The 69706-nt window shown below is 28.7% G+C and overlaps 1 protein-coding gene across 1 annotated transcript; it reads right to left on the minus strand.

Annotated features, from left to right (window-relative positions):
* Positions 1 to 28224: 28224 nt before the first annotated feature.
* Positions 28225 to 58132, minus strand: LOC142331715 (uncharacterized). Its single transcript, XM_075377755.1, has 2 exons — positions 58043 to 58132; positions 28225 to 29007 (listed from the first exon to the last, which is right to left on the minus strand). The coding sequence occupies exons 1-2, from the start codon at positions 58130 to 58132 to the stop codon at positions 28225 to 28227; spliced, it is 873 nt and encodes a 290-aa protein (XP_075233870.1).
* Positions 58133 to 69706: the final 11574 nt, after the last annotated feature.

Below are 69706 nucleotides of genomic sequence, written 5' to 3' on the forward strand. Positions count from 1 at the left end.
TCCTCTGGCCACTAGGTATATTGAATAACTTTATTTTAATAATACAACGAAATATAATACCCTGTGGTGGAGTGGTAGTATCTTGGCCTTTCAACGGGACGTCCCGGTTTCGAATCCTGGTCAGGCATGGTATGGTTTTCATACGTTACAAAATTTCATTTCCATATCCCCTGGAAACCTTTGAGTTTATGTGACGAAATCATCCGGTAAAACAAAATAAAGTTGTACTGTAATAATTTAAAATTTAAAATAAATTTATTTGTGAAAACCGGTGTATTAAATGCTTTTTTGAGGCCGTTGGCATTTTAATTCTTATGTCAATTAACAATCAACTTATAGGATACTTCTAGCTTTGTGGAATAATCAGATTGTACGAAATTGGGAATTTCTGTCTTTCCCGTACCCAAAAAAAACCTACTTAATTTTAGAATAATCCCTTTTTGTTGTATTTGATCTACTTATTTATTTTTTTTGTTTTCTTACGTAATTATTTGCTTGTGTTTTCACCGAGAATTGTTTCGTAGTTTGAATTTCCCGTTTCTTCGTAGAATATTTTTACCTGATTTAAAAACCGTTATGAAGGAGTTTCTTATTTTGCCTGTACAGGTTTTTCTCTTGGGTAGCTTAGGTTTAATAAAACTTATCCTTCTTACCTAAAGACCGTTTCCTATGAGTTTCGTGATTGTAAAATAAATAATTTCTATAAATGAAGTAAGTTTTCGGGAAAGGAATTCGGGTAAGGGAAGGGAAAGGAAAATGTTTTCTGAAACGAAAAATTTGTTTTTTTAAACGATTGAAAAATATTTTTTATTTATTTTCAACTTTCATTGCTATAATGTTATGTATAACGCACTATACAGTTATGATTTCAAATCATTTTTACGTATAATTTCAAGAAAAGTAATTGGAAAATTTACATTAACATGAAAAATAAATTACAAAAAAAAATTTCAAAAATTTATTTTACTTTTGACTTTTCTTACCGCCTCAGTGGCTGAGTAGGTAGCATCTCAGCATTTCGTGTGGAAGCCCCGGGTTCGGATACCGGTCAGGCATGGCATCTTTACGTACGCTACCAATTTCCACCGGGGTAATAGATGTTTATACCCGTTCAATCATAACAAAAAAAAAATTGACTTTTCTTTTTTATTTATTTTTTATTTATACTTGTACATGTTTGTAAGATAACCGTAAAATGTAATTGGTTTAACTGCTTGCCTCAGGGCCGTAGATGAAGCGTTTTAATATTTTTATCATTATGCAACCTAACCAAATTTAAATAAAAAAAAAAAAATTATCTGGATACCACATAACTTACTTGTATGCCTATTAAATTATATATATACACACATTTTTTTCAATGAAAAGTACATAAAATTTTATTTCAATAATAACTTCTGATATTTTTTTTCATATTTCTTTTTTTCTTATTGTTATTATTGAATTATTATTTATTTTAAAACTTTTTTACAATCAGAGGTTGATAATTATTAATAAATCAATATATTTAAATTAAAAAAAAGGAGATAAGTCTGATTTTAACCGATATGATTTCCCTTCTAAGATCGAAATATTTCATTAACTAAACTTTCATTTGCCTATAACTCTGGAACCAAAGAAAATAAGTGCAGCTTATGATATATCGTTGAAAAGCTCACAGCGAGAGCTTATTTCTTCAGTTAAGAAAACGTCCAAAATCCATATTCTCTTGGATTTTTTTTGGATATTAAACCAGTTCTAAATCCAAAATTTCGGCATTATATTTCGGCTAATCGTTTTTGAGTTATTCGAGTTACATATGTACGGACGTCATGAACCAAAACTAGTGAAAATGGATTCAGGGATGGTCAAAATGGATATTTCCGTCAAATTCTAAAAACCAACATTTTTCGCGATCAAAATATTTTCTTTTACTTCTTATATAGAAGTAATTAAAAAAAAAAATAGTGATTAAATTTTGTTTTCACAAAAAAAATGTATTAGTAATAACTGTCACTCATTTGTGTAAAAAATACGTTTTCAGCGATTGTTTTTTTGTGTGGTGACGCATTGGCTGGTTTCACGCGGCCAGTAACAGTTAAAACCTTTTCCCATCACAATGATCCGCGGTTGATTAGCGCTCCGCGAAAATATGTCGGTATCTGATTGCCTCCCTTCATAGTCTTATGCTACCCTCTTGTGAAAAAAATTTCAAAAAATTACAGTATATAAAGAGATTTAACAGATTCTGAGAAAAAAAAACCAAATCAAGAGTTATTGCTCACCTCTGAGACGTGGAGTGAAGTGGTACAGAAAACTTGCTGTAGAATTGCTCCTTGGAACCAATACTGTTGCAATCTGCTTACAAATGGAAACATGCAAATCATCGCATTAAAAGAAGAATTAGTCGAAGAACTGACAGGAATCAACGTTAGTGCCGTTCCTCCTCCTCCGACACCAGCAGACCAACCTCACCGCCTTGTCGATGTTGGCAGACAAAGAAGAAGTCGATGTCATTAATGTTATGAAAAAAAGTCAAAGGCCGAAGACAGGAAGATTGCCACGCGAAAAACTACTCAAACCAAATATAAATGTGTGGTGTGTGAAAAACACTTTTGTTTGGACTGTTTATTTTGGTGTACATAAATATTTGGTCTGAAAAGTTAATTTTTTTTTATTTTCAAGTTGAAATTTTATTATCTATATTTTATTTTCAAGCAGATTTTCTGCAGTTGCTTTTGTATAGTTTTTGTCAATAAAAATAACATCATATTGTAACACTGATATTCTGCATTATTTCATTACATTTATCATACAGTAATTGCCACGTGACACCAGTGTGGACTCACTATCAACAGGCCAATAACAGTTTCATGACATACTGGCCATGCTCTTTCACTTGTCATGTGTTTTAATAGGAAGCATGAAACCAAAGCGCGGAGTTACACGGCCCTATAACTAAACCTAACATGTGGTGACACATTCGACTCACGCGGCCATTAGATCTGTAACTCTGTGAATCCACGTTGGACTCACGTGGCACTCAAAGTGTTAATATTGAACGTTTAACATTTGGTAATCTTTTCTTTATAATTTAAAATTAAAAAAAAAAAAAACAAAGCTTCGTTAGATATAGAATAATAAAAAATTGTCATAAAATAATATAATAATCCTAAAATTAAATTTTATTATTAAAAGTTATTTGTTAACGTGTAGTTTATTCTTTCTATCATATGAAAATATTACTTTTTTTATTTCCTTGTAAAGTTGTATTTAATCAAAATGTAGTGAAAAAAGTATTTTTCCTTAGGGGTTTTTTGCTATAAAAATTCCAGTAATGAAATAAAACTCTGTGGGAAACTGAGTAGTATGGCGAAATGAAATAAAACTTCTTGATTTTTTCCTTTATTATGAAGCAAATTATTAAATTTTACTTATAACGTCAAAGATGTAACATGGCTGATAGTAATTAATACTATTCCATTATTTTGTAATCATTTTAGATTTTTATGTTTTTATTCACTTTTCTCAGCATTTAACTTTGGTAATTTTTTGTTACTTTTAAAAAAAAATGTAATTTTCTAAAAGAATTTTAGGATATTACTTTATATAAAACGGTCGAAGGAAATTAATTGTTTTTCACTGATAGTAAGTTAACAATATCGACAAATGACAAGGCCACAGGTGGTCAGTTTAGCCAGTGTCAATGGTACAAATGTTTTCTTCTTTTTTCAAATAATGCCGCACCTTAAATACGTATTTCGTCATACACCTTGTTTTATTCGTACTTTCTCCGTTCTTTAAATAATTTACTTATTTATTCTGTATGTATGACTAATTTCCCGTTTATTTTGTATTTCTTTTTTTTATTGTATACATCCTATGGGTTTTTCATTCTTCTTATTAGACCTGCCACGCCTTAAATTCATATAAAACATTTTACAGTATTTTGAAAATAAAATTTAAATTTTTTTATTTAAAAAAATAATAAATAGAAAAAAATTTAAACAAATATTGTTTTAAATTGTATACACTTTTATTGTTTTTTCTTTATAGATTTTGATCGAATATAAAAGAAAACAAGGAAATTATAGAAAAAAGTTACATGTTAAGGTCGTTAAGGCGTTTGACTTGTATTTTCTTTTAATTTATGTATTTTATTAGTCTTTATCAGAATCAAGTTTACCAAAAAAATTAATTTTAATTAAATTCGGATTAGTGATTTTTAAATTGTACTAATAAACCTAATAGAGAAAAATTCTCAGACTGGTAGATATCATTTTCTATCATAAAGTTCAAAAGTTACAGGGTTGAATTTTTTATTGTTGGTTAATACTGTTAAAATCCCTACCTGCACGTTTGTAATTTCTATTAAGTTTTATTGATTAAATATATAATTGGCAAAAGCCGATACTAAAATTATTACTTTTCGTAGTATATTTATACTATGATATATATCATAGTATTCCTAATTGCACGGAGATCTGTTGGAAGATGATTCTATACCCAAAATAAGAAAAAATTTCATATAAATATAGCTCACAAAACGGTTCGTTAGCGAGTTTTGTCTCGCGTAACAGCCCTGCTTTCTCCTCCCTCTGTTAAATTAAATCGCACTAAAGTTCTTGTGCTACAAATCGAGAGGTAAATTTGATGCATTCTTATTGTTTTTGATCTAAGAAATTGAATAACTGTAGCCCCAGACCTCTATCTCACTTGGGTTTTAACAAATACGGGAAAAAAATGAAAAAGGCTTTCTTGGAAAATACACATTTTTAGGTAATTTTCCAATAAACAAATAAAAATTTCTAATTAACCTTGTAGAGAATTCATTTCTAAGAAAGTTAATGTAAATAATGTCTATGAAAATTAAACACAAATTGGAGAAGTTCAACTTTAATTAGAAACAAAACACACAAATTAGATCGGAAAAGTGATATGATTTTAAATTGAAAAAGTTAAATACAAATGCCAAAAGTTATAATAATAAATTTGAAAGCCAGCCCTCTAAAATGCATTAAAAATGTTTACTTTTTTGATAGATTGGCAATAACAGGTGATCAGCAATTAAGTTTAGTGTCTAGCATTTGAATATTCATTTGAGCGATGTTTTTTCTGTTTTTGTTCGGTCAGTCATTCGCAATGGGTGATAGGCAAATTTGTTTTTATTTGGAGAATTCTCGGCCATGTTAATTTACGGTAAACTTATGCTTTTTGGTTATGCTTTCTTACCATAATTTTCATTTAAATAAAAATGGATTGATTGAATACCGAGAAAATTATCCATGTCGAAAAGTACCGGATCGTAAAACATTTGAAGCTTTGAAAAGCCGAGTTTGAGAAATAGGTATGCATAAACTACAACTATTTGATGCTGGTCGTTAACGTTTTGTGGGAAATGCCAACGCTGAAGAAGCAATTTTGAATACGGTACAATTATCTTCCATGTCAAGCACCAGAAGGTTGTCACTTCGCTTTCACGTTTCGCAGTTGTGTGTGACGAACGTACGGGAGTAAAAATTATACCCATTCCATTAAACAAGTGTACAAGAATTATATCCACCTGATTTTGATTAACGGATGGAAAGTATGTCGATGTTTAATTAGAAAATTTGAAGATCATCTCGATTATATTAGAATATTCTAATTACTGTTGAATCCTGTTTTACAAGAAATGGAATTGTAAATTATCGAAAGACTCACACTCGGGCAGAAGAAATTCCCCATGAGATTCCTACAAGTCACAGTCACAATTTCATAGAGGAAACGGGAAGCAGAGCTAAATGTTTCTTTCGCAAGCCAAAACTCGCTAAAGAACCGATTTCTGGGCTTGTATTTTTGGCTTTAGAATTATCTCCCGAAAAATTGCCGCGCAGTATATTAATATAGGAATAATACAGAAGAGTACACTAATAATTATAAAATAATAACATATTTGTTTTAGAAGCTGTCAGTTGATATGGTTGCATAAATTTTTTTTAAAAGTATTGTACTATACCATAATAATGTTAATCTATAACGCCTGCAATATTGTATGAATGCTAATAGCATTACACTTGTTTATGTAGGTTATTCTATACTTCTTATTCACGGCGAAATCAGCAGGAATAAATATACATTTTATTCCTACTTTACTGTTTAATACTATAACATTTTTTTATCAGTTCTATCAAAATTCTTATTTTAAACGAACAACTATATGTGGATTACTTAATTTATTTTATTTAATAATTTACCGGTTTGTGTATTTCCAGGAAAATTGAAGTCCATATTAGCTAGTACTTAGTTTAGCTGGTAACATTTTATTAGCCAATTTTATAGCTTATTCTGTAATATTTTTACCACATTTTTTTAGTTCTGAATCATCTCTGTAATTCAGTCAGTAGAGTAACTGGACGTATACAAAAAAAAAAGAAAAAAATTGACGTTCTGTCGATGACACTACAAATATTTCTGTAATTAAATTAAATATAATAATTGTATAGGATGACCTCGTGCATGATTTAATTAACATCAGGTCATTAAAAAAAAATTGTATTTATCATGTCGTGTAACTACACTACCAGTCACGATGTGGTACCGTTTATCCTTTCATTGTGAAGGTCCTGAGTTGTAATTTCTTGTCAGGCATTTTTATCTGATAAAAACTTTTCAAAATTATTTTCTCATGAATAATTTTATATCTAAAGAAAAGTAAAAACCTATGTTAATAATTTAAAAAAAATTGTTCAGAGAGCAACGTCATAATAAATAAATTACAGGTTTAAAGTTCATATTAATAAATAAAATTGTTATAAATATTTAAATAATATTAAACAAAACATGTAAAAGTACTAAATAAATGAAATAAGTACATAAAAATTGAAAGACGCTGATGAAAATTGTTAATAAAACGAACGAAGATGTGAAAGTATGAGATATTTATTTGTTTTGTTGAGTATCATCTCAAATTTTTATTTCAATTTGCCTATGAGAGAGGTAATTCTGGCTGTCAGATTAAATACAAAATGCAGACTAATAAAGAATAAAACATAAACCTGTTACACGACGCTTGTAGTTTAGAGAAAGAATTTGATAATTTAAAACGAAATTTGAAATTAGTTATAGAAGAGGATGAGTTATTTATAATTTAACAAACGAGATTTTAATTACAAGAATAGAAAAAAAAAAAACAGAAAAAAAACTTTGATTGAAAAAGGAGTGAGATTAGGATAGTAATTTTGTAGCTTAACCACAATGCCTTTGTAATCGTACACAAAAGAAACATTTATATATTTGTATGTACATATACATGAAAAAAATTGAGAGGGGTTTATATCCAAGGAGAAAAAAGAGTAATGGTTACGAATTATTTTTTTTTAGGGAGAAACCAAAAATATATTATAAGAATACTAATTACTATGTATTTATTATTGGGCAAAAACTTAATTATATAAATAAATTAGATTAAAGCATCTATCTAGTAAAAAATGATGTTGCCTTGGTTTGTGGTATGTGCTCACATTTTTATTTTACCTGCTATTGATGCAGAGCGGACCACGTGGTGCTCTGGACGGATGCGCGCAGCCGACTGTCTACCGCTTCCTTTTGAATGAAGAGCTTCATGTGATTAAAAAAATTAAGAATTCTTTATGTAATGAATTATTTAAAAGAACGTTACAACAGACTGTGGGAAAGAAAGACTAAGAGTGCACAGGAAGCGGGAGAGAGAGTCGGTTGCGTGCAGCCGTCCGGCGCACCACGTGCGTGGTACGCCCTGCGCCAATAGCAGCAGATGGCCCGGAGACTGACACAACCTCACACGAACACACACAACAATAAACGAAGAAGACGGTTTCCGCAAGCTAACTCCCAGTTATCAATATTTCGTAAAAGATTTTGTTGTTATTAGTTCGTTAAATTCATGAACATTATTTAGTTACAACTGGCAAAAAAATTTAACAGAACCATATATAATGAAACCGGATAACATTTTCGCGGCAGGCCTTAGGCCCGCATTTTTTTTATAAAAAGGAGGATAATGGGCAATTAAATATTATGACACGAGGAAAAATAACAAAAATGGAAAAATTTGATTACGCAGCGTACTTTCATGCAGAAAACAAATATGCCAGTATCAAATTCTTACAAGTACTTGAATGAGCGTAGTAATTAATGGTAGTGAAACACAGGCAATAAAAAAAAAGAAAATAGAATCCTGTATATGATGTTATTGAAAAAGGTTAAAAATTACGTGGGCTGATAAAATTTGAAATTAGGTGGTCTTTAGAGGAATATGAAAGCAAATAAATTTATGGTATAATCTTGTAGATGAACTATGTTGGTGGGTTATATGTTAACACAACCAGATTTGATTATTATGGTGATAGAGGAAAGCATAGAATATAAAAAGTGTGGAGGAAAACAATAATTAGCATATATTAGATAGATAGTTAAGGATGTATCATGTAGTAAATGTTTTGTATTAAAACTTAAAAGCATCAGACCAGTTAATTAATGATGTAAAAAAATAAAAACTACTCAATAGAGTAATATTTCTTCTTAAAAGGAAAGCTCTTTTAATTTTATTTTACAAAGTAATAGCTTTTTCTTGTTTGGGAAAATATTGTACTGTATTACCCGAAATTGTTGTATTGTCTGGTCTGATGGAGAATGGTTTCAATTTTTCTACATATTGACCTACTTTTGAACTATATTAAAAAGAACATTACATACTGTTATATACACCAATGCTTAAAAATTCGTTAATTTATGACTGCTTTACCCGCACCTAGTTTGTTTTACTCATAACACGGGAGATTCAAAAAGGACTTCATAAATTTAAAAGCATATGAAAATCTATTTATGCAACTTACAGGTTCGGTTTCATTTCACGGCAAAACACATCAAGTTTTAACTCATGTAGTTCATTATTATTGCGAATTTGGCCATCAGCGCTGTCAAAAATGGATGCATTTACTGGTGCGGAACGTGTTCGCTGTGCTTTTTGGTTTCATGACTAACAGTCAGTAACTGTTAATTCAACGTAATTTTCATATTGAATACGGGAGAAAGCCTTATAGTAGACGTACATTTTACTCTTAGTATCAAACCTTCGTTGAAACAGGTTGTTCTGTTAAACATATAAAATCACCAGGAAGCTCACGCGTCCTTGAATAGGTTGTGGAAAACTCGGATAAAGCTTTGTACGTAGTCTGAGGGAATCAACTCGACGTGCGTCACGTGAGGCCTGACATTCACCAAACTAGTGTTTGGCGCATATTACGTGAACGATTGCACTTGAGGCCATAAAACTATTCATATTTCAACACATAACAGATGACGAAAACGTTGCTCGGCTGCAGTTTCGGGTGGAAATGTTGGTTAGATTTGCAGAAAACGATATATTTACTGATAATGTAATTTTTAGTCATGAATCAATTTTTCACATCAGTGACAAAGTGAACATCTTGCCCCCTATTTGCCGAATATGGGGTAGCGAAAACACTCATGAAACTTTGTAGTACCTTCGTAATAGCCCTAAGGTCAATTTCTTGTGCTATAAGCAAACAAAGATTTTACGGCCCGTTCTTTTTCCAGGTGACAGCCGAAAATGGTATAGTTTATCCAACATACTTCAAAATTTTCTAATTCCTCAGTTAGAAGATAATGTGGTCATTATTGCTGATAGTAATTACTATCAGCAACATAAAAGTCTATCAGCATCGGCCTAAAAGTCCGAGATGTTCTTGATACTCGATTCCTAGATCAGTACATTGGTTGTGAAGGTCCAATTGCATGGCCACCTCGTTCCCCAGATTTGATCCTGCTAGATCTTTTCTTCTTGGGTTTCGTTGAAGATCGGGTTTGTGTACTACCTTTGCCTGCTGATCTTGTTGAGCTAAGAGTTCGAATTAAATCCGTAGCTGCAGAATTACCGCCCGACTTGCTAGCTATATTCGGGAATGAAATCGAATTCAGATGGGATGTATGTCGCATTACAAATATAAGCCATATCGAATCAAAATGAATGTTGCATGACAAACTTGATGTGGTTTTCTATGAAATGAGACCTCAACCGAATGTGTAAGTTTATCTGACACTTTTATGTATATAAAAACCAGTATATAATCAGTACGGTTTTTTTATGTATATTTGCTAATATTTTGTTATGAGGAAGAAAATCTCCTATTACGAATAAAGTATTTAAATTAAAAATTAATACATATATAATTTTATATAATTAATATTTCATGATTCAATCATAAAAATCAACATAATTATTATATAAGCGTAGATATTTATCAAAAATCATTTAATTACGCGTACTTTCTCACAAGTTTTTGATTGAAATTCCGATAAAAGTTCGTTTTTAATTTCACTTACTTGCAGTTTACAAAATAGTATTTAAAAGAAAGTATTATAAACCATTTCTTTTATAATTAAAAGAAGTCTATACGATGAAGACATAATTCATCGACTGAATTATTTCCATCATTTTAGATTTATCGTTGGATAAGATCATTGTTATTTTTAAAATAATAGAAATATTTAAAATTAAATTTACTCCAAGTTATAATTATAATACAAGTGTGTTAATATACATCTTTCACATAATCTATCATTAAATCTCTACTATATGTTACTAATTAATAATTTAGATTCGAAAAAAGTGAAAGTTAGTTTTTTAAATTAGCCATTGAATTGAATTATGTATTTTAAACGTTCAATTTTTTTTACGTGATAAAAAAGTATCGGTAAACTTTTGATGGATAAATTTTTTTTATTCTATTAAGGATTGAAAGGTCATTATTTATATTAATCAAGATGTTGGGTTGGAGACGTTTTTAGAATGATTATATACTAGTTATACGATGGTTATATTTTAAAGATATATTCTTCTTTTACGTGGGTGTCGTTAAATAAAATATAATTTTACGATATAAGTTGTTCGATTCGCGCTTTATTAAGAAACCTTATCTGATGCGCTTTAGGTCGTATAATCAGAAGGCTGAATAAACACGACTTCGTCTTACCATGTATAGATTTAATATTATTTGAAATTGATTTTGAATTTGATTTACTATTATTTGTACTTGTTTTTGTTGCTAAATCTTTAGAAAGTTGAGTAGTCAAAACAAATTAATATAGCTATTTAAAAGCGATATTAGTTTTTAATCGCAACAGTCTTTAATACGTTTTTCTCATTCCTTAACTTCAAAGTCGATACTATCGTATGTAGTCCCAAAGTATTTTGGAATATTTTCTGAATAAATAAAAGTAATTTTTTTTACTGCTAGTATATTAAGCAGATTATCATTACTTTTAAAAAGGCCTACGTAGACTTTCTACTAGATAGTTTCAAAAATAATGTTCAGTTGATAAATTCAAAGAAAATTTATCTGTATACAAAATTACAGGCCTTTATCTAATGCCCCCCCCCCCACCATTTTACTGCATATTCGGTTAGAGCCTGACAGTTTTTGCATTCCTACTAGGAGACTGTCTTTGTTGATATGTCGAATTTCTTGGGTTATGGTAGTCGATAAATGTTTCAGACTGCTAAAACGAATTCCTCGGAGTTCAACTTAAGAAAGAGGGTGGTTCTGTTTACCGACTGGTAGTCGGTTCATAAAATATGCAGATGTATCCTCAGCTCTAAAGCCGGTACCATAAGGAGAGGAGTTACCTGTCTGTACCACCATCTAATCCGACATTGCTAGAAGAACAATCTGAAAATGAAACAGGTGATGTAGAGGTTTCAAGTATTTACTATGAAAAATTCGTTGTGTTGTACTGACGACGATGGCCTGATGAAAGAGCTTGGAATTCAGCTTATTCCTGAAGAATGGCGTCTTTTTATTAACTCTTCTAGTTAGCATGAAAACAGTTTTATTGCCTAACAGTGATAAACAGCCATCCATTCCAAATTGTCAGCGATGGGTAAGAAGAGCGTTTCCATTAGGATATTCTGACCATGGAACATCTGTACCAAGGAAGATGGGATCCTGGAATTATGGGTGACTATTGTTGGTTTTTGTTTAGAGAAACTTATCAAACATCGCACCAGCAAAAAAGTTTGTCAACATATTTTAAAAATTAAAGGTAAGACAATTCCAATAAATTAAACTGTTAAAAACGTTATTTTAAAGACATTTACATCGATTTAGACTTTTGAAAAATGTTATTTTAAAATTGTATTAATATATTTAAATTTGTTTGTGTTTGAATAATAAAAAATTTAGTTGATTTAAACAAATTTTAAATGAATACACGTAAATAATATTTTTTTAAATATTGAATTCACAGTGATTATGCATTTAATGGTAGGTAAATAAATCGTATGTATCAATAAAAATGTGCCGTATTACACAAATTCTGATAACACCTTTGAATTAGGCATCCTAAAATTAGTTTAAATCACCATGTACGATTCTTGTTAAACATTTAAATAACAGCGGTAAAATGTCTCGTATTCAGTTTCACCGGAGTTTAAATAAAAGATACTTGGTTCAACTAATCCTGCTCAGGTGTTTCCTAAGACCAAAGTTCCTTGCATGATTCGTTAACTTACGAAACTGCAGTAAGTTTTGGTTTAAATATTTTTCATTCTGTGTTAACTAAGAATTGGGAAGTCCAACTAATCGTTTTTCTTTTGTGTGTTGTCTTAAAGTATAATTTTTTTGGTTGAAAGCGTTAAACTGTTAAACTAGTTGTATTATCTCTTATTATGTATTTTTAAAAATATATAACAACTGTTTAATTTCGTAGAACCAAAATGAAATTCCAATCAAATATAAAGTTAATCTCTATTTCCTTACTATCGATCTATTTTGATCGTTACAGTTTAATTAAAAGTACTGTACACGATAAAATTCCAAAATGTATCGGCTTACATCTTTTTGATTTTAAAATTAAATAAAAATAGTTCTAATTAAACGATTTTTACAGATTTTAATTTACCATCCAGTTTTTACCATTTCTGTTTTATGTATTTTTCCCTGAGCAGTATTTTTAAAATACCAGTGAGATAAATGTTTTTAATTCTTTTTTTCCTTTTTCCTTTTCCATCTAGATAGCGCTATTTAGCAGAGCTATAACTAAAAAGCGAAAGTATTGTAATCTGTCCAATTTGGGCATACGTGGTTTTCACTGAAGTTTGTCTTTTGACACCTGAACAACCCAAAAAATTGGACGGAAATTTCCCGGATTTAATGTTCGTATGTACGTGTGTGTGTTCGGTTTTGGCCTCCCAAATCATCTTATATCTTGATGAGATTACTACTATATATGGGGCATTGATGCCATTAAATTTAGAATTTAAAAGATCAAGAGGATGAGGCTGTAGAGCTGGTCACCCTCAGTATCTCGAGATTTCACCTAAAGGACAAATTTTTTAAGCACATTTTTTAACAGTTAAAAAATAACAATATTTGCTAAATAAATGAATAATATTTGAAGTATAAAAAATCCCTTTCGGCACGCCGGAAGGCGGAGGTAGATTTCACCGGTATAAAGTAGGGGATAAAAAAGATTTCCACCTTAAAATTAAGAAAAACTTCAAATTTACTTAATACGACAAGGGATGATCAAAATTTTGCTGGAATTGTAAAAAGATGGAGGCTTGCCGTAAGGATTGGTCATATCAAAAATTGTTGTAGACAAACGTTTTAGGTAATGTTTAAAGAACTAACTTCCACTTTAACCCGATTCGATGCTGTGCCTGTTAAGGGAGGTATGATTTTTTGTCTTCCAAACCCCATTTTTTCCTCCCCTGGGGCCAGTGGTTGGTGATATTTAAAAACTTTACTTATATAAGTTTTAGGCCCTTATTCAAAGAATAGTAGAAACTATAAACGAATTCAATATTTTACTGAATAAGAAAGTTATAGCAATATTTTTTTTTTTTTTTTAAAAAGCCTCCCTATTTCCACCTCCATCGTCCGATTTTGCCCATTCACAAACTCGACCGAGATTTTGGGTCGTTATACTTTGTGTATCAGTTTGAAAGCATTGGCGCAAAATTACGGCAGTTATCTTGTACACAAGAAAATGAAATATATATATATATATATATATATATATATATATATATATATAAATAAACTTTTGAACTGACGGTGGCTTTTGAGGTCTGATGATTGTGAAATGCGAAGATATGTCGAAATTTTCCGGAAGTCGAATCATGGTACCCATTACAATAGGTAATTTCTTATGAAATCTACCTAAAAAGGAACTGCTAACACAATTTTGTATTTATTATACTGATGTTTAAATTCACTTTATAAATCCATGTTTTCTAGTATTATTTAATGTTGAATTTTTATTCATTTTAAATATATTTTTATAGTTCTATTTTGAGCCTATTACAGAGTACTTCAACTGAATTATGTGTAGTTTTTTTTTAATGGAATTCTTATACTAATATCGTTAAATATTAATCTTTTCTTTAAGAAGTAAATAAAAGATTAATATTTTAATAAGTAATAATAATAATAATGTTTGATTTTTTTTTACTAACTGTATGAAATCAGAAATATTATTTTCTGGGAAGATTGCTGATTTTTTTTTCACTTTTCAATTTTCATCATTCAAACAAAAAACATTTACGTTAATTTTAGACACCTAATAATCCAATACTGAGACGCCGCCCGCCCGGAGGATCAAGCTGTGGAGGACATGCCGTAGGGACACGACGGGAGAAGCTAGTGGAAGGCTAAAATTGTCGTGAATTTTAATTGAACTTTTTCTTCCTTCAGTTTAATTTTTTCATACAGTTATTAATTTTAACTATGTTCGTACTTTAATAATGTTAAAACAAATACTGCATGCAAAAATAATATTTTATAATTTTTTTTTTAGAAAAAAAAAATTCATTTTTTAAATGGCCTTCCATTTAAAACCAACTAACGAAAATACTTCTTTAATAGAGTTAAATACACTTTAATATCTGTTAAATTTCTTTTCAAGAATGTTATGGAGGTGAAAATCATACGTTTAAAAAAAATGAGAAAAAAAAGTTAGTTACGTAATTTTACCGTAATTCTATCAAATATACTTTAAATAAATTGAAGCACTCAACCATAATGTAGAAAAAACAAGCTTTAATATGATTCGGATTGTTTATTAAATAATTGGTTAGATATAATTTCTCAGAGATTAGATTTTTCCTTTAGGTAATAAATGCTATAATCTGCACTACACGTTTCTTATACTCTTTTCCATATCAGTAAATCAGTAATTGGACTATACTTTTTTCTTTCATATATTGTATTAAATTATTTAACAGAAATATAAGTAAATAATAGTTCATCCATTAAATTATCTGTATAGGAAAACATGTAATGAGCTTTACATCATGTAGATATTATTATATAAAAAACATTTATTCTTAATGACGGAGTAGGAGTTTTGAGGTCAGTATGAAATTTAACTTTCATCTTGAGTTATTTAAAATAAATGTAAAATCTATTTATATAAACTACTTAATGTTATGAGTTACGAAGATATTATTCAAAATTTACATATTAATAAACAAAAATACGGGAATCGTTGGAATTCTAATTTTTATAGAAATTATTTATTATAAATTTTAAATAAATCGTATTCAATAATGTTGCTTGATTATAAGGAAGTATTGAATATATGTATATTTTTTTTTCTTTGTTTGCATAACGTGTATATTGGTAATTGATGGAAATTTTATTACTCAATTTAATCAGCATAATTAATATTAAGTATCATGATGAAATTAATTAAATATAAACATCTTGCAGAATCTTTTTATTGGAATTTAATTTTACGTATTTAATATATAATGTTATTTATTTGCTTTATTAATTAATCGATAGACAATTGGAAGGAAAAATGCACTTCTTTCAAATAATTTTTAATAAAATAATTAATTTATTGCCTGCTTTTAATGACTAATAGTTTTTTAAATTCAATTTACCTGCCACGTGATAAAAACATAAAACTTTTTTTCGATTTATTAAACTTTCTTGTATAAATATATTCCTTGAGAATTTTATGACAGTATTTTTGAGTTTAAAATTAATTAAATGTTGTCTCTAAGTTTAATATCTACAGTATGATATTGGCCGAACGTTTTACAAATAATTTAGGAACTTTTGTACGCGCCACAGAATTCCAAAAATTGGTATTTTCCTTTGGAAAAACTGATTGAGATCATTCTTCAGCTTTTGGAAAGGAAACAGTGACTGTTTCGATTTAATTATTATCGAATTTAATTATTAATTAAATTATTTTTTAAAAAATGTAAAATTATTTATCGGTAATGTTCTACTTCTATTGTGGGTAAAATTGACTTCCCCTGAAGGCTTTGAGCAGAAATTCATATCTAAATGGTTTTGTTTAACTTAAACCATGGCTTTTATTTTTTTCTTTTTGATTAATCTTCCCGTTACTTACCGATTTACTTTATGTTTTATCCATTCTTCTTCGGGTTAAAATGTGTAGGTTAAGATGAAATCTATATTTAGAGTGCGATATATCTTTGAATCCGTTTTATCCTTCGTAACATCTGGTGAGTCGTAGTCTAGATTTTCGGCTTGAATAAAGAGTAATTTAATTAAAGTATACATTTTTTGAACATTATTTCAATCACTGTCTTAATTAAAGAATCTTTAAGACTTTTATAGTACAAGATTCGACAGTTTATTTCTGCAGGTATGTGTCTTTTTAATGAAACTCGATTTAAATTAATGATAATTTAATACATTACTGCCGGGTTTCCTAGCAAAACTTAACCGCAATTACCTATAATTAAATATATTGTAATTCATTTATTTTAACAAATTGCAATTATATATTTTTTTAAAGTGAATTAAACGTCATTTGAAAGAAAATGATGTGAAGAATGTAAAACAAAATGGTTGCCTACTCTCAGTCAACCGCAACCTCAAAATTTCCAGATGTAAACAGATATGTTATTAATTATTTACGCTCATAGTGTTTGTCAAAAAAATTATGTACTAAATTTAAGTTTAATTTTTTCTGCACACGATAACACATGGTTTCCTGTAAAAAAATGGCCGCAAGTAGTGGTTGCCATTATTTGAAGTGATTACTTTGTCTGGATAAGTGTGAACGAGAGCGAAGGAATGCACGCGCTGCTTCATATTGTAAACAAAAACGTAGCGCGACTATCGTGTACAGAAAAACTAAACTTCAATTTTTTTTTGAAAAACACGATGAGCGTAAATAATAAACAATAACATACCTGTTTACACCTGGAAACTTGGAGATTGCGGCTAACTGAGAGCTGGTAACCATTTTTTTTTTTTATATTGTTCACATCATTTTCTTTCAAATGAAGTTTAAATCGCTTAAAAAGATGTAGTTGCAATTCTTTAAAATAAATGAAGTACAATATATTTAATTAAAGGTAATTGCTGCTAATTTTTGCCAGGAACCCGGCAATAATGTATAAAATAATCATTAATTTAAATCGAGTTTCATTAAAAACAAAAAAACAGATACCTGCAAAAATCAGCTGCCGGATCTTAGACTATTATGTGCACCCACCGAGTTGGTCTAGTGGTGAACGCGTCTTCGCAAATCAGCTGATTTGAAGTCGAGAGTTCCAGCGTTTAAGTTCTAGTAAAGACAGTTATTTTATACAGATTTGAATACTAGATCGTGGATTCCGGTGTTCTTTGGTGGTTGGGTTTCAATTAACCATACATCTCAGGAATGGTCGAATTGAGACTGTACAAGACTACATTTCATTTACAGTTATACATTTCATCCTCTGAAGTAATACCTAAAAGGTAATTCCCGAAGGCTAAACAGAAAAAGAAAAAAAGACTATTATGTGTGTATAATACAGGTTTTTCTTCCCTGATTGTGAATGTTACGTTTATATTTTGTTTTTTTATTACTTAATGAGAAATCTATAACATTCTTTTTTATCCAAATTTTGTACAACAGGAACAGTTTTTTTACGTTAGTTTTGTATTTTGAACGTAAATATTGAAAAGGTGCCAGGGAAACGAACTAATTATTTTTGTGTATGAACTTACCTGAAAACACTATTTATAATATTTGGTTTTGTGTTATGTTTCCAGTTGAGAAATTTATACCTTATATCTAAGTATACTTTTTTCTTTTTTTTTAACCTCCGGGACCACCGTTAAGTACTATTTCAAAGGATGAGATGAATGAACATTTTTCTAGCGTGTTAAAATGTCATGCCTGACCAGGATTTGAACCCAGTACCGTCGGATGAAAGACTGAGACGCTACCACTCGCGCCACGGAGGCCGGTATATTTTCAGTCCCTGTGCTTTTCTTCAATATTCAATATATGTGCTTTTCTTCTTCCTGTTTAGCCTCCGGTAATTACCTTTCAGATAATACATCAGAGGATGAATGAGGGTGATATGTATCAGTGTAAGTGAAGTGTAGTCTTGTACAGTTCGACCATTCCTGTGATGTGTGGTTAATTTGAAACCCAACCACCAAAGAACATCGGTATCCACGATCTAGCATTCAAATCCGTTTAAAAATAACTGACTTTACTAGGTCTTAAACCTTGAAACTCTCGATTTCCAAACCAGCTGATTTGGGAAGACGCGTTCAACACTAGACCAACCCGGTGGGTTAAATCTAAGTATACTTGTAAGAGAAGATTCTTACTTCTCTTATATGAAGTCGATCGCAAATTATCAATAGATGATAGTGCGTAGAATTACTGGGAATGTTTTAATTTGTTGTATTAGATGAAGACTTAATATTCTCAGGATTTTTTAAAGTGAACTATTCAGTCTCTTAATATTAGATAACTTTAATATCTTTTAATTTATAGGGGGAAAAGGACCGTTCAAAAGTTTTGAGTTTTAATAGAATTTATTCGATAGAATTACCTAATTTACCGTAATTCTATCAACTATAATTTAAATAAATTGAAGCACTCGACCGTAATGCAGAAAAAAACTAGCTTTAATAAAGTAAGATAAAGTAAGGTTCATAGCTGTACCTACTGTGTAACATCTTGTTTTAAACTTATCGTTATAACAGAAATATTACGTAAAGAAAACGTCACTGAAATCTCCCGATTTAAAACGATGGCAATTAATTTCGATTTATCCCATTTAATTTCCAGTAGAATATCAAATGTTTTCTATTCGCAGTAGTAAAAAACAACTGATGCATTAATTAAAAGCATTAAATAGCAAGAAAAGCGAAATAATCTTTTTCACTTTATGCTAATTATTACAACCAGTAATAATTATTGATCAGAACCAGTTATTTATCAAATGGGTCTTGTCTTGACTCATATTGATCATTTCTGTCGACTTCCATTAAAATGATTCCTTAATTGTAGAAACTTGCAAATAAAATAAATTTGTTTTGTTTTCTTCATTTTATACCAGGATCTTCTAGTTCTAGTATAGGGTGTCCCATATAAAACACAACCCAAGCTTATATTGGTAGGTATTGAAATAATAAAAAGGCATGTGTAAATGTAAATGTAATTTTTATTATTACCATCCATTACCTTAAATTTAAAGTAAATGTTGGAAGTGGCCGCCATCTTATTGAATACAAGCTTCAATTCTTTTTACAGCGTTTCTTGCAACTTTTTTCAAAGTTTGTGGCTGGATATTTAATACAGCTTGTTCAATATTGACTTTCAATTGTTCAAGTGTTCGTGGTTTGTTGCTGTAGGCTTTTCCTTTGAGGTAACCCCATAGAAAAAAATTCGCCGCAGTCAAATCTGGAGATCTTGGTGGCCACAAGCCTCAACCGATAACACGATTACCAAAGAATTTTTCAACGAAATCAGAAGTTGAACCTGCGTAGTGCGATGTCGCACCGTCATGTTGTAGCCAGCAGTGTCTGTCTTCCTCTTCCAAGAGTGCGATGAACTGAAATAAAATATCGTTCTGCATTAATGGTGTACTCGAAAAAAATAGGACCGATTATTTTCTTCCGCGATATCGCGCACCACACGCCCAACTTCTGCGGGTGTAATTGTTTATCGTGATAAACGTGGGGATTTTCAGCACTCCAAATTCTACTGTTTTGGCTGTTTACGTAGCCATCCAAATGAACCTTGCTTCATCTGTGAAAAATAACAAATCCATAACATTAATTTCCTCACGCAGAAATCGACGGAACCGTTGACAATATCGTAGCCGTTTTTCTTTGTCGGGCTCAAGAAGTTGATGAACCGTTTGAATGCGATAAGGTCGTAATTGTAATTGTTTGGTCGCCCGATGAACAGTTGATTTAGACAAATTAATTTCAGTAGACAAACGTCTGATCGATTTATTTGGCGAGGCGAGTAATCGGTCTTTGATTTCAGTGACTGTATCTGTATTCAACACTGACGCAGATCTTTTGTGTTCCTTGTTATTAACAGAACCGGTATCTCTAAATTTTGCAACTAACCTTAATACTGATGTTTTGTTAGGAGCTGGTTTATCTGGGTACTTATGGCGAAACAAATCTTGCACTGCAACCACTGATTTCGTACTGAAGTACGACTCAACGATGAAAACACGTTCATCTAGTGAAAACACCATCTTGTCTTTAGCAATACACTGAACGTTATGATTGCATTGTTGTTACTATCGGTAGTGTTTTACTGTGTCGCCGCGATGTTCAGATGTTGGACGAGTCCATTTCAGTAACGAGTAGGGGAGTAAGCTTGACTTTTGAAATTTCATGGATGAGTGATTTGATGGGTTGCGTTTTATATGGGACACTCTGTATAATCGAATGTGTGTTAGAAATACTACTAAGAGATCATTGCATGTAAACTCCCGCACAATTTGATCTTTTCTGTAACAGAAATTGTCAATCATAGAATGACCGGCAAGTCAATATAACCTCAAATTTATTTTCAATTTACCCTTTTGTATTTACCCTTTACCCTTTCATATTATTTTTAAGCTGATAATGTTGTAATAATTTGCTGAGATTATTTATTGTGATATAATGGAAAAATATTTATATATGAGAAAAGTTACCCAAGAAATTTTTTTAAAGATAATTTATGATGAAGTTTTATTATAAAAGTTTTATTATATATTTAAAAATATATATATAAAAAATTGACCTCAAAGAAACTCTCTATCTGACCTCCTACAGATATTGATCTCAAACTTTTACCTAAAAATTTCCCCGTACACACGAGTCTCTGTACAAAATTTCATCAAAATCGGTCCATCCAGTCAAACGTTATTAAGCCTCAAACACGCCTACGTACGTACAAACATTACCCCCTCTTTTTCTGTTTTTTAAGATCTCTGGATCACGAAAATTCTTGAAATGCATAAAAAAAACTTTTTTTTAACAGATTTCCATTTGTTCCTTCTTTCAGCGTAGCTTTAGAGCTGTGATGCCATGAAAGTAAAAATTGTTTACTCATTCCATACTACGGTTTAACTGAATATTCTGCATGTTCTACTAGAAATTTTTAAAATCGGATAAATTCAATTTTTTTTGGCTTGATGATATCACCACAAAAGCTCAAAAAAGCTTGTACGTGGCGTATGGAAATGGAATTTTGTAGCGTATGAAAAAATGCCATGCTTGACCGGGATTCGAACTCGGGACCTCTGGATTAAAGGCTGACCCTACGGGCTCCACTACAGAGACCGACAATTTTACTGCATATAGTTTAGATCAGGATATGTTTGTGACTTTTTTTCGTAATTTTTTCATTTTTAACGAAACTTTTAAAGTAACATGTTTCACAATCGGTACAGCTACATAAAATTTTCGAGTCCTCTATCTCCTAAAAATTAGAAGATATAAAAGTTAAATTTTATTTTCTATATTGAAAGATTTGAGTAAATTAACTCCAAAGAAATACGGAGAAATTTAGGTTTCCATCTTATACAGCAGTACAGCACCTTAAACGTTAATTAAGGATTATATATAAATTAAAAACACAGCTTACCAAAATCCACAAGTCAGTTATTTTTATACGGATTTGAATACTAAATCGTGGATACTGGTGTTCTTTGGTGATCGGGTTTCAATTAACCGCACATCTCAGGAATGGTTGGACTGAGACTGTACAAGACTACACTTCATTTACACTCATAGATGTCATCCTCTGAAGTATAACTGAAAGGTAATTACCGGAGGCTAAACAGGGAAAAGAAAAATTTCCTCGAGTGCTTTCGGCTATTCTGCCATCTTCAAGAGGAAAAATAATAATGATTAAAATTATAAAACTACCACCATAATTGAATTTTATAAATAACGATTGATCGTCATTATTCGTCAGAATAACTAAAGTATAAGTCTAAGTGACTACGTCACTAATCACTAGTCCAAGTGACTAGTGACGTAGTAGTCTCGAGAAAATTTAATTGGATTTTGGTAAGCTTTTTTTTAAATTATATATAATAGTTATTATACCAAACAGTACCATGTTCGATAAAATAAAAATTAAATAAGGAATGCAATACGAAAATATATATATTAATAAAACAACAAAAAAATAACCACCAAACACAGTAGCAGAACCTAAAACACTTAATACCAGTGTATTAAGTGTTGCGAAAGTCGACTTTCGCGGGATCCCACATCATATGTCGGTACAAAATTCCAAAATTACATCAAACAAACAAAAAAATAAATAAATACTAAAAATTTAGAAACCATAAACCGGTAATAACCACAAAACTTCAACATTAACTCAATGCCAGTTGGAATGATAATAAATTTAAAACCTCACGCTACTACGTACATAAACACTATTGCTAACTGCTATAATCATAAATAATCTTCAAAAACGATGAATCTTCAGTTGATTATTTATTTTATACTTAAATTTATAAACATAATATTTTTCACGTGTACTCATAGATTTCATAAGAAAGCTACCTATTGTAATGGGTACCATGATTCGACTTCCGGAAAATTTCGACATATCTTCGCGTTTCACATCCATCAGACCCCAAAACCACCGTCAGCTCAAAAAAGTTTATATATATTTTTCACTTTCTTATGGACACGATAACTGCCGTAATTTTGCGCCAATCACTTTCAAATTGATACATAAAATGTAACAACCCAAAATCTCGGTCGGGTTCGTTAACGGTCAAAATCGGATCATGGGGATGGAAATTGGGTGGGGGGACTTTTTGAAAAAAACAAACAAACTTTCTTATTAAGTAAAATATCTAATTCGTTTAAAGTTCCTACTATTCTTTGGATAAGAACCTAAAACTTATCTAAGTAAAGTTTTTTGATATCACCAACCATTGGCCCACGGGGTGAAAAAATGGAATTTCGAAGACAAAAACATCATACCTCCCTTAATAGGCACAGTATCTAATCTGTTTAAAGTAATCGTTAGTTTTCTAAGCATTACCTAAAACTTTTGTCTGTAACAATTTTTTATATGACAAACTCTTCCATTTTAGAGATGATCAAAATGTTGCTGCAATTGTAAGATAGTACTCTCGTACGCTGAACATGTGAAACGTTTTTCACATACAACCATTGTCGAATTGAGTAAATTTGAAATTTTTCTTAACTTTAAGGAGGAAATCTTTTTTATCTCTTAGCACCTATGTAATCCATTCCCGCCTTCCGACGTGCCGTAAGGGATTTTTTTAATATCATATCTATTTTTTATTTTTTTATTTTTGGAGTTAAATTACTTTGTAATTTCTTATTCTAATTAGAGAATTAATTTTATTAGAAATGATTAAAAAATAACACAAAAATATAACAATTAGTTTATTTTTAAAAAAAAGTTTACATAAGTACAAAATTATTTTATTATTACGGTATATACAGTAAAACAATATTACTAAATAAAAAAATGTTGTCTAAATTTTCTATAATAATAATAATAATAATAATAATAATAATAATAATGTATTTTATACTTTTTAATGAATCACTAATGGATAAAACTAATTAAATTTATCAATTTAATCTTATTAATTAAAAAAAAAACAAAAAAAAAAAAAACAGATTTTTATACGGAATGATTTACCGATGGTAGTATGTATAAATCTATAGGAACGATCATTTGGTAAAATAATTAATAAAACCTTTTTACACTTCTTATACATCTAATATCTGTTATCCTATTTCTTAAATTTAGTTCATGCATGATAGTTTTTTAATTAAAGACAAGTTAATTTTTTAATTAAAATAGTATAATATTATTATTTTATATAGATTTATCTATAAAAACCATAATACGTTTGGGTAAGTATTAGTAAATTGGTTTCAAAAAAGGTTCGGTTAATATGAATATAAATATATATATGAATTAAATAAAATATTTCCTGGTTTAAAATTAAGCTCTATTAATTGCTTAGATAATTAAATTTAACCGGACAACATATTATATCTAGATTCAGCTCTGTTTATCTAGAAAATGATATAATTTTCTTGCACATGATATAACTGTTAGGATGTAACATTTGTAATTATTTTAGTATTTAATCGAAATGTGATTTAAGTATTTATTTATAAAGTAATTCTTAGAAAATATTTAATTAAAAACGAATTTTCTATTAAAAAAATGAAATCATCAGAATAAAAGTTTCAAGTAAGATTTTCAAGAATTAAAAAAAAAATCTTTTGTTTTTAAGAGACTTTTTCATGAAATTTATAATACATTAGAATAATTAATCATAAAGATATCTTTTATTTCTTTGGTGGTAAGATGTAGAAGTTTGAAAGTCGGAAAAGTATGTCAAAAGAAAAATTCGATTAGACGCAGATAATTTTGTCCTGTTATTGAAATAATGATAACGATTAACTGCAATGCTTATTATTGTAATGGGAGTACTATAACCGGAAAAAAGAAATCGATTTTATTTTGTCTTTGAAAGTAATTTTCTTAGTGATTTTATTAGGAAAATTATATTACTTAAATTTCTTGAATTTTTTTTTGTGATTTAAATGTTTATAGTTTTAATCATAGATTAAATTTAGATGGATCTTTAAGATTTGAAACTGTGTATTTTATTTCATAAAAATTAAGCAATACGCGGTTTTGTGATGTTCTAAATAAAATAAATAAATTTCATATTATCTTAAATCGAGACATTTAAAATACCTTCATAATATTTTAAAAAATCCGATTGAGTTGTTGAATAATATAATTTTAAATAGATTGCCGGTGAAGTATATTTATTACCTGAAAGTTTTTTTTGTGTAGAAATGATATTGTTCTATTAAAAAAACTCTCGATGTCAGGACTCGCTTCGCTCACTTGAGCGCCTAGCCAGGGGGCTCAGGCTCTGCAACCTCGACGCGTTCGTATCCTCATGTTTGTGGAAATTTTAATTATTTTACAGATATTCATTAAAGAAAAAAAGATCAGTAATTTTATTTAATTATATTTCTGTTGCCATGGTGACAGAAATATAATGAATTAAAAGGATTAATACAATTATATATATATATATATATATATATATATATATATCTTCGTATCGAGAAGCATGATGCTTCTATACTTATTTATTTTTATAAAATTTCAAAAAACTTATGTCTATATAATAGTTTTTTTTTTTAAACAAAATGAAGGAAAATAATAAGAATAATAAATGTTAATGTAAACAATGTACCGTTGATAATACACAATATAATTTATTATGTAGTTATTTGTTCAATATTTTCCGCTAAAGCAAACAAACCAATGCACCATGCTTTTTTTATTGGAGAGATGAGCAAAATGAAAAAAAAAAAACGTTTTAATATTTAATTAACTTCATATTATTTTCTCATTTGTGTGTTAGGTTTCATAATAAAACAAGTTGTAGGCGACCTGACATAAATCTTTCCTGAAATTATCGTAATCAATGTTATAAACGAAAATTAGGAATAATATGTGTAATGAAATGTATAAAAAACCTTTTTTTATTGCTATAGAAAATTTCTTTTTTTTTAATTTCCCGACTATTATGACATAGAATACTGCAATATTGGAATATATTGCAACGAATCAGTTATTTTAAATACAATTTTATACATTTCACCCATTTTCAGATTTCCTTAGTGGAAAAATTAATAAAATAGTAGAGCCAAGTTCTCTAATATGGATATATTTTTGTTGGGTTCAAATTTTCTTAATATTTCTGGAACAAACAAAAGTAAAATTATAAAATTTATGGTGAGATTCATATTAGGCATTGGTGTTATTAAATTTTGTTTAAAATTAAATAAGAGTAGTTTCCTCTCGCAACCACGAAATTTTTCGTCCATAACTACGTCGGTAGAGTTTTATAGAATTCTTTTTTAGTGGCATTCTCCTCTAATTATAGGATTATCGAAAACTTTTGCAAGCAATTTAAAAACATCGTATTTCAGAAACTAGTAGAGATAATCAAACTAGTATTTTTTTTTAAATTCACCAACTCAAAAAGCTTTTTTACATACCTTAGATTGTTACAATATGAGCTCCATTGGTAGTTCTACAAACATCCACCTGATAATCGACTTCTCTCCAGATCCGCTGGCACGCAGGTGTAACTGTGGAAATAGCAGCGGTGATCCGTTGTCTTTCATGTTTTAGCATAATTGTACGATATGGGGATCTCAGCAATCCAATGAAATTATTGAGTATGTCAGTAATCCCAAAAAATAAACGTGTGGTGCGGTTTGATGCCCGATCGTGTGATTGGCCCATTCTTTTTTCATGAGCCTACTCTCACAGGGAATGTTTATTTAAACATGCTACACTGGACGTTGACCAAATTGAACAAGAAAATAACGTTGCTGTAATGTTTCAACAAGACTGTTGCGCCTCTACACTTTAGGCGTTCGACGCGCTCTCAATAAAAGATTCCCTAATCGTTGGATTGGTTGGGCCGATCCTGTGCTTTGGCTTTCGAGAAGCCCAGATTTGGAACCTCTAGATGTTTTCCTATGGGGATCGTTACAAACATTGTCTACACTAAAGAAATTAGGGATGTAAAAGAATTAAGACAACGGATCACTACTGCTATTACCACAGTTACGCCTGCGATGATCCAGCGGACCTTGGCAGTAGTCGATTATCGGCTGGATGTTTGTAGAGCGACAATGGAGCCCATATTGAAACATTCTAAGGTATATAAAACACCTTTTTGAGTTGGCGATTAAAAAAAAAATACTAGTTTGATTATCTGTAGTAGTTTTATGAGATACGATATTTTTAAATTGCTGCAACCTTTTTCGATGAGCCTGTATTTTAGACCAAAATATACAAAGTAAGATGATTTTGAATATTATTGTGATTTTTTGATGATTTTTAATATAGAATGTAATTGTATCAGTAAGAACATTAAGGTAGGACTCATGTCTCAGCTGAGTCTTTAAAATATGAGAATATCCATCGACTCTGAAACACTGGTATACGTTTATCGATTTAAATACCTGGTTACTATTTCCTAGCCAGGGGCTTTTTGAATATGAGTAAGATGAGCAAAGCAACTGAAATAGGTTTCTTTAATTCCTTATATCTCCTACTTTTGTGTTCCAATGAGACTAGGACCGTTTCAGAGAAGAGCAGAAGTAAACAAAAGTCTCAGAAAATGATATATCTCTGAATATTGTCGAATTAAACTAGAGGAGATCGCTTCAGAAATAGTTATATAAGAGCGACCGTGAATACAAAGACGTGAATACAGTTGGCAGAAAAGGGTCAATTAAGAAGGCATGTTCCAGATGTCTTGAGAATGAGCAGAAGATATTGAGGTGACCAGAAGAGTGTGGGAATGGAAGATAGATGGAAGAATACGTCGGGGCAGGCCGTTGATGAGGTTAGGAATGGTTTTGTGAGATGAAGACTGGAGTCGACTGAGGCAAATGGTTGGAGACTGGAAAGCATGAAGATTTCTCGTAGCCTTGACCGTTGTTGGTAGAAGAGGTAATTAATAAGAAAAAAGTATCAGTAAAATTAGTCATTAAATACTGGAATCATCATAAACTAATAAAAGAATTAAATTTATTTTAAAATTCGAAATTTTTAAGATTTTACTGAAAGTAGGAGTTGATTTTGTATTTTTTAAAAATATTTTAAACTGTAATTTTTTTTTGAAAAAAAATTTTAATATAAGACTTTTTATTAAATTCATAATTTATTTTATTTGTAATGTTAAAAATTTTATATAAAAATGTATGAACTTGAAACAAAAAAATTCAGATTACTTTAATAATGCTATAAATTTTTTAAAAAATATTTACATTTTCAAATAATACTTTTATGTGATAGTATTACCTTTTTTTTTTTTAGATATTAATATTTACAGAATTACTTTTTTTTTCTATTTCAACCTTTAAAAAATCTTTCTGCTGATCGTACCCTGTTACCATAATTAGTTGTACTACCTGATTCAGAACTATCATTTTCTTCTTCCGATGATACATTTGGATTATAATTATGATTTGGTGCATGATTATGGTGATTATGGTTGTTGTTATTGTTATTATTATTAAAATAATTATTAGATAATGGTTGTTTATAAACTAATTGATGTGCTGCGACTAAATTAGCGAAATTTACATTCGGTTTCGGTATATAATGTGCCGGTATATATGCTACAGTCGGTACACGTGCTTGCGGTAGTATGTTATAATTATATGCCGGCTGATGTGCGCCCGGTGTCGCTGCCGCTGGTATCAACATAAATGTATTACCATACCCATTCCCTGAAGGTGAATGCGACGCGTGCGGTGCCATTACCAATAACATTGTCGTCGGTAATGTATATGCTAATTTTAATGGTTGTGTTGGTGTCGAATGATATCCTGATGATGACGCTGAAGACGGTGATGATGACGGTGAAAACCCCGTTATCGATCGTGGTGTAGTATAAGCTGCATATTGCGTATACGATGGTTGCCCTACGGGATATACAAATCTATATGGAAACGTATTTTGTCCTGGAACTGTTGTCAAACGAACTGTTCCTCTTTTTTCTGGTGTTTTGTTTCCGCTTGATGTAACTTTAACTAAGAACGGCTCGCGATTACTTTCTGCCGTTCTTTCATTGTTGTTATTATTATTATTACTATTATTATTATTTGGTTTTTGTCCTGTGCTGTTATGTATCTGAAACAATGAAAATATTTTATTACTATTTTTATTTATTACACATCGTTTAGATACTTAAATTATCTAAAAAAAAAATGGATTTGTTACCGCTGAATTACATTCATAACAATGGAAGGACGTAATGTACCGACTGATTAGTGCTGATTTGACAAACAGTTCGCACCCACCTACAAAATATGGTTATTAACAGACCTACCACAAAATCTTTTCACCTACTATCAAGGAGTTCCTTTTTCAACAGATGTATTATTACGTAACTTGTATCCAATAATTACTAAAATAAATGTTATAAAACCCATTAACTTAATTTTATCACATTTGAATCAAATGTGATAATACTTAACTTTCAAAACTCTTAGTAAACTGACAGTTTCTACCAAAAGAAAACAACTATTATTATTACAAATATTATGAAAAGTGTAAATTTTTATCGTGAATTTTTTTTTTCACTATGCCTTATCTTTTCAGAGATCTAGGAATCATTTCAATTGAAATTTTAATTTCCATCTGTATTTTAAATACTAGAAATCTATTTAATTTTTAAAATATGATAAGTTCACTATCTACAATGCAAAAATTCTCTTAAGTAAATAAATAGTAGGTAAAACAAAAAAATATTATTTTATTAATAATAAAATAATGTTATGTTTAGAAGTAATGAAAAATTGGTTAAGTCATTGTTTTTTAATTTTACAGGGTATTTAGGTATGCTTTCAATGTTCTCTATCTGCTTCAGTTGTATATCTGATCCTTCTATATACTGTATGTAAATGAATTATTTAATTAATGAAATCATTTAATTTTGTATTAATTACCTAATTTAATTAATATTTAATTACAAATTATATATATATATATATATATATATATATATATATATATATATATATATATATATATATATATATATATATATATATATGTCTGATAATATTTTGAATAAAGACGTTAAATATTTATTAAGTTGAAAAAATAAAAATAACCAAAATTATGATTTTTTTTTATCTAGTGCTTCCTTAAAATTTACTTATAAATTAAAAATTATTATTTAAAATTAAAAAAAAAAAAATAGTTTTAAAAATAACTTTGTATAGAATACTAATTCACATACTAATTCAATTTGCATAGATTCCCTTTTACAAATTATTGAAAATAAATAAAATTAAGAAATTTACATGCAAGGAACGAACTCATGATTTTTCATAAGAACTTTTTTTTAAAAAAGAAAACTAGAATTTATAATTATCGATTAAGATGATTAACGATTATTATCAAATAATTTTTTTTTCACTTTCCATAAAAAAAGATGGTGCGTGGGTTTGTTTATTGTATGTGCTCACATTTTTATTTTAGCTGCTATTTACGCAGAGTGGTGGTGCGTCGGGCGGTTGCGCGCACGCACGAACAATTCATTCGTTCGAAAAATTTATACTGTCTGATACGAACGATTTATCTAAAATTATATTTATGTTTTGGGGATAAAAAAGAAAAACATTGGGTTTGGAGCTGTGTTAAAAAATCACAAGTTTAGAAACAGCTAAAAATGTTCCGGATTTTAAAGCTTTCATTGTAAAAGATTTTGTTGTTAGTACGGTAAATTCATGAGTGTTATTTAGTTACAATTGTTAAAAACATTTAACAAAATCTTATGTAATGAAACATAAACCATGGAACATTTACGCGGCGGGGCATAGACCCGCGTTTTTCCCAGTATCAAATAAAATGATTGATCATTAAATAATATTACACTAAATGCTTCAGATGAAATATAAGTATAATTAAACAGTAATAGAATTTAAAAAAACAAGTGTTTAAAATCAAATAAAAAATGTGAAATTTAAAAAATTACAGACTTACGCTAAAACTACAGTTTTGTTTTATAAAAAAGTTGATTAATAAAAAAATAAATAAATTTCATTTTGATTAAACTAAAAAATAATCATACAGGTATTATAGATTTTATTCTTTTCCTTATCGCTGAATAATTTTAACTGTACTATTTTTAAAAGGATCTTTTGCTCAGTTACATTGATTTACATTTTTTTTTTTTTTACGTATATAAAGCCTTATTCTGTACCACATGAATAGATTTTAATGATTCTTTTTTATTTTGTAGAGGTTGTTTTTCTTGTGCTTTCGTTTTAATATTTTCTAAATAACATAAATGGAAAATCTTTTTTCACAAAAAAAATTACATTTTTTATTAAGACGGTTTAGTTTTTTCATCATTGAATAACATTAAATTATTATAGCACTAGAAAAAAGGGGGGACTATGGCCCGCCACGAAAATATTAGATAGTTTGCTTCTTTTCACATGATTTTGTTAAATGATTTTGCAACTGTAAATAAATAACGTTCATGAATTTAGCTTACTAACAACGAAAACTTTTACAACGACAATCTTCAAAATCCTTAACATTTTTAAGTTGTTTCTTCAGTTGTGATTTTTTAACACAGTGCTGACTCCAATGTGTACATTTTTTATCCCTAAAACACAAATATAATTATAGATAAATCGTTCGTATAAAAAAGTATAAATCTTTCGATGGAATGAATTTTCATGCGCTGCGTGCAGTTGACCAGATGCTGCCCGGCGCACCACGTGGTCCGCTTTGCGCCAATAGCAGCTAAAATAAAGATTTAAGCACATACATCAAACATTACAACCCCATAGGGTAAGGCACCCACCTTGTGACGCTTCCGGTCGCCACACCCCCTCCCACCGTTTTTAGTCCTGCTGGGCTTTAACGGGATACATACTCAAACAAACAAACCCATGTACTATCCTTTTTTATGGGAAAGTTAATGTTATTTCCATATTCAAAATTATTTTTACGCGGAAATTGAAGTAAACTAGTTGAAACAATTAGGGTAACATTTAATTTATACATATTACGAAATTTCAACATACTTATAACTTAATCTCGATAAGAGATTTTTCCTTATTTTAGTGAATTAACTTTCATATTATTAACAAGATTCAAGCTTTTTGCCTTGGTATTTTTTTATACCGGCTGCATTTTAATCTAGTATTAAAATAAAGGCCTCCTATTCATGCTTTAAATAAATGTTTTTTTATCAATTTTTAAAAAAAATGAAATCGGCAGTAAAAAATTAATTAAAAAAAAATCCTATTAATTTTGTTTGGTTTCTTACAGTTAACGCCAAATTAAATAAGAAATTAATTAAAATTTTTATAAACTAGCATCCTCGTTACAGCTTTGTCCGTTCTGCATGGTTACTTGCATTTCCCGTCGCGGTCAGTTTTCATTACGTTTTTTAATCAAATAACCGGTGGTAGGTGCAGCCAGTCGCGTTGCACATACAGTAAAATTGGCTATGTTGGTTGATCCGCCGTATTGTACATCGTTGCACCCTTAAAAATCGAAATTAAAAAAAGCTGATGTAGACAACACATGACTTCCTTAATTTGAGTCCTATTAAATTACAGTTACACATTCTTTTAAAATGAAGAGTATATGAAATTTTATTTCATTAAAAACTGATATTTTTCGTTTTTTTTTTGTAGTTATTGAATTATTATTAATCGTAAATTTCTTTTTGCAATGAATGATTAATAATTATTAATAAATCAATGTATTTAAATTACAAAAACTCATAAAAAAAGGAGATTCAAATATTTTATTAATTAAAATTTTATTTAGTTATAACTCTGAAACCAATGAAAATAAATACCACTGATGATATATCGTTGAAAAGCTCTCAATGAGGGCTTATCACTGCAGTTAAGAAAAAGTCCAAAATCAAAATTTTTAGGATTTTGGATACTTTTGGGTCAGTAAATTGCAATCAAAAGGGAAGGTGCACAACTAGATGTTACAACAATCCTAAAGCCAAAATTTCAACATCCTACGGGTAATCGTTTTTGAGTTATGCGAGATACATACATACGGTCATACGTACGTATAGACGTCACGCCGAACCTAGTCAAAATGGATTCAGAGATGGTCAAAATGGATATTTCCGCTGAAATTTGGAAACCAAAATTTTTCGCGATCGCAATACTTCTTTTACTTCGTACAAGGAAGTAAAAACCCGAAAATGGTTTTTAAACATTTATCTGAAGAGTATTTGCAAGCTCAAATCGAATAAATATCTCATTTAATATAATCTAAAACGGGGAATAATTGCAATCATTTAAAATTTTTGAGCTGTTTTCACCCCGTTTCAAGTTGGAATTTAGGAAATCTAGTAATTAGTTTTTAGATATTCACATGAAGATTATATTACATACTCTAAAAATCAAGTTGATATCTTTATTTGTTACCGAGAAATTCAAAAAGAGTAAAATAATTTTAAAATTTTAAAATTTAATGTTTCTCATTTAAACTCGAAATTTCAGAAAATCTAGAAATTTATTTTTAGATATTCACATAAATCAAAAATCAAGTTGATTGTTACCGTGAAATTCAAAACAATAAACTGGGTTTCAAAAAAAAGGCTATTTTAATCCTTTAAATTCGGAACTTTAGAAAATCCTTTCTTTTTGTGTTCTTACAACGTAAGATGAACGTGAATAAAACTTTTTATCAATTTATCCTTGATGGTTTTTCTGGGCGTTTATTATGAATGACTCACGAAATTGTTATTTTATATGTAGATTGTTGGAGGTTGAATTTTGTTAAGGGGGTTATTTTGCTTTTAGCACGTTTTATATGAAGTAGATTTAACATTTTTTTAGATTTAATTCATTAATTTGTAAATTAAATTATTTTTTTATACTGATTTTCCTTGAAAATTTGTTTTTCATATATTTTATTTTTTTCGTATTAAGAAAATTTATGTTCTTTTTTCTAAATAAAATATATAGTTTACAACGGTGAAATTAAAATATTAATAATAATATTATTTTTTAACAAACATTAAAAAATGAGGGAAGTATTGCATTAACTTTATGTATAATACCATAGGAACGTTTAGTATGTGTGTTTCCAATAAGAATTTTTTTGTTTGTTTTTATTAATTATTACTATGTTAGTTTTCCAATTTTTCATTTTAGGTAATTGAAAAAAATAAAAAAAAGCAATTTTTTTAAAAATTGTTGTTAAAAATTTTGTATAGGCTAGGCTTGTCGTATTGTTAAAGATAATACAAGAAAAGTGCGATAAGAATTACGGAAGGTGTCGAACGATTAAGTGGAAGGACGTGATGTTGAAAAGGCATTATAATCTATTGAATAAAAAAAAGCAAAACAGAAAGTTTTAGTTTGATGTGAAAATTTCTCATTTGTCGTCTGTCATCCGTCCCATCACACCTTTCTTTTCTTTCTTTCTTTCTATCTTATTATACACGATGCGAGGAAAAGCAGGAGAAGAAATGGCTTGTAATGATTCTTTACTGTTGATTCCACTAATTGTTTGACTGTGAATAAAGAAATGTAAAAAGAAATAACAGAAAAAGTAATTGTAAAACACCGTCCGATGTCCTTTCACAACAGGTAGCCACATTATTAAAAGTAAAATACAAACGTTCCTCATCTATCACGTTCGTTTTAAAGCGTTGTATCGTTCAGGTGTAGTACCTACAGTGCCTGAATGATATATTAATATATGTTCGTGATCCGGATGTTCTTTTTTCTTATTCTCTCTCTCGCTCTTTCTTTGTCTAAAATTGTACAGCAGGAATTCTACTCTAACGCCAATTATACGGGTGTCCGATTTCCTAGATCACTTAATCTTTTAATACATACGTAATTTAAACTGCACTAAAATAATGATATTGCTTTTAATTATTTATCTGTAATTTTTTAGATGATTTTTAAAATTTTCACAGAATTTTAATCACTTAAGCCCTTTGTCCATAGTTCAACTGTAAAACATGCGCGTTTTGAAAGTTTTAGCATTTAGTTGAAATTAATAATGGATATATAGTAAAACGGTAGTATTGTAAAAAATAGGTTTATCTATGAAGAATTTTTTGATACTGGTGAAATAAAATTACGATTGTTGTTTTATTTACGGTAAAATATTTGATGCCGGTAGTTTACATTTGATAGTTTACGTACAATTCTAAATCAGGTAATCATTGCAGGAATTGTTTTAAAAATCGAAATAATGTTAAATTTTTAGAGGTACTTAAATATTTCAGTTGTTATTACCATTATATTTTTTGTGCTAAATTTTATTTAAACTCAGTTTTTGTACAGTAGAGAAAAACTATAAAATGGTTTCCGTTGAGATAATTTCCAGTGAAACTTCTCGTAAATGGTTCTTAATTTGATAGATATGTTGTTTTTTAATGACGTTTAAGCCTTCGTTAAAAATTTAACAAACACACGCACACACACACACACACACTTATATTTATATATATATAAATAAGAAGATATATGTACACGAAAATATTTTTTATAAAGTAAATTAGAATATTGTGAAAATTTTGCTTATCTCTTTTGTATATACTAGTTTATCACAAATATCTGGGTTGATTTGACTGATGATTCTTTTACTATTATTTTCATTGACTTTTTGCATGGGTTTTGATATAAATCTATCTAGATAACTCTACTATTAAATGAAAAATGAAGTTTACGCACGATAACGTGTCTATAATAATAGACACAATAATAATAATATTATTATTATTTGCAGTAACGATACGCGGTGTATGGAATAATAATAATGATATTATTATTCCACACATCGCGTATCGTTATTTAAAGTGTTAGAAAAAACAGAAGTAGATAGGAAAAGTATAGCCATAATAATTAAACAAACGCTAATAATAAATAAATACCAAATCTAAAAAAATAAACTACGTGGAGAATTGTCAGAAACATATGTGATAAAAAGCAGGCGTAAGGCAGTATGATGGAATCTTCCCAATTCTATTCAACATTGCCTTAGAAAAAGTAATTAGAGAATGACATAAAAAACTGGTTAAACATCTAATCTCAAAATCTGTATATTTAGGAACCCAAAAAAAGAAATTAGCCACTTATCCTTGCAGATGACGTAATTACCCTAACCACAAATATAGATAAACCAAAATTAAAAGCACGTCTATTGGCAGAAAAAACAAAAAGTAGGTTTAGAAATTGCCTATCAAAAACAGAATTTATTACCAATGATAAGAAGTGTGTGTAAAAGAAATAACCTTTGAAAAAAGACAAAAACTACACAAAATTATTTATTTTGCGAAAATAACACGAAAAGGAAGGAATTAAAATTAGGATTCCTAAAATGGGAATAGTAACGCTACAAAACAGTAATTTTTCCATAAGACATATGGAAGTTAGTATTTAGGAATGTTAATATAAGAAATTTTAAAGATTTTTGAACTCAAAAGAATAGTGGAAGGTTAAAAACTAAAATCTAACAAAGAACTCTACCAAGAAATAAAAAGATTTAGAAGCGGAAATGCGGAAAAAGAGGTTTTTGCCGTATTTATAAAATGAGTTACTATAGACTTGGAAAACAATTATTTAAATTTTACTAAGATAGTAAAATAAAAATAGGATGATACCGATAAATAAACCAAGTCCTAGAAAAACCAAATAAAGATTGGTGAAAAATAACTGATAAAGTCTCGAAAAACAATTTACTATTTCAAACTAAATGAAAAGAAAAACCAAAAAACAGCTCCAAAAAATTTACAGAAGAGCAAAACAAGCACTCTTGGAGGGAATGAAAAAGTAATGGAAAAAACGGAAAGAAAGAAAATGTAACGAGTTCTAAAAAGTTTTAATCAGAATAATAATAATAATAAAAATTATTATAATTATACTAAAATAATTTTTTATAAAAATTATTATAGTACAAATTTTCGTGAAGATTATTTTGTAGGGATAGTTCTATGATTCCTCCAATGAAATTTTGAAAAGAAAGACTAATTCTTCTTCTTTTTTTTGTATTTAATTTCTAAATATTGCGTACTCGAGTTGTTGATATCACTTCATTAGAAAAGTTTCCTTTACTACAATTACTTTTGTAGAAAGGCAAGCAGTGTAATCTTTCCTGGGAGCACTACCTATGTATTGTACATAAAATTACGTCCATAAGTTGTAAAATGCGTTTTGTTTTCATATGTTAAAGTTACGTTCTATAGAAAATTATATAAGTGGTTTTTTCGTTTCAGTGGTTTTCTTTTCAGTTTGTTTCCTTTATCTTTTAATTTTTTCTGTGTATTAAATTAGATTTAAAAAAATATATATATATTTTACTTCATATAAAATACATGCCAAATTGTTTTAATGGTCTGTATTTTTTTTTTTTTTTGTAATATTTATCAGTGAACTGTCCCAATAAATAAATTTTTGGTATTTATTTTCTTTGGATGTAGCCGTAAGAAAAATGCATTTCGATAAATATTAAACTCGCTTTTTTGTAGTAAATAATTTTTTAATTTACAATACTCAGGATGGATTTTAGTAAAACGTTTTAACGAAAGGAAATGAAGTTTAAAGTAATTATCCGTAGAAAGTTTTTCTAAAGGAATACCACCCTTCTACTTGGTTTAATAATTTTTACTTTCCCATGAAGGTAGCGATATAGCTCTAGAAGGAAAAGTATTGTAATCGGTCCAATTAGGGCATATGCGATTTTTACCGGATCTTTACGTTTTGACACCTAAGGAAACCAAAAAACCGGATGGAATCTTTCCGGATTACGCGCGCGCGCACTTGTGTATGTTTGTTTTTGATATCACATCCCAAATCACCTTATATCTCCAGAACTACTTGACCGATTTTGGCCAAATTTGATCAGATTACTTCTATGTATGGGGAATTTATGTCATAAAATTTTCAGTTTAGAAGATCAAGGGGGTGAAACTATAGAATAAAGTCACCCTCAATATCTCAAGATTTCGCCTAATTAAGGTCTTATTTTTCTTAGGTACATTTGTTAACAATTAAAAAATAATAGTTATAAAAAAGAATATGTAAAATTGCACCCCTCCTCAAAAATTCTCTTAATAAACTAAAAGCTAATTGGGTACCTTCTCACCACGAGGACCGCTAGTGTAGCACTAACGTACAGCTTTTGTAGTCGTCAGCTAAGTTGCGACGTCATAGGTGAGCGATAAAATTAAATTAATGAGTAATAATATTTAATGATAATGATGTTAAAGAACAATTTAGATTCGGAGTAACAGTACAAGGTGAAAAGATAAAGATGTTAGGATTTGCTGATGATATAGTAATTCTAGCCGATAGTAAAAAGGATTTAGAAGAAACAATGAATGGCATGGATGAAGTCCAACGCAAGAACTACGGCATGAAAATAAACAAGAACAAAACGAAAGTAATGAAATGCAGTAGAAATAACAAAGATGGACCACTGAATGTGAAAATGGGAGGAGAAAAGATTATGGAGGTAGAAGAATTTTGTTATTTGGGAAGTAGAATTACAAAAGATGGACGAAGCAGGAGCGATATAAAATACCGAATAGCACAGGCGAAACTAGCCTTCAGTCAGAAATATAATTTGTTTACATCAAAAATTAACTTAAATGTCAGGAAAAGATTTTTGAAAGTATATGTTTGGAGTGTCGCTTTATATGGAAGTGAAACTTGGACGATCGGAATATCTGAGAAGAGAAGATTAGAAACTTTTGAAATGTGGTGCTACAGGAGAATGTTAAAAATCAGGTGGGTGTATAAAATGACAAATGAAGAGGTGTTGCGGCAAATAGATGAAGAAAGAAGCATTTGGAAAAATATAGCTAAAAGAAGAAACAGACTTATAGGCCACATATTAAGGCATCCTGTAATAGTCGTTTTAATATTCGAGGGACAGGTAGAAGGAAAAAACTGTGTAGGCAGGCAACGTTTGGAATATGTAAAACAAATTGTTAGGGATATAGGATGTAGGGGGTATACCGAAATGAAACGACTAGCATTAGATAGGGAATCTTGGAGAGCTGCATCAAACCAGTCAAATGACTGAAGACAAAAAAAAAAGTTATATTTAAAATTGAAAAAAATAACTCGTCTGGCTCGAACTCGATCACCCGGTTGGTGCTTTAAGATTTAGAAATCTTGCGGCTGCACATATCGGCCGGCCGCGCAATTGAAATTTGTTTTATGTAAGTTGTAAAATGACATTAATTTAGTTAGTGCTGACCGTCGCCGCTACTAAAGCGCGAATTAAATACAGTATACGCGCGCGCTTTAATTAGCATCATTGAATTAAACGAATAAATATTATATTTAAATAAAATGAAATATATTTCAAATTAAGTTGGGTGTGTATTTGTGTGTAAGCCGTGCTTCAGAAACAACCCACAGCTGCACGACTTTCCCGGAACGAGGCTTTAGCCTCGTGTTTTTTATGGTTTAAATAATGACCATATATTTTATAGAGAAATCTAAAAATATGAATTTTAAAAACAATTACAATTGTAAAAAAATTTGCAGAACTCTTCTTTTTTTTAATTCAAATTATGGGTACCTTCCCTATTTACGAAAAAATTCTGCTAATTTTTTTATGTGATTTAATTATAGATGAAGTTTTATAAAATATTTCTGGGAGGATAGAAAATTAAAGTAAATAAAATTTTAAAGGAATTTCGTGTGAAATATTTTTTGGAATTTTTACTGAGAATTTCTTTGTAGACGACATATAACAATTTTTTTCCAAGAGAAATATAGAATGTATACAAATAAACAGAAAAATATTTCTACCTTAGATAGATAAGTAATAACTATAATCATAACAATAAACTATTCAATTCAACGATTACTCTTCTTTTATTATATATAGAAATATTTCTAATAATAAATTGTACTTATTATTACTTGAAATCATTATTATCTTTTTAGAATAGAATACAGCAGCTTTCACTATTGTTATTGTTACTATTTTAGCATTCCACCTTACTGAATTATGTATGAAATGTAGTCAATTTGTGAACACGAGTCTAATTTTTACATATTTATTAATTCAATTTTTTAACAAAGCTCTAAACCCAATGTGACAAACATTGCTCTTTTTGTTCTGGTTTGGTTACATCGTGATTTTGTATTATTCAATCAAATAACCCATTTAAAATTTGACAATCGGACAATCCTCCGATTGCATATAATCATATGCAGAAGTATTATAAGAGCACCTCATTGCACCTCCCAAACAAACGTTCCAGGGGCTCCCTGTTTGTTACCAGTTGATGGTGATGATTTTTGTAGCCTCCACGAGGGACTCGTATCACCTCACCACTAGCGTCACATTATTATTAAACAGAAATATCATTAACTTGTTTTATTATTTTATTTAACTTAAATTTAATTCTATTATTTTTGTAATATTATTCATTCGATTGAATCGAATCATAAAGTTCAAACCCAGCTCACGCGGTGATAGAGGCTCTCACTTCACAGTTCATTAAATTTTATGCTTCAACCGGAAAAATCTCTACTACTACATACACACACACACACACACATATATATATATATATATATATATATATATATATATATATATATTTATTTATTTTATTGCCTATGACACTTCCGGTGGCGTAAGGATTCCAATGCAGGGTCATGGGTCATACATCTATATCGGTTGATTCGTGGAGCTGCTACGGTGTGGAACAAACCAAACATACATAGGCGTACATATACCCTAAACACATTACATTCTTTTTTGGTCAGTCATGTAACAAAAAAAACACATGATCCATCCTTTTTTACGGGATCTTATCTTAATTAAGGTATTGGATTTTTTGATCGTAATGAAATATAACCTGAAGTTATTATGATTTTTAACGTTATTTTATAAGAGTTTGTATAGACATTTTTATTTATTTGTATTTTAGTTTTCGAAATATCTAGAAAAATTAGTTGAAAAACTTTAGATAAAAACAATTAATAATATACGGAGTGTTCGAAGAGGATTCTACTAAACTTCATAGACTGTCATTAAAATAATGAAAAAAGTTCATATAAAAATGGGTATAATAACCCATCAACGCTTTGTTGAAAAAACCGATAAATTTATATCGACTTAAATCGGATTTATTTCGTTTTGAAGTGTAATTTCCGTTAAGAATTTGGCTGAGCTCTTAATCTAAAATCAGTTGAATTTTAAGAATTATACTTACATCGTACATTTATCTATGTATACAATATTAATATTCTTCAAGACTCCGCAAAGCACAGAATTAGAGAAACACTCTTACCTTTAATCCTTTACTCTATTAAAGCATTTCGGGCCTAAGCCCATCCTCAGTGATATTTTTTTATAAACTATTTACATTTACACAATAAAATTATTAGCTTTTTACACTTTGTAAAAATTGTTTGTTTAAACTAATTTTTTTTTTTTAATTTAAAAGGTTTTTAAAAACATTTAAAATTAATTTAGAACAAATATTTGTTCAGTCCAGAATGAAAAAGCATTACAATAAGTATTAATTTATAATATCTTATTTTTGTATACAAACTTAAATAATTTTAATGAGAATGTCCCCATCATATTCTGTTTGCAGATTTATAAGGCTGAATTCACGTTAATATCTATAGACTCGTATATATAAATTTTTCAAAAATTTCCAATATTTTATTACAATTTTCCTCTTCAATATTTAAATTTTCGACTATTTCCGAATTATCTTCTAAGTAGTTATATTATGATTATCGTTTATCAAATGCTCAGCAACTTTTGAGATAACCATCTTTGTGTTTTTAAGTGATTTAAAATGTTCATTAAATCTGTCTTAAAATGATCTATTCGTTTTACCAATATATATGTTTTCACAATTGTTGCATTTAATTTTATAACTACCGGAAGAATCATATTTATTTTTTACTTTTTTATTATTATAAAATGTTAAATGTTTGTATGACATCAGGTTTTTTTTATCATTATATGCGTCTATTAAGTTTTCTATAATTTTATTTATATAAGAGTATTTTATATAAAACTTTTTACATTTTTACTATTTTTATTGTATATTTGTATTGAAAAATTCTGAATTATGTTTTTTTATATATATTATCAATCAATGACGTTATGATATCCATTTTTTTATAGCTATAATCTTTATACTATTTATTTATTTATACAAATTAACAATTTATCTTGTTTGATATTTGCTTGATAAATTTTACATTTTTTTTGTTTTAAGTTGGTAACATTTTGTTTGCGAGTTACAGCTAAGTAAAATATCTCTTCCCGATTTCTGCTCCTAAAAAATAACTACTTAATACAGACAAATACGTACTAGCGTGCTTTTTCTGTAATTGTTTCACATGTAAGTACAACTAAATTGCTGTTGTGGGATTTTTTTGAAAGATAATTTATATCAATTTTCCCATAATTAAATTCTCTATCAATTTAACCAATAAATTTTGTTTATTGACAATTTACAAAGTTATTTTACGCCAAAGCAAAAAAATTGTGTTTTCAAGTCAATTTTTTCGTTCATTATTCCCATTTCAGAAAATAATGGTAATACAGTTCTTGGACCAATTTTTTTAATTTTTCAGGACAAAAACCATACGAAAAAATTCGTCCCTTTATGTTCCTAGAATTTCAGTGGAGGAGCAGAAATCGAAACGAAATCTTTCACTAGCCGTAACGAAGTTTTAGGATCCATGTTTATATGAATTTATTTGTATTATTTTAATGACAGAAATACGCCTATGAAGTTTAGCAGAATCCTTCCGGGACACTCGGTGTATTTCCGTTTTCGATAGAGGTTTGGATTACTCTCCGGTTGTGTGTATTAGTGTTTTTACACTTTTCTCTGCATTCTATTTGTTTCTATCAGGACACGCGTTTATCAAATTTCATAGTTTTTGTAAACAGCTTGCTTTCATACGATCAGCCATTTTCTTTTCAATAGATTATTTAAATTAATATAGAAATAAAAGATGTAAAATAAATTTTTAAAAATAATGAAATCGATCAATAAGAACGTTAGAAAAATTAAATAATTATTTTTTTAAATTTATAGTATTTTTACTTTTGAAATCTGGCGCCAAATTAAAGGTTAAATACGTTGTTCATCTTTTCATTTTTTAAAAGTATTGTCTAACTTCTAAAACTTTGTTTTAAAAAAGAATTACAAAAGTAATTTTTTTTTCTTTTTATGGCGTTTTATTTTTTTTATAAAATTTATTACATTATAGGTACAAAAATAAAAAAGAAGGTGAAAATAACGTGGTAAACTATATTTATAAAATAATTTTTTTAAGCCAATCTCGGAAGCTCCTGTCTTTCATACATAGTTTTCTGGGTTCGAGTCCCGGTTAGCATTGCTTTTTTTTCACACGTTACAAACAAATTCTGATGTTGATATCACATGATTTCATTTTTTTTAAATGAAAAGTACATAAAATTTTATTCCGCTAATAACTTATGATTTTTGTTTTATTGTTATTATTGAATTTTTATTTATTGTAAAAGTTTTTTAACAGAGGTTAATAGTTAATAATAAATAATTATTAACCTCTGATTGTATTATTTAAATTAAAAAAAAAAATTAAAAAGAGAAAAGGAAATGAAATCGGATTCGAACCGATGTGCCTTCCCCTTGTAAGATACAAATTTCCATTAATTAAAATTTAATTTTGCTATAACTCTGGAACCAATGAATATAAGCATCACTTATGAAATATCGTTGAAAAGCTCTCAATGAGGGCTTATTACTGCAGTTAAGAAAACGTCCAAATTCTAAATTGTTTGGGTTATGAGCTTTTTCTAAAACTTTTGGTCCACTCGATTGCAATCAAAAGAGGAGAAGTGAACAACTAAATGTTAGAACAGTCCTAAATCAAAAATTTCAACATTCTACTACTAATAATTTTTGAGTTTTGTGAGATACGTACGTTCATACAGACGTACCGCCGAAACTAGTGAAAATGGATAATCAAAATGGATATTACCGTTGAAATCTGAAAACCTTCAAAGAAAAGCTTCAAAGAATGTAACTTGCTTTATCCTGTTCTATAATGAAGTAATATTACTTACTAAAATTTAGGAGGAACTCAGGAGAGATAAGTCGTTTAATATTATTAGGAGGCTTAGATTCGTGACCACGATAGATTACAAAAGAAAGTAATAATAATATTAGGCCTCCTACTTTCTGTTACAAATACTGTAAAATATTTTGTGATTATTCAAAAAAGTGTAGTAAAAAATTTAAATTTTAATGATTTGTTTAACATTTATTTTCTTTTTATCCTTTAACAAGTTGATGAGCTCTGGTAAAAAAATTTTCTACTAAAAATATTAAACAAATTCAGATATATTTTACATTACTTACGTATAAACTACTTGATAAATTTACAGCCTCTTGTAAATAGAGATTGACTTTGAAATAAATGAAAAGAAAAAATAAAGATATATTGTATTTAGGAATAAAAAAATATAACAAAAATTGAAATTATAGTGTGAAAATGCTGGTAACAAATTATATAAATTACTGCTATCGATAAACGTTTTTCGCGGTTTAATAGAGTAGTATCCCATCAATTACTTTTTATTATATTTCGTTTTACTTTATTTCCTTATTAAAATATCTCGTTAAAATATGTTTCTAAAATGGTGGAATCACATCATAATAATAATAATAATAATTCACATCATTATCATAATAATTCGACTATTTTAACCGATTTAAAAAAAAATAAAATGTCATTTAATTCAAAATAAAAGGCTTAATACTTTAGCAGATTAATTTTAATATAGATAATTTGCCGGCGAATTATTTTTCAAGAAATGAAGGTATTTATCTCCCGTAAGGTTTTTTTGTTGAAAATAAATGGTCCAGAATTTTGTCATAAATATTGCTACACCAAACAATGTGAAATTTATGTTTGAAATTAGTTTCCACGGTATCGTGTGGATTGTCTTCGCTCCATTAATGACTACTTTTAGAATTGAAAAAATACAGTTTCTTGTAAAATTGGCATAATCAGTAAATAGAATTGAATTTACCGTATCACCGTTGTTCAGAAGCCAACGAAAGAAGTTTAAATGCTGGGGGGTATTTTGTTGACCGCAAATTTTGTTTGATCGCCAGTGCGACATGAAATTCGCCTTGTAGTGTGTGGGCTACGGTGAATATATTGAATCACATGATGATTTACTTGGCGTTCAACAGAAAACATGTTGGAAATAACCCTTTTTCTTAAATGCTGATACATCGAAGAATGAATGTTTAAAGAGAATGTTTATTAGGTTTAGATATAATAAGATTTTCTTTCTATTTTTCGTCAGTTTTGTATGAATAAAAACCGATTTTCAAAGGTTTAATTTACCTACATTTACATGAATTTTCTCATAATTAAATTTTTGACACCAAATTTTGTGTTTTACGTCGGAAATCTTAAAAACTACTGGAGTTACAGTTCTGGAATCTGTTTTATCCTATTTCCCAGCTCACGTTAGATAAGAAATCACCAACTTTACTCCTTTATTTGGAACCCAAAGATAGGGCTTATTTTTATTTTTTTATCGTTAGCCGTAATTCAAAAACAGAGTTTCCAGACCTTAGTTTATATGAACTTTTTTCATTATTTTCGCCGGTAGAATGTCCTGAAAATTTCCCATTTCGTCAGAAGACACTCTGCATATAAATTTATAAAAAGTGAACTTTCTCAACATCAGGTCGGTTCTAGTATACCAAATCAGCTGATTTGGAATTCGAGATTTTCAGCAATAAAGTCAGTTATTTTTACACGGATTTGAATAGTAGATTGTGGATACCGGTATTCTTTGGTGGTCGGGTTTCAATTAACCACACATCTCAGGAGTGGTCGAACTGAGACTGTACAATACTACACTTCATTTACACTCATACATATCATCCTCTGAAGTAATATCTGAACGGTAATTACCGTTAAACAGTATTACCGTTATTACGGTAATCAACGGAGGCTAAACGGAAAAAAAGAAGGTCGGTTCTAGTAAAGGCAGTTACGTTTATACGTATTTGAATACTAGATCGTGGATACTGGTGTTCTTCGGTTGTTGGGTTTCACTTAACCACACATCTCAGGGCTGGTCGACCTTAACACTGTACAAGACTACTATTCATTTACATTCATACATATCATTTTCAATTATCCTCTGAAGAAATACTTTTCGATGATTCCGAAGACTAAACAGAAAAAGAGAGAGAGGTTCGGAGTGTGAAGATTTGTGCATCTTAACGTACTGTTATGTAATAATTGGATTTAAATATATTCGGTTCAATAAAATTGGTAACGGGAAAGTTATTTCACTTTTCCCTGTCACTAATAAATCGATCATGCTTCTTACTTTTAAAACATCTATCCTGCATTTTAGGGGTTATTTGCATTTATATCAGGTTATAAAAATAACATCTGCAACAAAGATTTTTTGCAAAATCGCATCCCTACTCCAAAAAATGTTGTTACAATTGTCGTCTGCTATGTTGTGACGTTACAGGTGAGCGGTAGAATTAAATAAATGAATAAGTGTAAAAAAGTAACTCGGTCTGGCTGGGTCTCAAACTTGATCGCCCGGTTAATTCGGTAAGTGGTACGTTAAGTCTCCCGGCTACACCAGTCTGCCGACCGTACATACGAAATTTGTTGTATGTAAGTTGTAAAATTACATTAGTTAGTGCCGACCATCACCGCTAGTACCGCCACATCCACGCGAATTAAATACGGTATGCGCGCGTGTTTTAATTAGAATCACTGAATTAAATAAACGAAAAAATATTATGTTTAAATAAAATGATAAATATTTTAAATTAAGTTGTGTGTGTAAGCTGTGCATCAGAAACATCCCACAGTGATGGGAAGGTCCTACAACTATGATGCCAGCTTTTTTATATATTAAACTAAGCTGTCAGGATAAGCTAAATATATAATTGGCGTAAATTCGACATTCAATTTTATTTTTATATTTTCATAAAGTCTGTTGTGATAGGAAGAAGAACTTCTAGGACTACTAGAATTTAATTTACTGATCGTAGACAACGTGTTTCTACGTCAGAGCGTTATCAAACACTTGAAATTGAATTCAACCTTCAAGAAAAAGGTTAGATCATAAATCCACTTTTAACTCTCCCTGAAATCGATTATTTGAATGATATTCAAATAAGTAATATGATTAAAGTATATAAGCATTGCAAAGTCACAAAAATGGAATTATTAAGCTCCTGTTCTTTGTTGTACTGGGTAGCAGATAAATTAGTTCTTGAACAACTTCAATATCTTTTGGATTTCATCAAAAAATTGATTTTGGGAACCCATCTTTTATTTTAACCGATAACTTGTGAATAGCGGTAACTCTACAGCTCCCACATAATTATTAAAACACTATTTCTAATTTTTGAAGTTCTATACGCATATAGAGCGAGCGAAATCGCGAGGAGGAATGTTTGTAAAATATTTAACATTTAAGGTTTAACATCAGCTTAAAAAAGAGCAGAATGGTTAACGTTTACGTTTTAAATATAACAAAATTGACAGCAATATCTATGGTTGTAAAGGATATCGTCAATTTTTTTTTATTACTTGATATTAAAAGTTTTATCTAAAAAAAAATTCATGAATATTGTATTACAATATTTACTATTGAAAGTAATTGGAAGTAATATAATTTCCTTTATGTGACATCTAATATGATTTATAAAAGAAATTTTAAAGCATAATAATATAATAGAGGAAAGAACGGAAAATTACATATTTCTTTTTAAATATGCAGTTTAAAGAATAATATTTTTACAGTATTTCCGGTTTTTGACGACGGAAATAATAACATAATAGAAAAATCTCGGAAAAAATTGTTTAAATAAGTGCAATATGCGTCAGTGTTTTCCGCATCATTAAGATTGTTATTTTATAATTCTATATCGATTTATTTTGGTTTACAGGAAAAAAAATTATGTTCAAATATAATATAGTATTTTCACCGTATCTTTTTCTAATACACTTCCTTAATATTTAGCTTGTTAGATCTATGTGTTATATTTCTTATATAAGATTAAATTGCTTCAATTTATCCGGTTCGTAGTAATTTATATGTGTGTGTACGTATATTTATACGTAAAGATATCACCGTTTATTTTATTTTATGGTTAATTTTATTCAAAAGTTTAATAGCTTTATCAACATTATGTTTAACAGTAATACTTGTTAAATGCTATATATAGCTATTCGTTTTTATAACTGTTGACTTGAGCGATTGTTTATACTTTTATAAATTTTACTCTTATTTTTTTATTTTATTTCTTTTTCTATAAATTTATGTTTTAATATATACCGTCTATAATTAAGTAATTCAGCAATCTAAATTTATTGCTTGTAAATTTTATCATCGCCTGTGGTCTTATCTCATGAATAACAAATCGGTATCATTTTTTAAATAATATTAGTAATAGTGAAGTATAAGTATTTGTTATTCGTGAAAAGTACAGAAATATGTTGGTTTAAATATGTAATAATACCTTACAGTTTGGTTAATTGTAGGTTATAAAAGAACACCTGGTAGTTCTAAGAAGAGATGTAAGATTTTTATAAGTTAGTATGTATATTCCCTACATTATAAAAGTATAAAAAAATCTGATGTGGACACTACACATAGTCGTTGTACACCTATTACATATACACATTTTTCCTAAAATGAGAAGTACATAAAATTTTATTTCATTAAAAAATTAGGTATTTTTTCATTTTTTTAAATTGTTTATTGTTATTATTGAATTATTATTTATCGTGAACATTTTTTTACAATCAGAGGTTAATAATTATTAATAAATAAATAGTTTAATTAAAAAAAAAAAAATTATAAAAAAGGAAGTGAAGTCTGATTCGAACCGATGCGCTGTCCCCTTATAAGATCCAAATATTTCATTAATTAAAATTTTATTTGCAATAACTCTGGATCCAATGAAAATAAGTACTACTTAAAATATATCGTTGAAAAGCTCTTAGAGAGGACTTATTACTGCAGTTAACAAAAATTGCAAACTCCAATTTTTCTTTTGATTTTGGGCTTTTTGGTTCAATTCTGGTATTGAACAATTTTGGTTCAATTATGCGTGAGATACGTACCTACGTACAGACGTCACGCCCAAACTAGTCAAAATGGACTTAGGGATGGTCAGAATGGGTATTTCTGTTGAAATGTGAAAACTGAAATTTTCCGCGATCATAATATTATCTTTACTTCGTACAAGGAAGTAAAAAATAAAAAAGAAGATTTTCTTTATAAATAAATATATTTCACTTATTATTTATAAATAAATATATTTCTGCACGCGCCTGCATGTGTGAATGTGATAAAATTTATAAAAGAAAGTTGTAGATAAATCATGAAGAAACGTTCTGTTAAAAATACTTTTTTACCGTGAGTTTACTTTTCCGTTTAAAACTTTAACAATTGCCTGAATTCGTATATTTTCAAACATATAACAAATCTTGACAATTTTTTTACAGTAGAAAAATAAAGTGAGTCAAAAGAATGGAAACTCAAGAAACTTAAAACCGTTCCAGATGGAATACTATAAATTTGAGGATAATATATCGTCAACTATAACTTTTGATGAGAAATAAAATTTCAACCCCTTCTTGGGGGTGGACCAGGAGTTGTAATTCAAATATTTTAAATGGTAACACTTTGTGTGATTAATCATTTTAAAGGTCTCTTTAAGACAATAAAAATGGTATATATAAAAAGTTGGTATGATGTCTGTACCCAAAATGGCAGCGGGATAACATTTGGATTTTGAAAATTCCTAAATTTCGATAAAATTAAGTTAAAAGAAACTAAATTGAATTAGATTAAAATAATTTAATTAAAATTAATTTTAAACGTAAATTAAAATTTTTAAATATTAAAAGATTTTTGTTTTTTAATAAAAAAAAAACAAATTTTTCTTGCAATTTAAATAAATAAATGTTGTTATCTAGCGATGCTGATCAGCTGATCATTGGTCTCTTATTGTTGTTGCAAAAATAAAGCTTAATTTATTGTAGTGTAATATTCCATTTAGAATGTTACATTATTACGCTGTTTCTTATGACAGTCTCTTGTGATCGGTTGGGTAATCGATTTTGTCTACCTTTACCAGATATTTAAGGCACCTTTCTTATTTACATCTTTTTTTACCTTTTTTGTGATTTTCTTTTTACTGAATTAATTTTTTCTATGTTACCTGTTAACATTGCTTTAACGATGAGGGGCTTTGATAGAGTTAAGTCGTGTAATGAAGTTTGTGAATCGTTCAACGCAAGTTTAATAATCAAAACTCTAATTCAAAAGGAACAGTGTCAAAAACCACCAAACGATTTGAAAAAAGAGAGCATTAATAATAAGGGAAAACCAGGGAAGCCTAAAGCTGCAACAAATTATAGCAAATCGTTAGAGATTATACGAAAATTTATTGAGAATCCTCATTCCTCGACTCCACTTCTTTTAAAATATAAATTTTTTTTAAATTTAAATTTAACTTTTAAAATAAATTTTAATTCATTTTAATTTCTTATTATTTAAAGTTATTAAATTTAGTAATTTTTAAAATCTAACTTTACCATTTGAGTACAAATATTGTACCAACTTTTTATTTCATACTATCTTTCTTGTCTTAAAAAGATCTTTAAAGTGATGTAGAAAAGGTGTTAACATTTAAAATCCCTGGACCCCAGCCCAAGAAGGGGTTGAAATTCTATTTTTCATCAAAAGGTAAAGTTAGTAAAGGTTAGGTAAAGGTAAAGTTAGGTAAAAGGTAAAGGTAAAGTTTTTTTTTTTACCCTGATCCTGAAAGTTGCAGTATTCTATCTAAACGGTTTTAAAGTTGTGGAGGGGTTTCAATCCTTTGACTTTTATATTTCTATAGTACATTAGTATTAGATTTTTTAATAGAGATGATACTTTCTATAAGCTACTTGACGATTTGTTAGAAGGCCTGACATACAACCGTAATGAGTTAATTTTTTTTTTTCACTTTCTTTGGTTAGATTTGAATTATTATAACGTAATGGTATAAAGCTTAATTTTTTTTTTAATGATATGTGCGGGCATCGATTCGGGTACGATCATGTAGCCCGAATGGAAATTTGTAGCGTATGAAAAATGCCATGCCTGTTCGGGATTCGAACCGAGGACTTCCGGGTGAAAGACGGAGACGTTACCACTCCCGTCACGGAGGCCGCCAATCTTATTATTATTCTGATATTTAATCTATTTTCACATAAAAATTGAAGAGATTTAGTTGGAAATTCATTGAAAAAAATAAAAAAATATATATACATATACTTGCGCATTCCAGAGAACCTCAGCTCATATTCGGTTATAATATTATTCGTCAATGCTTAGAAAGGGTAAATGCATAGATGCGTAATAATTCTACCCGGGATAAAATGATTCTACGGTTGAAATGATAATGTATCACGACAGAAAATCGTAGAATGCAAGAAACCAGTCCCCGGTCCAGGCATTCAACCCCATCCTGTTCATCAACTGAACATTCTAAATTGATGAGTAGTAATATATTTTTGGTATTTTCTTTTATTTTTTACAAAGACGTTGGTTTTTTAATTTTTACATATTTTAATCAGAAGTAAAAATCAAAATGTAAAATAATATATGTTTTTAAAAATATTCCGATTTTTAAACAAAAGCTACAAGAAGGGTTAAAAGTAATAATTTTCATTTTTTTTTTTTATTACCTCTTTATAAATAATTAACGTCAAAAACCAAGTATGGATTAAGGGTTATTAAGTTCTTGGTTATTGTTTTTATTTGATTTAAACATCTAAATTCAAAGAATAATTAATTTATCTTTTTTAAGTCGATTTTTTTCGCTGGATTTTTAATTAATTATTTCTTGTGTATTCTAAATAACGGAATTCAAATGATTCTTTTTTTAGCTTCATAATGATAATACGTAATTAATATTTATTGTTCAACTAACATAAAAACGGTGTCGAATTAATTCGTTTTCCAATATTATTAGATTTCAATCAGGAATAAGTCCTTAATGTTTCTTTAAAAATAATTTAATCATTCTTGTATTATTTACATACGTTAAATAGGACAGATTGAAAAAAAAAAATACGAATTAAAATAATGCTTGTTATTAGGGGTTTAATAAATTAATAAGCTTTGTTCAGAAATCTATATAAGTTGAATATATATATAAGCAAAAACAATACTTTTTTGTTATTGTGTTTGTCCATTTTTCCCTCTGTACTAATATATCAAAGAAAAAAATATAAAAACCGTTTAACACCAAGAGTACAGAATTTAATAATGCTTCTTACCTTAAGCTTAAACATTAAAATTACAAAATGTAAAAATATCTAGTCAAAATACTAAAAATATTAAGTTAAAATATAAAAAAAATTATTATGTGGCTAGCCAAACATTTCGTACTGTACTTATACATTTTCACATAATAAATTATTAGTACAGTACTCTGTGTGACTAGCCACGTAATAAAAAATTTTTAATTTTATATTTTTAATACTTTGACTACATACTTTTATATGTTGCAATTTTAATGTGTGATTTGAGAAAAACACAGAAAAATTTAACTGATGATGAGGGGAAACCTCGAAAGCGCTATTAAAAAATAATAAACATAATGTAAGAAGCATTATTCAATTCTGTACTCTTGGTGGTAAACGGTTTTTATACTTTTGTCTTTGATATAGATATGCATATATATTTTTTTATATATTATAGGAGTCTGGATAGTATCAAATTTTTTTTAACTTTTTTATCGAAAAAATGGTTATTTGTATGTTTAATTGTTTTGGAAGAAAAATTATATTAAAAAACAAACAAACACACCTTGAATAATTATAATACATTATGTTTTTAAAAATTGTTTTGCATAATGACGTTTTAATAATTATTTTAAAAATTAAATTAATTTCTTATACGACGTAAATATTTGATAATGGATTTATTCTGCTTTCCTTAATTGGAATTGTTTATTTTTGTCCAAAAATAATATGTTTTATTAAAAAAATATAAAAATAAATTTTCATAATTATTAATTGTTTTCTTTTAGAATAACAAAATATTTATCATGTTTTAAAATGATTTTTGTGTAACTTTCTAAACGGTTTTTAAAAACATAAGCTAATTTAGGATTTGAATGTAATCTAATTAAAACACCTGATATGTTTGAAAAGATTTTAAAAATAAACCTGCTTAAAATCAATATGTTAAGTTAATATTTTCTAACTTTCACATGTTTTTTTTTTTTATATATAAATAATAAAAATATTAACAAAAATAAAAGTAATAATACGTAATTAATAATTATTGTTTAATTAACATGGTTTACATCGGATTTGTTCCTTTTTATTTGTAGTAACTGGAATGTAAAAAAAAAAAAATGTAAGAAAATTTTTTTTACTTTCTGGTTAATTAGGCTTAAAATATATTAAAAATATAAACTTTATTTTATTTAAAAAAATAAAATCATTTTAAAAAACCGCATAAAAAAGGAAGAAATTATACATAATTATTTTTTTAATTATTTTTTTTAACTTAAAAAAAAATACTAGTCTAAAATTTGACGTAAAATTCAAAAATAGAAATTAAAAGATTTAATATAAAAATATATATTATTTTATATTTTTTAAAGCGGGGTTTTTGTGAGAGCAGTTTATATTCTTTTAAGATTATTTCATGTTTTTTACTTTTATTTTTTTTTATAATATGGATCGGTCTACAAAGTAAAAAAAAAGTACTAAAAAAAACAGAAATTTAAGTAAAATTTCACTCCTTAATAAGGCTAGGAAACTGAACTAAATGAAAGACATAAAAGAATCTACTATTTTATTATTAAACGCTGTAAAATTCAGAAATATGAATTATTTGTTTACTACTAGTTGTTTAGTTATTTTTGTTTATTATCTTCGTTTTTTATATTTTCATTTATAGTCCCATCATCAATTAAAATCATTAGCGACTTATCAGTGTAATGTACGGGTAAACGTGTGGTCTTGAACAAATTAAGGCAGACCATTCCTGAGACGTTTGGTTAATTGAAACCCAACCACCAAAGTACACCGGTATCCACTATCTAGAATTCAAATCCTGATAAAAGCAATTACCTTTACTACGATTTTAACTCGGCTGATTTACGATGACGAGTTTTATTACTAGACCAACCCCTGGTGGGTTTCTTTATTTTTAATCAGAAAAATATATTGAATATCCAAATGACATCAGACTATAATAATCATAATTTTTACGTTTATTTTTTAAATTAATTATTTAAAAATTATAGAAAAAATATTTTCAAATCGGATATTTAGTTAATATAACTTTGCATTTAAAATATCTTCCTTAATGAAACGAATAAAGCAACAACTTCTTTTAAAAATGAAGAAAGGGTCATCGAACTTAATGTCCATATAGTGAAGGGTAAGGTTTAAACATTTTTTAAAAATTGGTTAAAATGAGAACCTCTTATTTTTTGAAGTCGTTAAAAAAACACAATTGATTTTATCATTTGATTGTGGATTTAATTTCGCCTAATTTAGTAGCTTCACAGATTTAATGATTTGGTTGTCTCATTTTAATTGACTAAGCAAAAAGGAGACTAATACATTTTATTGAGCTTTGTTTATTACTCATTTTTAATCCAAAACAATTTCACCATTTTTTTATGGAAATTATTTCATCAATTTCTTTTAAACATTGTTGGAATTAAATGATCAGTTAAAAAAAATTGACAGGTTTTTTATGCTTTTTTTTAATTAAAGTAAATCATTGATAGTAAAATAAAAATAAAAATATTTATCATAAGAATATTTCAAAAATATATAGTTTTTCATATATTGTAGTTTTTTAACAATAAATAATGCAAGAAATTATTTAAAAAATGAAAAAGAATAGTAAGTTATAACAATTAAAAAAATTAATAATAATAGTTAAAATTATTTAATTAATCAATGAATATTTTTAAGAAAATTCAAAATTGATAGTAAAAAGAATGCAAAAGAGAATTTGTTGTGATTGTGATACAGATTTTTTTTTTGAATAAATTATCTAACTTTCTTCTATTTTTTATGAGAAACACTGGTTAGTTATTGAATAAATTTAAAAAATTAACATTTGAAAAAGCTTTCAATATAGTTTTTTAGTGTTTATTTAGCTCTGTGTATTTGTTTCATATAATCAACACTTTTCTCTCAAGTTTTGAATTTTTTAAATCTTTTATAAGTTGAATTTCTTAAATTTTTCTGTCTTCAGATAACACTACATCCATCTCCTCAAAATTAAATTCTCTTCAGATTTTATTACAATATTTATTTATTGTAAGTACAACAAATTGATCTAAAAATAAGCCTGTTTCTATTCCAGTTTGCAATAATCTGGTTTTACAATAGTTCTCAGGAAATATAGTTCGGGGATCGATTTTTTTTCTGAGATCAAAATATTTTATAAAATTTTGTTTCATGAACTTGAGTATAACATCTATTAAACAAAGTATACCCCATCTTTTTATTCAATTTTTATTACCGCTCTTATATTAACTGAGATTCGTGGTACGGAACCTTTCCAATCGAATTTTATGCACTTCCGCTTATCCATTCGTTCTGAAATTTTGCATACAGGTTTGTTCCTGATTACTATCTCAGAATGGATTTGACAACACAAGCTTTGATGGTGATATTTAAGATTGTGTGAAAGTCAGAGCTTCAAATTAAAAATTTCATGTTTTTACCAATTTTTTAATATCTAAACGCATATGAAAAAATTGTCGACAACATCAAATTTTTAATTTGAAGCTATGACTTTCACATATTTTACATACCAACGTCAAAGCTTGTTGTCAATTCCATTCTGATGTACCGTTCTGAAATTATTTTTTACTCTTTAGTGTGTTTAATTTAAGAGAGATATTTTAAAAATGTTTTTAGCTATTTTATTCGTAATTATATTTGGGGCTTTATTAAACAAAGCATACCCCATGTTTTTATTCAATCTCTCATAATTTTATTTGCGGAAATATGTATTGCCCATTGTGTAGATAGAATTTGGATGTAATGAAAATCTAAAATTGGTGCTTTCAAAATAGGGATTCCCAGTTATTCCGCATTTGTAAACGTAATTATTTTAGACCCCTTAAAGAGTATGAATAAGAAACGAATGAGTATTGTTTAATTCTTTTTAACATTGTTACTTTTATTAAAATTAACTTGAAGGTCAAATTTCAGATATACAAAAAAAGTTAATTTTTGACAAACATGTTTTAAAATGTTAATTTATATATAATTTTTACGAAAAAATGTAATTTGTATTACGTTATTCATTTATATTCTAGAGATTCCAATGAATATTAAAAATGGTACCAAACTTATTTTTTTGTGAGCAACAAAAGTAAATAAATTATAAACTTTAACAATTTCAGTAATATAATATTCTACAAAATCTATTTTACGTCATTTTGTATTTAAATAGGAATTATTTACACTTGTATTTTGCACTTTATATTTGTATTATGTTTTTAAATCAAAGAAGGATTCTTTATTGAAAAAAAGATTCTGCTTAAACATCGTTTAATCAAATTTTACTTAAAAGCTAAACCTTGTAATACATTTAACCATACAACTACAGGCTCTTTTAAAAGAAAAAAAATGATAGCTAAATAAGCCGTCTTGTAATTTTTTTTTAAATTCAAGATATCTTAATGAAAAGATAGTTTTTAGTTCAAAGGAGTTTTCTAGATCAAATCTGGCTTATATATTTATAATAAATAATAATAAAAGAAATCTGTACATTTGTAACACAAATTCTGAATTCATTAATTTTATAATTTTGTATATTTTTTTTAAATATCCCCCGAAATCATATTTTTAAATTATTATAACCAGTTTTAAATACTTAAGTCATTAAAAATTAAGGTTTATTTTGATAAATAAAAAAAAACCCGAATAAAAAAAACATGCATGCAATCTAAAAATTAATTTTAAATTAACTTTTTTTTTTAACTCGATGTCAAATAAGGAAAAAGAAAAATTACTAACCAACTTTTAATTTGGCTTTAACTTCAAAAATTAAACAATTTAAAAAATGTTTTATTTTTAAGTTTTTGATCTCGATTTTAATTTTTCTTTTAATTTGATTCATATTTTATTTTTATTTAAAATAGGGATAGAGTTATAAAAATGCAATCAATATACGGACAAAACCAATCGCAGTAAATGAAAATACAAGAACACTTTATTTTGATAAAATTAAAGAAACCCAGAGAATATAGATTGTTATCAAACTTATACTTGAGTATAATATACTTTTTTTTCTATTATGAATTGACTTTTTCAAACAAAGTTTCTTATAATGATATATGACTGTATATCATTGTATTATTATAAAAATGATGATTAGGGCATGGAAATATTTTCAAATCTTCTCTCTAAACAATTAAATTTTTTTTTGGAATTTAAAAAAAAATGTTATCTGAAAAACCTATGATTGGACTACAGAGGAATTTACTCCATAGAAATTAAAAAAAAATTATCAAGATGATTTATTTGGTGATATAAGGCTGTGTATATATATCCATAAATAATAATAAAAAATTACACAATTCAAATTAGGATCTCCTTTACTTGTTGATAACTATTAAAAATATTATTTTATATGAATTTTGAATGTAATGAAATGATTTATTTTAGTTTTACTTATTATTTTACTTATATTATTTAAAATAATTATAATATTTTTAATTAACTGATCTATTTGTTGGTTCTGTTTATTCGTAACAACAATTATTTAAATAAAATATATATATATATATATAAATTGAATTTAGTTTTAAGGCGATGCCTTTTTTTTCTATGTTCTGTTATTGTTTTTGTTTGTTATTATTATTCAGTTTTCAACTATGCATACAAATTAGTTATAAAATAAGAGCAGATAATTAATATAATTTAATATAAAAGTTTAATATAATTTTTTAAATAAAATTTTCAAAATTTAACGTAAAATAACTAATTACTGAATTAATAATAAATTATTTTGTAATATTATTTTGAATTAACATAAACTTATTGACTAATTATGTATTAAATTAGTTTATTAATTAAAATAATATATACAAATATATTTTACTTACCAAACATAACAGCAGTAATATTAAAAATAACTGAGTATATGGCATTGAATAGGTTGTTGTTAAACGCGATCTATTTGTGATACGGTCCATTGTCGAACGAGAGATAGCAATACGCCAGCTACTTTATACCTTCAGGTGTTACCGTATTTATGGAGTAGGGGAATTCTGTTAAATAAGAGTTTCCACTCCTCTTTTTTAACTCTTTCATCTTTCATTCTTCCCTAACTTTCTTTATACATATAAATTTAATTTATTTTTTATTTACATTCTAATTAAAGTAACCGTCTTTTTCTGTTAAATAAGAATTTTATTATACGTAAAAATATGTTAATCCTGAATGGGATTTGAACTTAAAATATTTTGGATGAAATACAAGAATCTACCACTTGGTAATGAAATTCGGTATATGAATTGTTCTGTTTATTTTTTTTACAGATTTTATCAATTTTTTTTACTTCCTTGTACAGAGTAAAGGAAGTATTTTGATAGCGAATAATTTCGGTTTTCAGATTTCAACGGAAATATCCATCTTGACCTTCCCTGAATCCATTTTGTCTAGTTTCGGCGTGACATCTGTACGGTAGGTATGCATTACACATAATTCAAAAACGATTATCCAAAGGATGTTGAAATTTTGGATTTAGGACTGTAGTAACATCAAGTTTTTGCACTTCCCCTTTTCATTGAATCGAGTTGACAAAAAGTGTCCAAAAAAGCCCAAAATCCAAAAAATTTGGATTTATCATAATTTGTACTTATTTTCATTGGTTCCAGAGTTATAGCCAAATAAAACTTTAATTAATGAAATATTTTGAACGTACAAGGTGAAGGTACATCAGTTCAAATCTGACTTCATCTCCTTTTTTTACCTTTTTTTTTTAATTTAAATATATTAATTTATTAATAATTATTAGCCTCTGATTGTAAAATATTTTTACAATAAATAATAATTCAATAATAACCACAAAAAAAATATTATGTGGGGACTACATGACTTGTATGCCTATTAAATTGCATACACAGATAAATGAAAAGTACATAAAATTTTATTTCATTAATAACTTCTGATAATTTTTTTATATATTTTTTTTTTCTTGTTAACCCCTAGAATTATTATTTATTGTAAAGCATTTTTTACAATCGACGGTAAATAATTATTAATAAATAAATATATTAAAATTTAAAAAAAATTTTAAAAAGGAAAAAAGAAGATGAAGTCTGATTTGAACTAATGTGCCTTCCCTTGTTAGATCCAAATATTTCATTAATTAAAATTTTATTTGTCTATAACTCTGGAACCAATGAAAAAAGTACCACTTACGATATATCGTTGTAAAGCTCTCAATGAGGGTTTATTGCTACAGCTACTAAAAAATTTGGATTTTGGGCTTTTCTGGAGACTTTTGTCCAGTCGATTGCAATCAAAAGGGGGGGGGGGTCCTGTTATAATACACATTTCTAGTAAAGAAAGTATAGTTTTTTAACTATTTATACAAATTAAAAACAGAAAAAAACATAAAATCCATTAAACATAAACACAATCGTCAAGCAAATAATAATACTTTTAAATTATGTAAACTAAACTGGTCCAACTGCATGTTGTACATCGGTCAAACAGGACGTAGTTTCAAAAACTTAATGAACACTTAAAAGCTGTCCATGGCAGCAAGGTTATCATTTGGGAATAAGTTAATAAATTTAAATCGTTAATCAGCAATATTAATCGCGAACTTGATATTCTTCATATACACAAATACGAAACACTAAACGAATGTTTCTAAACGAATGATTCAAACCCAAACATTTTTCAACCGTATTCTAAATAGGTGTCTAATTAATTTAAATACCAGTCACTGCAGAGAGACGCAAATGCCACTGAAAGTGTTATGAGATGAGTTATTAAATCTTCTATAATGAGTAAATTTAGTTTGATTAGTCATTTAAAATTTGATAGTTTTACGTAAATATACACATATTTTTTCTTTAGTTCATCTATTCCATCATTAATGAAATCGGCTGCTATGTTTCTCAAATCTTTAAAATATAATGAAAATTGTTGGGTTCCAGATAAGTAAGTCTCTTAACTAAATTTTTTAAGTAGTTTTTGCGTAAAAATTTAAAGCATTTAAATCATTGCAGCTTGTGCGGGCGACCGTTATCGTGAAATAAAATATTACGTTTGATTTTGCGTCCTTTGTTTTTTATTATGCAATGGATTGAAGTAAATGTTTCAGAGTAAGTTTATGAATGTATTCTTGTTTCATATGGCATAAAATCAAACAGGCTTTCCAAGATTAAATAACGTTAACCTTGAGGTATGCCAGCCCCCGTGGCGCGAGTGGTAGCTTCTCGGCCTTTCATCCTGAGGTCCCGGGTTCGAATCCCGGTCAGGCATGGCATTTTCACATACGCTACACATAATTCATCTCATTCTCTAAGCAGTGCCTAACCGTGGACCCAGAGGTAAAAAAAAAAAATAATATTTAACGGAGTTCCCGTATGATGCTTTCCATTTATTGGCAATTACATTCAGTATTTTTATGATAGATGTGTCTTTCACACCAGTAAAAAATATTAAGAAATTCATCCAGATTTTTGTTCGTATCGGTCGAGATTTTCAAGGCCGCTCCCATTCATTTTTTCTTATCTTCTTCAGATAGTCGTCAAGGAACCCCTCTGAGGATGTTCATCTGAGGAAAAAAGCTTTCATTGATCGTATGATCAATTGGTCAATTTATCCTGACAAATTTCATTGATAATTTTTGCCAACAGTTCTTCAGTAATGAAAGAAGATCCCTAGAATGATCTACTCGAACTTCATTAAACATGATGCACCATTTTTTTGTAGTTAATTCATCCATTACCTTATCATCATATATTTTCTTATTTCTTATATATTTCTAGGAATGGGACTTTTTCTTGCTTATTTAAAAACCGGATTCACATTTCGAATTTTAGATCTGGTGAACTTTTTTTATTTTTTTATTACCATTATATTTTTAGTTTTTTTAAAAATATTTTAAATGTTAAGAAAATAATAATAAATTTTTTAGTCAAAAAACTTGATAAAATTGAGATAATGCTACCAAAAACTAAATCTGATAAAAACACTGGTTGTATAGAGTACTTTTGGTAGACGCTTTAGCGCTTAGCGCTTTGAGCCGCTGAAGCGCTACGTGCTCGCATATCATGCTAAGTTTTTTCAGTGATGTAAAACAAAGTGTTTAAAACTGTAATTTTTCTTCTAGTAGTTAACGAATAACAAGAAGAAACAAAGATTTTTGAATGATATTATTATTATTTAAAAAACGTTTTTAATGTTATTAGTTTTATTATTGTTATATTATTAGGTAGATTTCATAAGAAAGCTACCTACTGTAATGGATACCATGATTTGACTTCCGGAAAATTTCCACATTCTTCGCGATTAACATTCCCCTGACCCCAAAACCACCGACAGTTCAAAAGTTTATCAAGTTTATGTAATGTATATCTATATATTTCACGATAACTGCCGTAATTTTGCGCCAATCACTGTCAAATTGATGTGTTTGTTAATGGGGAAAATCGGACCATGGGGGTGGAAATGACAGGGCTTTTTCGAAAAATAAACACAAAATATGGCTATAACATTAAGTAAAATATCGAATTCATTTAAAGTTCCTACTATTTATTGGATAATGGCCTAAAACTTTAAAAAGTAACATTTTTTGATATCACCAACCATTGGCCCAGGGAGTGGAAAAATAAGGTATTAAAGACAAAAAAAAAATCATATCTCCCTTAATAGGCGCAGTATCAAATTGGTTTAAAGTGGTATTAGTCCTAGGATGCTTTAGCTGTAGGAGTCTTTAATACAAGATGACGTTTAGCCCGGGAAAGACCATGATGATGCTCCTCAAAGGCCGTTTGGCAGTGAGTCGGCATGTCCGTGTTTCGATGGCAGGTCAGCGTATAAAGTATGTTCATGTTCATAAGTACCTCTGGGTGTTTCTTGATGAGAAATTTCAATTTAAGAAGCACCTTCAATACGTCGCGGAGTGGGCCTTCTTCGGTATTCGACGTGTGGTTAATCCTGATTGGGGTCTTAACTTTAAGACCATGAGCATTCTGTATAAAGGCGTGTTTGAGGCTATACGCAGTGCCTGTTTTGGCGAACAGACTAAAATATAAAAGTTATCGGGACATATTATTAAGGGCTCAACGCCTAATATTGTTAACGGTAACGGGTCGTTACTGTATAGAACAACATGGCAATGACTTGTGGCAGGCCAGATGTGATGAGACAGATGGTGAGCGTTATACGCATGATCTCTTTCCAAATGTTGTTGGTTTGCGGGACAGCTTTTGGGTGCACCCGAATAAATATGTGACGCAATTCCTTTCCGGCTATGGTGCTTTTAGGGACAGACTGCAGAAATTCAGCCTGGTAGATTCTGGGGTGTCCTTAGTATGGACAATTGGACGACATCTACCATGTTCTTTATAGTGCTCGAAATACGAATTAATGCATATGGAGACGATCTGTCGGCTTCATCTTATCGGGTTGGCGTTGGATCTCCGTGTAAACTGAAGGAGCCAGGCCGAATAGGCAGTAGTGGAGAGTTTTGTAGTGTACTTAGCAAAGGAAAGGATTGCTGAGGGAAACTAGAGCTCTGCTTGGATTTCTCTGTTATTCTATTTTTGTTGTATTGTATTTTGTAAATTGTTTTTGTTGTTCTTCTTGTCCTTGTTTTGTTTTGTTTTAATGTTACTGTGTTGTTATTGTTCCATGTAATATTTTTATGTTTCGTGTTGTGTGTTGAACTAACTTTTACTTTCCACGGGTTGGTAGTTCAATTCCTTTGTTAGTTAGGTATTTTCAGTTGTGCTTAAGACTCGGTGAGATGTATTTTGTTTTGAGTTCATTAATTAGTAGTACTTCGATGGGAATGTCACTTGCGGCATCCTGGCCGAGGCGGACTGGAATATGTCAAAAGCTGAGGTTTTAATATGACCTCTGGTAAAGCCAATAAGGGCTCGGAACGGAAGGGATGGCGGAGGGTGTCTTCCCATACGGGGAATGGATGGTCATTAATCCTCTAAACATTGCGTAAAACCCTTAACGGCAAGGGATGACCAAAATGTTACTGGAATTGTAAGAAGATGGGGCATGTCTAATTCTAAACATGTGAAACTTTTTTCACATGTAACCATTGTCGTATTGAGTAAATTTGAAGTTTTTCTTATCTTTTTATCCTCTACTTAGCACCGGTGAAATTTACCTCCGCATTCCGGCATGCCAAAAGGGATTTTTTATATATAAGAGTTATTAATGGTTTATAAAAACCAGTCCTACCCGAATAAGAACGGAATTGTTACTTGTTTTACTTGTTCATCGATTTCAATATAGATTTCTTAAAACAAAGGAAAATCTTTGGAGTATATTCTTTATTATGTTGTTTCTTCAGGGGGCTGAGAAGCGATTTTTAGTTTTTTTTTTACATATTACAGACTTCTATCACATAAAAAAGTTCGCGTATAACATCAGTGTTTTTTTTTTTTTTTAGTTTTACTTTTTTCCATTATTTAGTTGGAAACCATTTACATTCCCGCCTGAATTAGTTTTGTTTATATTATTTATCTTATTTTTTGTTTTCAGTTAGGTGAAATATCATTTCTTCGGGTCTCTTTCTCTTTTCTCCCAATATTCTTTCATTTTGTCTCCGTGTTTGGTTTCACTTTGGTGTGATGCTTTTCCTTTCTTCTTCGTACATTTTTTATCTGAATTGGACTTACTATCTTTTATTTCTTGTTCTTGGATCCCTAGGCTCCGTAATTCTTTCTTTATTTTTTGTAGGTACCCATATTTGCTCGTACGTTCTCAGAGTATAATGAATATTTGCTTATATTTAGTTTATGTTTTTTCATTCCGCACGTATAGCCCAAGAATCTGTGTCTTGTCATTCCTATCGATTTTTCCATTAGCCTTTATTTCTTCATAGAGTTCTTCATTGGATTTCAGTTTATGTCGTTTCATTGTTTTCTTGGGAACTAGCATCATTCTCAGTATTTTTTCTCTATATTTTCTTTACGCTTCCAGGTCGGATTGTAACGTTTCAGTTCGTACCATCGGTTTCACCACTGTGGCGAATTTTCTGTGTTTGGCTCTTTTTGAGGGGTTCATTTAATTGTAGTTAACTTCGGTCAGGAAACGTAATTTATTTACTTTGTTCCCTTTCTTCTATTGCCGCATTTTCCCTATTGTTGTATTTTATTGTTTCCTTTTCATACATGAAACTAGAGGCCACTCTAAAATTTCCGTATTATGTGTTAATTTTCTTTCTGGAGTAATTTTTGATGATGGGTAGTCCTCTTCTAATTTATGTTTGTGTTTGGTTATAATTTAAATTGTTTTCATAAAAATTTATTTTATTTTAAATATTATTTTTCCGGTAATGAATTTTTACGCCTATATTGATTTATTGTTTTTCTTATTTAATGAAAACTTTTATTTTTTGTTATTTCATCTTTACCATTGTTTGCCGCTTTTAAAATTGTTTCTATACTTTTACTTTATATAAAGAAATTATTTTTTCCTTAGAAGAAATCGGTTAACGCATTTATTTCTCACGTCATCTGGTAATACTTCGATATACCTTTGGATAATTTCCGTGTTATAGCACATCAGCCACTTTGAACGTGTATGTTACGCGAATTTGCAGCGTAGATTTAAATTACAACATAGAATTTTAGGTACTTTGGAAATGTGGCCAAAATTAATAAGCTCTTTAAATTTCTTGTGAATCGATTGTAAATCCATTTTGGTAAAATGCTTTTACATTATTGGTTGTACACGTGCGCGAGTGTATGGGGTCATGTACATGTGTGAGTGAATATTGTTATTTAGGTGTATGTAAATATATATGTAGGCGTATATACTATTACTAGTTTTTAAATTCTTTTTTTTATGGATTACACCTACTTTAGTGTAATTAATTTTGTAAGTGGGAGTCACGTTACAAACATGAAATTGTTCCAGTTGACCATAATTTAAAAATATTTTACGTTATTTATTACATTTAATTTATTATTTTTCAGAAAAGTTTCTTTTCGTGATTAATTTTTTAGTACGGCATTAATTTTTTGTTGGTTTTTATGAACAATAATGACCCATCCGGTTCATGTAAATCTCTTTACTTCTCATTTCATTAGGTATTTTTTTAAATATATTCTATGCTTTCTCTATGTAGTTCTCTGTAACTAATTTACCTTCCAGTTCCGATTCGATATTTTCTTGTTGTCATAAATTCTTTCTAGTATTCAGGAGATTAAAAAATATGATGTGGACACCACATGACTTTCTTACACGCTTATTAAATGACATATACACCTTTTTTTTTAATGAAAAGTACACAAAATTTTTTTTTTGTTATTATTGAATTATGATTTATTGTAACATCTTCTTTTTATAATAAAGGTTAATAATTATTAAAAAAATGTATATATTTAAATTAAAAAAAAGATATGATGTCGCATTCGAACCGATGTGCCTTCATCTTGTAAGAGCCAAATATTTCATTAATTAAAATTTTATTTGGCTATAATTGTAGAACCAATGAAAATAAGTACCACACGATATATTGTTGATAAGCTCTCAATGAGTGTTTATTACTGTAGTTAAGAAAAAGTTCAAAATCCAAAAACATTTTGGGCTTTTTTGGACACTTTTGGTTTAGTCGATTGCAATCAAAAGGGGAGGTTTACAACTAGATGTTACAACAGTCCTAAATCCAAAATTCCAACATCCTACGGCTAATTTGTTTTGAGTTGTACGAGATACATACGCAGATACGCACGTACGTACAGACGTCACGCCGAAGCTCATAACAATGGATTCAGGGATGGTCAAAATGGATATTTCCGTTGAAATCTGAAAACCGAAATTCTTTGCGATTACAACACTTCCTTTACTTCGTACATGGAAGTATAAAACTTACTCACTTTGTCTATTATAACTACAGGAAAACGTTTCACCATCTGTATTGTTCTTTAAGTAGATTTATTATTTATAAATACGCTGACAACAAACTTAACTTTTTCTGGTATTGGTTGTTTATTTTTATATGGTGAAAAGTAATGATAAATAAGAAAATTCAAAAAATCGTTTTTTAAAAATATTTATCGGCTTCCCTACGTCATTGTTGCCCAAAAGTTTTTTTTTTTGAGTCACTGTCACTACTAGTATGCTTAAGAAGACATAAAAAGAATTTTTGGTTAAAAAAAATTATACAATAAATAAAAAGATAAGTTTTTTAGATTTTTGGGGAAGGTAAAAATTTGGGAACAAATTTTTTTAAAATCGTAGGATTAGCATGTACGAATGTACAGCTTAATATAAAGAGGGGTTATGTTTAAACAATTTGATAAATTCACCGCAAAAAAACTATTTATTTCACCCCCTCTAGAGATATTGAACCCGAAATTTTATCAACAAATTGCCTCATGTACACGAGTTTCTGCACAAAATTTCATCAAAATGGTATACCCATTCAGAAGTTATTAAGATTCAAATACGCCAACATACATATGTATGTATATACGAACATTACCCCACCACTTTTTTTTGTTTTTTTTTTGCGGGGGTCCCTAGGCCATTTTTTTACCACCACACTTTCCTTCTTGCTGGAAAAATTTACAGTAGAGCTATGATGACAGAAAAGCAGAACTGTTATTTATTAATATTAATTTGAATCTTTTATTATGGATATATTAATGTAATTCAAATTGCATTTTCAGATGTGCAGATACACGCGTATCAGGCGTACGCGCACACATCATACCCACATCAAAATAAATAATCTTAATGAATAATATCCTGGTTTTTATATAATTAAATAAATATATTTCCTCTCTAATTAACGTAAAATTTAAAGAAACTAAATCAGTTCAGTTATTTTCATAAAAATAATTTTAAACTACCAAGTTGTGTTAATTTATTTTACTATCATCTCTCAATATTGTTGAGTTTACTGCATAACAGAGATAAAAATTAAAATACTTTAATTTAGGAAATGAAGATACCAAGGAATTTGTTTGATTAATAGTAATTAATATAACAATAATAATATTAGTAAATATTTTAATATTAATTACAAAAAATTAATAAATCTTTTAACCGATAAGTATTTATTAATTATATCATTCATATATTTTTATTTTAAAATTTTGTCGATATATCTTTATTGAAAATCAAGGGAAAATATTATCATATTTTGCAAAAAATGGATTATAAACTAATAAAATTAAATTAAACTTATTGATAAAAACTCGAAACTCTCTTTTTTTCTTTTTTTAATAAAATGAAGACATTTAGTTACAAAACTGGGTACAGAATTTAATTATAAGTGGATTTTGAATATTATCATAAGTACTTTTTTTTTTTTTTTAGTATTTGTGTCCTTGTACGAAGTAAAGGAAGTATTGTGATCGCGAAAAATTTCGATTACTAGATTTCAACGGAAGTATCCATTTTGACCATCCCTGAATCCACTTTCACTAGTTTCGGCGTGACGTCTGTACGTACGTACATATGTATCTCGCGTAACTCAAAAACGATTAGTTGTAGGATGTTGAAATTTTGGATTTAGAACTGTTGTAATATCTAGTTGTGCACCTCCCCTTTTGATTCCAATCGACTGGATCAAAAGTATCCAAAAAACACCAAAATCCAAAACCTCTGAATTTTGGACGTTTTCTTAAAAACAGTAGTAAGCTCTTATTGAGAGATTTTCAACGATATATCATAAGTGGTACTTATTTTCATTGGTTCCAGAGTTATAGCAAAATAAATTTTTAGTTAATGAAATATTTGGATTTTACAAAGGGATACATCGTTTTGAATCAGACTTAATCTTTTTTTTTTTTTTAAATTAAAAATATATTGATGTTTAATAATTATTAACCTCTGATTATAAAAGAAATTCTACGATAAATAATAATTCAATAATAACAAGAAAAAAATTTTTATGTACTTTTAAAAATGTGTTATGTAATTTAAGAGGTGTACAAGGAAGTCATATGCTGTCAATATTAGATTTTTTATTTTAATTTTCTTTTTACAATCGAGAATTTAGATTTTTTATAATTTTTATTAAATTGTGTTACTATAATGTATCTTTTATAATATATTCTTATTGCAGTAACTTCTATGATTAACAAGTTAAATTATAAATGTTGATTTAATTTATTTCTCCTGGCGCTTCTCTTCACTTCGAACTTTGGTCGCGTGTTATTATCATGCTGCTCTCCAATATTTTCTGCTTCCTCACCGTCTTCCAAAACATTAGCAAGTGGGTCATTAAAGTTCTTAGTAATGGTATGCAGTATGGCATATGTGATTACCACTTTGAGGATATTTTCCAGGTTAACGTGGATGCAAACGATCGGAGGTGACCTTCGCTTTAACTGACCAAATGATCTTTCCATTATTCTCACTCTCTCTCTCTCTCTGGCACGGACCAAATCGAAGCGGCGTTGTATGCCTTTCTTGGTGGCGTAAATGGAGAGATAAGCAATGGAGATTTTCCGTAGCCTAAGTCACCAAATAAATAAGCATTTCCATCGTATTGAAAAATGTTTTTCCTAATGGGACTGCTTCTTCATATCCTAGCATCGTGCACGCTACCAGGCCATTCTGCATTTATACTTGTGGATTTCTCATCGGCATCGGCCGTAGCTTGCACACTGATATTGGCATTCTGGTTTATATACTATCGCCGTGGACAATTGGTTCTTTATTTTTATTTATTTCGTAGGTGCATTGGACCGACTAAGGTCCAATACACGTAATACGGTTGGCAGACGAAAACGTGTTTGCCATTCTTACTTAGCGATATTAATTTCCTGTATTTAAGATGGAAAATTTATCCAATTTATACCTTTGACAAGAACTCTATCTATAACAAAATTGACAAATTTACATATCCGATCAACTCCAAAAACCTTTTCTTCTTCACATTGGAAGCCTGGATCATCCGTACAAAGTAGAAAAATCTTCATCCGTTTTTTGGAAATCAGGACTCCTCGCGTTTCTTCAGTCGTTGGTAAAAATTTCCTCCCAAAAAGTTTTTATTTCCACTATCAAAACGTAATAGTTCTTTAAATTTACTTATTATACCTTTTCAAACCGATATGTCTTCTATTGTCTGACTGGCATGAACATCTCTATGATGATGAAGGAGAACTGAACTGACAAGCACTAAAATGTTAGCGTGCTCCAACGCAGTTATATAAAATGTAGATTCTATTCTTTATCTAACCCATCCGGGAGATTCAAGTTATATCTAGTCGTAGTAGATCTTACAGTTTTTATTCACGTAAAATCGAGATACAATTTAAAAACATATAAAATTTAATTTTTTTAAAAAATATAAATTGTTTACATCAAAAATTAATTTAAACGACAAGAAAAAATTTTTGAAAGTATATGTTGGGAGTGTTGCTTTATATGGAAGTGAAACTTGGACGATCGGAGAACCTGAGAAGGAAATATTAGACGCTTTTGAAATGTGGTGCTATAGGAGAATGTTAAAAATCAGATGGGTGGATAAAGTGACAAATGAAGAGTTGCTGTGGGAAATCGATAAAGAAAAGAAGCATTTGGAAAAATGTAGTTAAAAGAAG

This window comes from Lycorma delicatula, chromosome 10 (genome assembly GCF_047948215.1).
Source record: "Lycorma delicatula isolate Av1 chromosome 10, ASM4794821v1, whole genome shotgun sequence".
In the NCBI taxonomy this organism is placed as follows: Eukaryota; Metazoa; Arthropoda; class Insecta; order Hemiptera; family Fulgoridae; genus Lycorma; species Lycorma delicatula.

Coding starts and splice junctions, on each gene's coding strand:
- LOC142331715 (XM_075377755.1), bottom strand. CDS start 58,132: ATGGACCGTATCACAAATAGATCGCGTTTAACAACAACCTATTCAATG. Junction 29,008..58,042: donor TATTACTGCTGTTATGTTTG/GTAAGTAAAATA, acceptor TCATTGTTTCAG/ATACATAACAGCACAGGACA.